The sequence below is a fragment of the Triplophysa dalaica genome, chromosome 6, assembly GCF_015846415.1.
Source record: "Triplophysa dalaica isolate WHDGS20190420 chromosome 6, ASM1584641v1, whole genome shotgun sequence".
Taxonomy (NCBI): domain Eukaryota; kingdom Metazoa; phylum Chordata; class Actinopteri; order Cypriniformes; family Nemacheilidae; genus Triplophysa; species Triplophysa dalaica.
Genome location: NC_079547.1, coordinates 20,382,021 through 20,442,176, shown reverse-complemented (window position 1 = coordinate 20,442,176; position 60,156 = coordinate 20,382,021). Strand labels below are relative to the sequence as shown.

The 60,156-nt window shown below is 36.7% G+C and overlaps 4 protein-coding genes across 6 annotated transcripts; 2 read left to right on the top strand and 2 right to left on the bottom strand.

The window, feature by feature from the left end:
• Positions 1-7,925: 7,925 nt before the first annotated feature.
• On the top strand, positions 7,926-12,381 carry mdfic2 (MyoD family inhibitor domain containing 2). The gene is made up of 4 exons (XM_056751039.1): positions 7,926-8,047; positions 8,141-8,226; positions 9,778-9,954; positions 12,125-12,381. Exons 2-4 carry the CDS (start codon positions 8,145-8,147, stop codon positions 12,379-12,381), a joined length of 516 nt encoding a protein of 171 aa, XP_056607017.1. The 5' UTR covers positions 7,926-8,047; positions 8,141-8,144.
• Positions 12,382-22,929: 10,548 nt separating this feature from the next.
• On the bottom strand, positions 22,930-36,865 carry zgc:113054 (uncharacterized protein LOC541322 homolog). Of its 2 annotated transcripts, none has more exons than XM_056751218.1 (11): positions 36,754-36,865; positions 34,647-34,836; positions 34,367-34,458; positions 33,670-33,902; positions 33,298-33,534; positions 32,610-32,681; positions 32,195-32,411; positions 31,229-31,437; positions 30,222-30,294; positions 26,017-26,134; positions 22,930-23,364 (listed from the first exon to the last, which is right to left on the bottom strand). In XM_056751218.1, the coding sequence occupies exons 2-11, from the start codon at positions 34,685-34,687 to the stop codon at positions 23,169-23,171; spliced, it is 1,488 nt and encodes a 495-aa protein (XP_056607196.1). In that variant the 5' UTR covers positions 34,688-34,836; positions 36,754-36,865; the 3' UTR covers positions 22,930-23,168. The 2 variants fall into 2 exon arrangements, with proteins under 2 accessions (XP_056607196.1, XP_056607195.1); XM_056751217.1 differs by lacking the exon at positions 36,754-36,865 and adding an exon at positions 35,957-36,160.
• eevs (2-epi-5-epi-valiolone synthase) lies at positions 35,230-39,555 on the top strand. 2 transcript variants are annotated; one of them, XM_056751220.1, is made up of 5 exons: positions 35,230-35,345; positions 37,492-38,125; positions 38,209-38,445; positions 38,707-38,959; positions 39,130-39,555. In XM_056751220.1, exons 1-5 carry the CDS (start codon positions 35,281-35,283, stop codon positions 39,213-39,215), a joined length of 1,275 nt encoding a protein of 424 aa, XP_056607198.1. In that variant the 5' UTR covers positions 35,230-35,280; the 3' UTR covers positions 39,216-39,555. The 2 variants fall into 2 exon arrangements, with proteins under 2 accessions (XP_056607198.1, XP_056607197.1); XM_056751219.1 differs by lacking the exon at positions 35,230-35,345 and adding an exon at positions 36,999-37,140.
• A 2,272-nt stretch (positions 39,556-41,827) lies between these two features.
• On the bottom strand, positions 41,828-48,136 carry mitfa (melanocyte inducing transcription factor a). Its single transcript, XM_056750423.1, is given in 10 exon segments — positions 41,828-43,548; positions 43,550-43,786; positions 44,401-44,548; positions 44,961-45,036; positions 45,463-45,519; positions 45,849-45,941; positions 46,096-46,213; positions 46,327-46,422; positions 47,207-47,428; positions 48,032-48,136. Coding segments are annotated over 10 exon segments (1,221 nt in total). The 5' UTR covers positions 48,065-48,136; the 3' UTR covers positions 41,828-43,407.
• Positions 48,137-60,156: the final 12,020 nt, after the last annotated feature.

Sequence of the window (60,156 nt, the reverse complement as noted above, 5' to 3'; positions counted from 1 at the left end):
GACACACGCGCGGTCTGAAGATACATGTGTATTGCTATTAAACATATTTCCATCTACACATATAACAGTATGAAGTATTATGAGACTTTTTCCAAGTAACATTCATGAATAACAACAGAATGTATTTTATAGAATATGTGCACAATGTAATGCTTTAGGCCTAATACAGCATCAAAATCAACAAGATCTGTTCTTTGCAAAGACAAAAGCTTCATTTATCATGCAAACAAATGCAATCTCACATACACGAATAGTAAACCTGCCATAGAACGAATACAGATATGATCCCTTTCCCCCAAAAAAAAAGTCTCATTAATTGCGTTCATTACCGCTTGAAATGTATTGATTTAGGCATTGCAATATGTTGAAATAATGCAGAACAGAAGCTATTTTTCTTGCTTTGCCTCCAAGCGCAGTGTAATCAACAGATTGTTAGACATGCATTTTCCGAGCCTGTGACAATGCGTAATATATGGGGTCGATGAGAGTGTTCCTAATCCATCCATTGCTGCAATTTATGAACTTATTATAATTGTATACACAAACATTGAAGTGATTTAGGTGACACAGTTTAAAGATGAAATCCGTTTATATTAAAAGGGGTGCTCACCCCTGAAGCATCTCACTGGCAACACCTTTCATTGCCTGCTTTTAACAACATGGTTATTGTTTTATTGATCAGGATTTTATTACATATTTGACACCTGTGTTATGTGTTAATCGAAAGGCGTATAATTTTCTGACACATATTTTACGAGATTACGACCGCAATTAATTTAATAACTATTATTTTTTGCACGTTTCTGCCTGAGCGTGGTTTGTGAAGGAGTGGGCCGTTTGTCTTGCTGCTATTGTCATTCACATACGGCCTCTTTCGGTGGGATGGTGCGTGACCCGAACAGAGGGGACGGAAATGGCCGACGCAGCCGCTCGACGGATTCACCCCTAATTATATCTTCTTCCTCGGCTTTCTATCCTTTTGTTCTGGGGAATGATATCACTATTAAGCGGGGGCCATTCATTGACGCACAATTTCACCACTCTAGCCTTAAATGTATCCATTTTATGGGAAAATTATACAAGGCAGAAAGCCTGGCTCCTGTATACTTTGGTAATGTGACATTTTTCAGGGAAGGACAAGTTAACCTATAGGATAAAAGAAAAAATCTGCCACATGAACAAAACGTAACATTAATAACGTTAATTACACTGCTTTTCTCGCACCTGGGCTACGTTTATTGAAAACTATCATGCAATGTCAACGTGTGCTCTGCTCGGTGCTAAAAATGTTAAATAATGCCAAAATCTGGATTCACACAGAAAAAAGGGAACTTCTTTTGTACATTTGCTGATGGTGGCAAATCTGTATCAGAACTATTAATTAATGTGTTCCGCTCGTTCTCTATAATTGAAAGATCTTATTAACCCACATATTAAAGGCAATGATACTCTCTCACCTGAAGACACAGACGCCACGTTGCGGATTTCATACTCTGTAGTGGCCTTGTCAGCAAATGCATTATTTGGCAGTGAGCTGCTGGTAAGAAGTTCGTCAAACTCATTTTGGATCTTTTTGAAATAGTCACAGCGATTTTGTTCTGTCAGAACAAGATTCAAGACCTTTGACATCCAAAGGTTCCTCTGACAAATAGAATAATTGCTTGTCATGGTTATCAAATCCCAAATTGCTTAAAAATCACATAAAGTCAAAATCAGGTGGCGAGGACTGATAAAGGCAGGAAGCCAGTTCTTTGTGAAGAAGTTAGCAGTAGTTACATGAATCACTAAACAGAGGCAGTTAAAGTGAAATTTCTGTCTTTTTACGATCAAATTTTACATTCAAATCCTAGTCGTCTCCCACAAAGTGCACATTTCACAAGTTCACACATCCACGACCCATTCAGACCGCCAGCGACACCTAGCGACAAAGCGAGGCAATATCATTCATTTCAATGGTAGCCTAGCGGCATTCAGCAACACAAACGACAATGACCGTTGGTGACAGGAAGTGGGTGTGTCTAGCGGCTTGACAAAGTTGAGATTTGCTCAACTTTATGCAAATGATGAGCGACTTTCGGGAGCGACTACCAGTTGGAATACAGCAGCGGAGCTCACGTCAGCCGCCTCTCGTTTGTAACTGGGTTTGTCTTTAGCTTTTTCTAGGACAACCAAAGCTAGGAACACCTTCTGACGAACTTGTAGCAACAGTCGCTGGAGGTCTGAACGCAGCTTAAGGGCCTGTGTCCACAGAGGCATTTCTGCCGGCATACAGCGTGTTTTTTTAAAAGGCAACAGATAGCGCGTGAAGTTTTCAGCCGGGCAATAGCGCCTCGGTGTAAATGGACCCTAAGGCTACAGAATCTGTCAAGCCTCTGGGGTTGAGAATTGAAAATAAATTCCAATTCTGGAACTGGACACAATATAAAATTACAATTTAAATTGTATCTAAATGTATGTAAATTTCTCTTATTAATTCCTGTGTTCCTACGTTTTCAGAAATGTGTTAAAGTGGCCGTAACTCTGCGAACGCAGAGCTCTCTCTCTCTTGCTCCAGCTGGTTGACGTGTGCGCATGCTCCTACTCCACCTCTCATTGGTTGATGCGTATGCTGCCTTCTTGCTCTGGCGGGCTGAAGGGTGGGATTGCTTTTCCGGGAGAATTGCCCAATAAGGGACTAAGAAAAGTTGTTATGCAACGGATTTTCATGTTCGAAAAAAACTTTCCGAAACCTATACTAACAGTGGGGACCTATACGAAACCTAGAAACCTGTGTATCTAGCACAGAAATACTACTCGTTGGTAGTGGTCCAACTCGTTTTATGACATTCCATGTCGAGCATAAGAAGACACACAGGTTTAAGTAACAACAGGTTACCCATAATATTTTTAGCTGAACTATGCTAATACAAATTGTACTAAATCAGAAAAAACATGGTTGCCATGTGCTTATATACACAAAACAGTGCTCATCATGAATACGTCTTTTTTTGCAAACCAGTCAATAAGCAAGTTATAGACATATGCAATAAATAACCATACAGGTTAATATCATTAATTATCATTACATTCTTACAACTTTGAAATCAAAACTGGGAATCAATAAGAATCAATAAGCAGAATCTAATCGTAAATGATCAAATTAGAACTATATCCAACCCTGCGACAAACCTCAATGACAACAAGAATTTGGATACAAATAACAGTATCTCTTTAGTCTTGGAACATTCATAAATCCAAATACAGCAATTAAAGTTAACACGCTATAAAATTTAAAGAGACATCTAACATCAGTTTGGACAGCTGAACATTTGACCAAAGTAAGCAGCTGGTCACACCGCAGCCCTGAAACCTTTTAATGAACAATCTGGCACATACAAACCACAATTAAAACAACATTCGAGCACAACAGTCTAATGCAAGACATCAAACAGACCCCAAAACACACTTAAACGCAAATCAATGAATTCCAACTTTTGTGGACATTCACATTGCACAAGAGGGTCCTAAACTCTGTTTTACTTCTGTTAAGCCGTTTACCTCGAGCGATGAGTGTGAGAGACATCACATTAAAGATACAGCGGGATAGGCTTCAGATTTGTCCCAATTAACCTTGTAATAAGACGTATCAAAGCCCTTATTAATGACGTTAATGAGGGAGATGAATTGACAGTGTAAAAAAACAATATGAAGATAAGCCTGCAGCTGTACGAGATGGACCAGACTGAAAATGTAGGACAAAAGAGATCCTTACCAGCAAGGACGCACACATAAAAAGAGTGAAACACAAGGCTAGCATTGTGTTACCCTTGACTCCTAAAGTATATATGAATCAAGGATCTTATTATCTGCTTGACACCATAAAGGAGTTGTTCCCTGCTCAGCACTACTTAGGGCTCACCTCATAATGTGCCTGCGCTTAAAGCCTATCATAATCTGTCTTACGCAATAACAACAAGACAATACTTTATTGAAAATGTCTGATGTCATATCATAATTACACTAATGGCAAGAGCTTTCTTTGTAGGGGGAAAATTGAAGACACGATTTAACCGCTTTGGCCAATTGTTTTCAGATGAAAGAAGTCATAAAAACCCTTTTTTTTGGAATTCAGAATAAATTGATCAGAAGGAGAATAATATAAGTTAAAAAAAGAAAAATGTGGCTGTTCAAAATGTTCGAAAGGTTCATATGCTATTCAGACTGGACTATCCATATAGTGCCAGAATATCTACTTACCGTCAATACAGTATTGCCGGGAATATCAATAATTCAAAAATATTCATCACAGATGATCATTTTGGCTTTGACATCTAATTAAATAAAAAACCAGAGAGGCAAATATACTGCCTTTATCAAATGTGGGACTGCCAAGAAAAGATAATCAGCTAATAGAAAAAAATCTATTTAGTCATTTACTGGGTTGAATAACTTCAAGGGTTTTCCGAGCCCCCCATCGGATCACCCTGGGAATTCCCAAGTGAAGACACTGCCTTAGGAAAACTTCACTTTCTTTGTTTGAGAGAGAATCCCCAATAGATTTAAGTCATATACTGTTTAACTTCACCAAATCCAATTTGGCCCTTTTCTCATATTCCTGCGTTATTTTGCAGCATTGCGAGGTCATTTATCTGTAGTCTTAATTGGAAATTCTGATATCTATTTTTACTGCCCTTGGAAAAGATATTTCTCTGTCATTTTGGCTAGAATAATCAGGCATGAAGGTCTGGCCATAAAGCAGCCAAAACACTTCCGAAGGTATAAGACCAACAATACAAAAGAGCTCATGGGCCAGTCGGGTGATATTATAACCATATTTCTAATAGGACTTTTTATGTAAGGTTATTTATGTAAACAAGGTTTTTCAACAAAAGATAATAAATTAATCTATTTTTATCATTACGTATAACGTATTTCATTACTGCTGGATAAAAAGATGGGTTAACTCATAAATAATTCACATGTAGAGACTGGTTGCAGTGTGATTAATTATCAACTGGAAATACAATATGTCTTCATGAAAGCAAATTTTATCAGTTTTTCACTAAATCTAATAAAAATCAGTGTAGAGCTAGATTCCATCATGACATGTTCCCAAATGCCAAAAAATCATACAAATACACACATATAGTCAGGTCCATAAATATTGGGGCATCGACACAATTCTAACATTTTTTGCTCTATACACCACCACAATGGATTTCCAAATGAAACGAACAAGATGCTTTAACTGCAGACTGTCAGCTTTAATTTGATGGTATTTACATCGAAATCAGGTGAACGGTGTTGGAATCACAACAGTTTGCATATGTGCCTCCCACTTGTTAAGGAACCAAAAGTAATGGGACAGAATAATAATCATAATTCAAACTTTCACTTTTTAATACTTGGTTGCAAATCCTTTGCAGTCAATTACAGTCTGAAGTCTGGAACGCATAACTTCCGGTTTGTTGTTCGGTCTGGCTAGTGTCTGACTTATGTCTAGTCTCAGCCTCCCACGCCCACGAACCATTGGCTAAACGTCTGATGCACTTTGGAAACACTTCAGCACGTTCAAAGTCGTCTTCTGATTGATTGAATTTCACGGGATTGATTTCCGGTCTGACATGCGTGTCGCATTAACTGTTCGCCTGGAAACAAAACAAGTCATCTGATCTAAGAAGTAAGCTGCCTTGTTTACAACAGTTGCTATAATAACTCATCACGATAAACTTAACTCTTAATTCTTAAAAGTATGCGACGCTCATGGCATAAATTTATAATCATTTTGTTTCTGTTAACTTTTGACACGTTCGTGAATTTACACCGATATTTTACTGCGGGGACATTTCCACGCCTCTAAACATGACGGGGAACAAAACGAAACGTGATTGGTTGCTTTACCTCTCAGTCATATGGCCTCTTGGGCGGGCCTTGGCCAAAGAATGTTAGTCCTAAAATGCAACCATATTTCGCAATAGTAGGGAAAAAACTCTGCTATTTGGCAGTCACACTTGAATTTGCGCATGCGAAATTCGTTCGGATGGTGCTGCGAAAATGGGTGGGAACAGGATATGACATCCCATAAAAATTACACGTTTCACCGTTTAAACTTTACCTTCAGCTCCTGTTTTTATTGCCACCGCAAAATATGCCGTTACTCCTTTTATTTGGTTTTTGTAATCTTTTGATTATCTCAAAACAATGTGACACTGCTACAATGAGCGTGATGCGAATTCGCAGGTCAGAGTTCACCAAACTTGAACTTTGCTACACAGCGAAATATTTCTGCACGCACGAAAGACCTGGTAAGCTTTACCTATCAGAGCGTTTCGGAAGGAGGTACTTTATATAGACCGGAAGAAATCCAGTCATTTTTTGAGAAGTGGGACAGAGATGAACAATAGACTTAAAATATGTGAAATATAAAGCGTTTTTTTTATTAGAAACAAACATCCATTGTCAAACACCCAAAAAACATAATCAAAGCCTCTAAAATAGACAAAGTCTGGGTTCTTTAAAAAAGTCAGATACGTCTCTGCTGCTGTCACCACGCAACATGAGCAGCAGTTGACGCAATTAGGAAATCCCCTGCGAGGCTAGGCCGCCTCATGTCAGTTCGCTTCTTGGACTTTGAGGCTCTATGCTGTGAAGAACAAGTCCTCATTTTTAAGTTATAAGCAGAATGACCACATCATTTGATGCTTCTCCTTAAAGTTCTTGGTCCATTCAGAAAGCATCAGATGAATCAATCAACATTCACCACCATACAAGCTTATTTGCCGTCAAAAATATTTACACACAGCCCAATTTCCTTATAATCCTTACTGCACATTACAGCATACCACCATGAATGAAATCTCGCAGGCTTCTAAAGTCATTGCCAATGTGATTTCAATCTCACAATCAACTTCCTAATGTTGCAGTTGGATCTCGACTATGATACTCTACCACCAACTGTTCTCCACACTTATGGTACCCAGCACTCACTTTTAAACAAGGCATCTGGCACAGTCCACTCCAACAAACATTCCCAAGTCTTAATTTTTCAATTAGCAGGCCCCTTGTTCTCTAAACATATGCAAACACAGCAGGGCATCTTTAAAAATGCAACTCTCATCTGCAGGCTAGTTAGAGTAAATTGGCAGGCTTGTAAACCTCGAGAAATCTGAATAGAGCTCATTATCACTTCATGTTACTGACAGGCTTTTCTATAAGGAGCACATGTTGCAGACGCCAAAATAATGAATGTTTTGTGTGGATAGGCAGGCGTACACGTGCAAGTGTAAATGAGTTACTAAACTTGTGCTTTTTTTATCATGCAACATTGCAATTTTGTTACAGCATCGGTTATGAGATCGAAAAGTGAGTTAAGTTGTTTTTAACCTGTTATATCGAAGGGAAACACTCATTATTTTGAATTGCACGTGAGGCCTACCTCATAAAATCGTAACTGAAGACGTGCTTTATAATGACCTTGATACCAAATGAATCCTTGTATAGATGACAAACATTAGCATCATGCGAGAGAAACACGTTAGGTGTGATCGCCTCGTCTTGATACTGAACACGTGCGCAGAAATCACAAAATCAGCGTGACATCGAAATACAGCGAACGCGATTTCGAATGGTGTTCTCGCGGTAGTTGATGTCATACGCCAGAAAGTCTGCGCAGCGCCAATTGAAGTCAAATACGCATTTTATTGGGATTTTATTAATAAAATAATGTATTTGTTAGTTTATTTAGGTTATTAATGTGCAAAATATAAAAAAACTGATACGACTACGAAAAAAAAAGATTTACGTTAAGAAAAGCATACTTTTATTTAAAAGGTATAGTTTTACCTTGCCTTGCTTCTTACAAATGCATGTGCAGACGTCATCAGGAGCATCAAGTTTGATGCGCACCTCAAAGCAGCAATGACGTCTGGCGGGGGTGTGAGATACAGGAGATGCTCCCTTTGCACTGATGGCAATGTAATGCTGTGTTTGGATTTAGGTTCGTTTTCATTGTTAATTTATGTTGTCATACTTAAAACTATTGTGTAAAATTAATCGTACTATATCAACGGTAAGTTTTCATACGTAGTTTCACAAACATACTACTTTGTACGCATCATAACTTGATATTTTCTTTGCATTGGTGTTTTAATCGCAATGTTAGACAGATGGCTGGGGAAAACAGACCCTGTGAGGAAATCGAGCTTGACTTGATGAGTACTGGAAAGAAAAGCTCTTTAGCTAAAACTGGTAAGTTAAATGATACACAATGCAATCGACGTTTGTATTCAAAGTGACACATATTTGCATTTTTTGGGGGGGAAGGACTTTGCCGTGGTGCATGACTTATTGGACACGTTACTGTATGAACTGCATTTTGAGATGGTTATTGATCTGAGGGATACCTTAATGCATGTAGTAAGTAGGTTTATCCTTTCTGTTTTAATGGATGTGGTATTTTCCTATTTGACCCAATAAAGACTTACAAAAAAGACTCGCCGTCTATGCACAACACAAAATGTTAGAATGTCATATCCTATCCACATATGCATATCACATCATGTTTATTTATCTGACAAACTTGTAATAGAGATCACATCATGTTTGGATGGACAAATTGTTGTGCATGACAGCTATCAAAAGCACACGTTTGATCTGCACTTGCTTGCTCATTGTGAACTTGCTGTTTACATTCTGTGACTGCGTATTGCGTGTTGTCACAACATGCTCTCTTCCCCAATAAAACACTAGAGATTTATCATACTGCACACGTCTGTCATATTCACTTCACAATCCAAATACTGTGTGAACACAACCATAGTACTTTCCAGAGAAGCAATTCTTCATCCTCTTTTCTAAATTATTCAATCTGAAGGCGAGATAGGAAAAAGAAACAGCCGTAAGCCATTTGCATGTGTCTTTCCAGTTCTCTTTTTTTATTTTGGACTAACAATGCAGATTCCTCTACGGAAAATATGTACCGTGTGTTACTTAATCATAAGACATTAAATGTTAAATAAAAGAGAGAGAAAGCACATTAAATGATTCATACGGCATAGGTGGAAGAAAAAATAAACAAGGTGGAGCAGCCAAAGCAATGCTTCATTAATATTTTGCATTCAGATCTGGCAGATTCATTATTGAATGGTTTCAGCGCTCACTTTGAGACCAGAATGCCCGAACTCATCTCAGTATGTTTACTAGACAAGCCTTGATAAACTTCAGGATGAAAGAATTACAGAAACGAGAACGGACACAACGGATTCTAGAAGACTGATGCTTTTGCATGTGATGTTCATGATTGTTACTGAACATGGTGTTTGTATGGCGAATTATGTTATTTATTTGTATTTACATACTTTGCCTTTTCTCTGAGATATTAATGTTCAGAGGTAAACCAGAGATAAATTGTCGTCCGGAGAATATAGGTCTGTAGTGGGACTTGGGAAAATCTTTTTTTCTGGTATTTTCTAATAATATGAACTATCCTGTCGTCTACTTATTACCTCAGGAGGGACTGTTAATATTTTTTTATTCTGAAAGTTACATTTTGTTTTCCACCAAAGGTCAATGAAAATTTGATTCGTCGTGACGTGACCCTTCTAATGTTTTAGATGAATTCATGAAAACGAACACTAGGAATACATAATTTCTGCATGATTCTGAAATTGGTGAAGATAAACCATTTATTATTCAATATAAATGTAAATGCCGTTTCTTCACTTACGGCACTTTTATGGTTGATTTTTATTCAAACTAACAGATTTTATACGACATTAAAACGGTCTTGAAATATTTTAGCAGGAATGGAGACGACCAGCAGAGCACCTGCTCAGCAAAGACTCTCTCCTATTCCTGAGCTGGATCGCTGGGAGAGAGAAACGGATGCAAGCTCCCCTGGCTTTGGTTCCTCATGGGCATTGGACAATTACAGCACCTCATCCACCAGCTCACTGTCAGAATCCCAGGAGAGAGGAGGTGAGTATCACCAAATCCTGCAGCGTGAGAGTTTCTAGACCACCATAGTGGCCCTACAATGATTGTGTTACATCTATCTGCCACCAAGAATTGTCGTATATTATAAACCTAAAAACAAATGGTCTCCATTGTTTTATAGACTGCCTTGTTTACAGAAAAACCCTTTGATTTTTTAATGAATTTATGTGTTGCTACTGCCAAAAGCACATAATTATTCATTTTTAAACAGTTTATTATTAAAACGTATCTATAATTTACAATGAAAAGCATGCGTTTTTAAAGCTGTCTACATCAGTTGTAACTGAATTAAGAGAATTAAACGGCACATTCGATTAAACTTACATATAAAGATGAATTATTTAAACCAAGCGCTGAGAATATTCTAATTCAACAGCTTTTTCCATATTAAATTAATTAGAACAATATCTTTCCCCCTCATTCAGCCAGCAGGTTTAGATGACTCAAAGCGGAGTCATTATGCGCAAAGCTCGGGCTTTACGCGCGCGTTACGATGTGTTTCCTGGTATTATATTCCGAGGTTAATCTAATTCCTACTCTTATGCTCAGAGGCAGGGGCATTCTGTCCCGCATTATGCTCAAATCTACTTAAACACTTGAAAGCCCCATTTGAAGCTCGGTTTATTTTTTTACATAAGACCTCAGGCAACGTGGCATCATTTCTTACAAACAGACCATCACAACAAGTCGACTAAGCCGAAATCCTCCTAATTTCAGGGGGTTTGTGTCATCCTGCTGTTTACTTAATCACCAGCAAGCGAGTGCCTCTCTCGCAGCACAACACGCATTATCCTCTATGGGGAAAAACACCTACACAGACAGATGATAATTGATTACATCTCCAAACAGCTCTATTCCTTTCCTCTGTGGAAGGAAAGATGATTCGGTAAATTATGCATGTGTACAGAAGTGCCCTGCGAGAGCTGCGAGGCTTTTAAACTGTTGTACACAAGAGGTGCAGACAGACACCGGGTCATTAAGGACCATTGAGTGTCTATCTCCATCAGCTGAAATCCCAAGGTAAGAGTTTTCAAAGAGGCATTCCGCTTCTGTAGCATATGTAGCACAGTGTGGGCTTTTTAGGCTCTTATAAGGATCATCTCATGGTATTTTGAGTGCGCGATTTTTAAGTGTTTTCTGACATTTATCAAATATTTTTATCCATGTGCGGTTCATCAGCAACAATGTGCTGTGTTAGACAGATGTGATAATTCTAGATTCTGAATGGAAATATGTTGTAATGCAGTGCATTATCAAAAACGTGTAAATAGTATGAAAAGCCGGTCGGTTTTCCTATTAAATGTTATCTGTTATTAGAAATCTATTTGTAAAATCATAGTTTTTGCATCATTATATTTTGTATAGTTTAAGTCGTGCTTTATTTAGGTAAAACCAGTCACTCAAAAACAATTGTCTACTTTAATTTCTTCTCTAATTTCTAATTTCTTCTATCTGGTACATTACAACTCATGAAATTGTACTATATACATAATACATATGGGTCGTTTTATATGGTTAAAGTGATAGTTGATGAAAATGAACTTTTTTTACTCACACTCTTATCAAACATGACCTTTTTCTTCTGCAGAACATAAAGGAAGATATTTTGAAGAATGTTGGTAAACGAAGAACGGTGGTATCCATTCGCTTCTATTTTGTGGACAAAAAATCCAATGCAAGTGAATGGGTGTCATTGTTTTGTGGTTACCGACATTCTTCAAAAATCTACTTTTGTGTTCTGCAGAAGAAAAAAGTTGATTATGACTGTAAATTGTGACAAAAAAATTATTTTTGGGTGAACGATCCCTTGCCAAATATAGATACACCCAACACTTGGGTTTAAATTGACCTATCCTGGGGTGTTTCAATCCATGTTTGGGTCAAATGATGAGCATTTAAATATTGGGTTTGGGTCTAACCATTTTTTTAGATTATGGACTTTATCTAATCTTTTAAACTTTTAATTTCGTCCAGCACTGATGACTTGAGATACATTTAGAGTTTTCTAGGTAGTATCTTAGTTTTCTTATCTACAGAAAGTAATATCTTAGAGTTATGACTTGACAAGATATACTGTACAAATATAAAGTATATGTCTATATGTATTTCATCTGTAAACGGCTGATAAATTCCATTTCTTGGTCTTCTTTAGAAGATTGTGCTGAGCTTCTGCTGAACTGTCTCTTCTGCCGATTCTATGACCTGTTCCTCATGCTACCTGAAACATGCGAGAGAGCCGCTAACCGCATCTGTCCCGCCTACATGTACTTTTCAACAACTGCGGAAGGCGCTCGCAGCAGCGACTGTAAATGCAACTGTAATTTTGACTGCGGTCTAATGGATGCTTGCCATGACACAGGGGAATGCATTGAACTAGCCATGGAAATTTCTGAGGTTTGCTATCGTTAAGCCGAAGACTTCAAAGTTCACCAAAGCTTTGTTAAGTACAGTATTTGGGATGCTGACTTCATTTTACATTGACTCTCTGTAAGAATAAGAAGTGTTTACTATACACTGTCAAGTGTATAACAATAACAGCCAAATACACTAAATATTTTAGACACAAATCAATGAATATCATGTTTTATTATGTTTAAAATCATTTATTAGTTCATGTGATTTAGCGATATCAATAACAGAAATGAACAAATCAAATATTGATAACGACAACGGACTTCCTTCACACGTTATACAAAACGTTCACACTCACGGATCTGCATGAAGACCTTGGGCCAAGTTTTATCACGATGAACAGAGAACTGGAGGGTAAAACGGCCTTCAAAGTGTGCCCGTGTAGATAGCATGTTTAAACTAGAGTGCAGTTGTTAACAGAGCCCATCTGAGACGGTGTTTTGTAGGACACTTGTCCTTCTAGGGCCCATCAACCTTTGTTCTTCGTTCAGGAAGAATGCTCTCTTGAGCGCACGGCGACGGTGTAATAGATTGTTTTTGTCAGCGACAGGCTCTCGTCACATAATGGGAAAAGCGACACTTGCATGCGTGTTTGTGCGCATGTAATTCGGGCATCTGTTTTCAGGGAGAGGTGAAGGTGAAAGAATTCTCATGCCGTGCAGTGGATTGGAGTGTTATTGTGTTATCTTGGCTTGCTAAACATTTGTTTTCTGCGATCAGATAGAGATGTGCACAGAATAACCCGGTTACTCAAACAGCAGGACAACCCCATGCGGTACTGGAGCCAAGTGCTGTGTAGTGCTGTTGATCTTTTACCCACTAAACACTCAATTCTAAAGTCTCTGAGTCAAAAGTATGCTCTGATTTGACAAGAAAATGACAGTTCAGCCAAAATTCTGTCATCATATATTTGTCTTCATGTCATTCAAACCTGTCTTGTATTCTGTGGAAAACAAAAGAAGATATTTTGAGAAATGTCTCCGTGGTTTTGTGTCCGTACATTTAAAGTCAATGCAAACTAGTGCTTTTTCAGTTACCGACATTCTTCAAAATATCTTCTGTTGTGTTCTGGAGAAGAAAGAATGTCATATGGGTTTGGAATGACGTGATAAAGGAGAAGGGGTAAAGGAATTGCTTTAAATCAAAATGTTGAAGAATTATCTATTATACAAACGTTCAGAGGTTCTCTTTATTAAATCTCTATTCTTTTATAAATATACATAATACTGAAGACTTATATCACTGAGTGTTACTTCATTTATGACAGATTTCAGTTTGTACTAAAGTTGATCTACTCTCATAAGAGGCTTTGGAGGCCCGTTACCATTGCCCCGCATGCACACGTGCCCGAGCAAACAGATGCCTGCTTAAACTGTAAACATCTGCATGTCTACAACTGTTGGATCGCTTTCAAATTACCTGATAGCTGTGGGAGACACAGAGGCTGTTTGGTTTCTGTAATGGTTTTGCATATGGTCTTATCTATTTAAAGGACTTCACAATGAACATGAATCCTCAAAGTTAGTTTTATATCTTTGTGGTTGTGACTGTCATTTTGAAAAGTTTTCTGTGTTTTTTAACTGCAGAAGTGATATCAGGGGGGACATATTTGTACAATATTTGTGCATCAGGCTGCGTCGAAAACTGTTTTGCCATTGAATCCACTATACATTTCCCTATCAGGGACAATAAGGTATATTTCATTTCATTTCAAAATATGAGATGTGTGACACAAAATTTACATTCAACTGGACAAAATTATTTGGCAAAAAGACAAAACACATCACAGAAATAGATTTTATTTTGATATTCTAATGTTTTTTATCTGTTTGTGATTTATATTGTGCCCTTGTGTAAAGATGCTTCGCGTAAACTGTGAAAAAGCGCTTTACAATAAACCTGAAATTAATTGCATTCAATTAATATACATAAATGCATAAAAACAAAAAGCTTACATGAAATAAAGCTTAACTACAAATGTATCTGTTGTTATTATTATTTCTCTCTGTAATATTTTAGTCATCCATGTCTTTAAAAACTTTTCTTCTCAAAGCTGAGCTTCAGTTTATACTCCAAGCACACAATTGCAATACACATACACAATTTTGAATGAATTTTACATAAAATATTTGAACACAAATAAAAAATGTAACATTTCTTTTGGCCACTACTAAATGTGTGATGTGCAAGATTCACTTGTTTTATCCCTGAGTTAAAGCGCAACACCTAGAGATATCCTGTGTGAATACATTGATACTATATAGTAGTTTATGTAATTGAGCTTCATTATATTTTTTACTTTTAAATTCTTATGAATTCCTATGCAGCACTATTTTTGCATTGCTCTGAATTATGTGCATGTGTTTACAGCATGTTTATACTGTATTTTATGAGGTCCATTATCCTTTACCGTATTCCCAAGATTACGCAGTCCCAGAAAGACTACGTAACTCATGACTTTTGAATCTGGGCCATCATAAAAGACTGTCAGCCATATACACGATCAAAAAGACAATCCCGCCCCGTCCCCATCTCATGATACTAGGTGGGTTTTTTGCCTTTGGGCTATGCAAACTTGAAGTCCCAGTGTGCGTTTCACAGGCTATCAAGAATATAATCAGAAACACCTTTCAATCAGTAAATGATCCCCATTTGACATGACAGGTGAATTTCCTTTGTGTCCAATTAATAACCTCATTTGAACAATTAACAGTTGAGGAGCTTAGAAAAGCCCTGCGGAAACGGAAGGCCTGAGGGATTGGTATCTTTGTTGGTCTCCAAACCATCACTGTAGACAAAATTTTGTTGAAGCCAAGCAGTTCGCTCCCATCATCCCCGGTCATGAGGCCACGCCCTTTTGCAGGTGTTGCCCTGTGCTGGGTCTCAGGGGGTGTGGTGGGTTAAAGGGTGGGGTCGAAGTGGGGCTGGGGAGGGAAAGCACATATGGCGGAGAATGAAGGCGTACAGCGGGGTACCTCTCTGCCTTTGCCCCCACCCGCAGATGAGAGGAAATTAAAGCACAGGAGACAGAAAGGCGGGCATTGGGGGATGTTTGTGGAAAAAGAGGGGTGAATATAAGTGTAAGCACGGGGGGATGGGACCGTCGAGTTAATTACTGAGTAATGAGGGACAATTTATTGTGTTCTTATTAGACACATCAAAATGCCTATTGCGGCCTGCTGAAGAGACCGTCGCTTAATGTGTCTCCTTAGAGCTCGGTGCTAAAGGTCTCCGAAAGCACGTCTGGGCCTTTAGTAGCCCCATAGAGTCTCAAGCAGCCATCCTGGGACCCCAAATGCCCCAGAGCCTCTGAAATACCACCGGGTGCTTTTAGTGTCGCTCCCCTAGTCAGGAGAATTTATTCGGAGAAAAAATGAGAGTTGCATTAGCAGAGTATTGATCCCCCTCCATGTGGCCTTTCCACGGCAGCCTGAGGTAAGTCTTTACAGGCGGCTCTCAACCTCACTAAATCTTCACTTCCTCAGTTACGGAGCGACGCTGTTGTTTCCTACCCCGTGTCCATCTGTTTTATTTCAGGTCAAAGATTGTCATTCGTCTCTGGGTGCAGTATGACATGTATAGTGGAAATCAAAACTCGATTGGATGATTGGATGCTTAGTGGGTGAAGCAGGCCAATGAAATGCACTTAAGGGAGAGTTCACCCAGAAATAAAAATTCTGTCATCATTTATTCATCCTGATGTCATTTAAACTTGTATATGACTCTTTCTTCTGTAGAACACAAAATATATATTCTTAAAAAAAGAATAACTCAGTGGTTTTGTGTCCGTACATTGGAAGTCAATGGGTTGAAACTATCCCTTTGAATTAAAGGTACAGCGTGTAATTTTTTTGAGGATCTATTGACACAGATGAAATATAATATACAAAACTGTCTTCAGAGGTGTATAAAGACATTACGTAATGTACCGTTGTTTTTATTACCTTAGAATGAGCTATTTCTATCTACATACACTGCGGGTACCCTTGCATGGAATTCACCTACAGAGCAAGTTTCCTTAATATGTTATCTCCTTCGGCAAAGAAACAATAACCCAACGTAATCTTTTTTCCTGTGAGAGCCGCCGCCATAATGCTTCCAATGGGAGGTTATTTGCCATTCGCAAACTCACCGCTAGATGACGCTAAAATCTCCCTTGCTCATTTAAGAAAAATTAAGAGCCCCTCAATATGTCCCGCACTAACTTCCTGTTTCAATGGAAATGACATCAATGCATCAAACCAAATTTTACACTTCAAATGACTTTAGTGGGTCTTTAACATGAAAGTCTGAATACTGTCCAAACCAAAAGGTATTATAGTAACTGTACTTTGCATAATACTGTATTTATTTATGGGTGGCAAACAGGATGCAGTGTTATAACTGTCTATGCTTAATGCCTAGAAATTAAATGTTTTTATTAATCTTACACAAATTCATATTCATTTAATGATAAAAGATAAAACCATAATGCTTAACCTGTAGTAAATTGGCAGCTAAAGGTTTTAACCAAGGTATTTTGGTTAAAACCAATGTCAGTTGTTGAAAGGGGAGCTGAAAAATGAGGCAAAATTATTTGTTATTAGTCACGAACCCTTGCATCTAAATGCAAGTGGTTTAAAAGTCCATTTTAATAGACGTTTCTATAGCAAAACCCAGTCACACCTTCTATCCTAGAGAGAAACGCCATCCTTTGATGTCTCACACTTGAAATCCGTCCGCAGAACAAAGCTGCCTTCACCAACAGCAAGATGTCAAAAACAATCCGTGCCAATTATTATTGAGTACCTGTCATGCATGATTTACAAGCATCAGCATCAATAAAGATACCTATGTCTACTTGACACCCAATCCCCAAAGGAGAAGATATAAATGATATCTGTCGTTTAAAACACTGCAAGACGTTCATGCCAAATGTATGCATGACTAATTTTGGGATTTCCCTACAAATGCACGTGATTGATGTTCTCTTTCTGCGGCAGATCGCAATCTACACCCAGTAATAATGACATTTCTAATCTGTTATAATGCATATTCTAATCTGAATTGTGGCCGGGCTGCTCTTGTTTTGTAGCTCAAATGAATACATTCCATCAGTGGAATCTGCCTTTGAAATGATCTCTCTGAACGCATGAGTAGAAAACGCGACGTCTGTAGCATGCAAATGAGGCCAAGCCGGACGTGCATAAATTAAGCAATGAGGTTCCGGCAATAATGCAAGGCCACAAGGAGCGTCTTTTAATAGATTAATAGAATTTAAAATGAGGCTTTATTTACGACTGCCGTCTGTGACTGGGATTTCTCCCCTGGTGCTTTAAAATCTTAAGGTACAGCCTCATTCCAGTTTCTTTGAGAAAGTGCGTTTCCATATTGCTTGATACAGATCAGGAGAAAATGCATAATGATGCTTTTTCAATAGATATAGAAGAGCATTGCAGTTAAAAGTAATGGATACATTGTCATCATACTCACATTCACTGTACCTCTCTTTCTACATGCGCTAACATGCACATAATGGTGTTTAGAAGCTGACTATAGTTTATTGCTTCGTTTTCCTCCAGAGCAGTTTTGTAAGACACATTCATGGTGTCGTTCTGCTTTCTACTCCAAACGTCCCTAAGGGGCCACCCGCAGAGAGCTCAAACTTTTTTCGAAGAGACTCAACACTTTTCTACATACGAGTCAACTTTTCCATTCATCAAAATGGCAAAACGCATACGCATACAGCTCCCCGTAGACTTCCCCCCTTGAGGAATACGCTTGTCAGTGAGGGAAAACAAGTATACCAATAATGAGTTAGGTAACAGGCCACCTCATTAATCATGAAAAGTTATAGCTCATGTTATATCAAAACAACCTATGCTCGATAAACTCATAACTTTGTGTTTAGACTCGTGTCAAATGTATGAAGTTGGTTTTAATATGAAATCTTTTCATTGTAACTGCGTACAAGTTGTATTTAAAGTATAGGAACATCAGGAATACAAAGAATCAACACCAGAAAAATGGTGGTTGAGGTAATTCACAATTCATAGAAACTTTTTGCAGAAGATGTTATAAAAATCTTTTTTTATAATGCAATTGGGCAATTCCAGCGTTATGGATGTGACATTTTGCGCTATGGATGTGGCATAAAAATGCTTGGAGAATGGATTTCTAACCAATATACTGAACCATCTGCTTATATTTTACTTAACCCTTGTTGATAGAGTTTAAACACCAGAAAAATATCAGTCCGTGCAGAAGTTTTCTATTTTAAAAAAGGGAAATAAACAGTGTTATGGATGTGACAAAAATGGACATGGTTTTGGGAGACAACAAACTTTGTAGGATTTCTGTGAATAAAAATGCACAAACCTGAAGCAAAAATACCCAATAAATGGAGTAGGGATGGCTCTTTATTTTAATTAACCCATTTATGAGGAATATGTGCTGTTATATATGTGACAATCCTGAAAATGTAACTTACATGAGTGCAAACTCATGCACTAAAAATAAAACAATGCTTGAAAAACTTGATGAGTGACCTCACATGGTTAATGGAACCACCAAATGTTGATATCTGTGCTGTTTGCATTGTCAACCTTACCATAAAACTTTTTGCCAAAGGTTTTTACTATTTCACGGAATTGTCAAATTACTTAACAATTGTGTTACACTACTTCATAAGAAGTTAAGGTTTGAGTACTTCAACTACTCCATCCAAACACAATTTTTCTTCAAAATATCAAAAATAATTCTTTGCTATTCTGATCTGAATAGCACAGCTACTGTTAAATTCTTTTGCTATATCATCACTTTAAAGAACATTCAGATACATACATTGCACCGTGAATCAAAGTCAAAACTTGTAACAGTGCCATTAAGGTTATTACGAGTGTCCTTTTTAATTTTTAATTCGCAATTTATGGAAGGTTTATGAGTCAAGAATCACAATCAAAACGGCCATTGTCAAAGTGAAGCTGTAAGCAGTTTTCAAGGGTCGGACCAACAGGATTTATTCCACGTATAACTGTAAATATTAACTTTTCTTATTAGATTTTGAGCACTTTGAGCATTTTGAGATATATGATGCATAATAAATGCATTTAAATGTTAATAACCTCATGAAATCAAAACTGGAGTTTAACTGCTTTTTTGCTCTGTTAGATTGAATGCCGTATATGCTGGTGAACTGCATGACGTTGAAAAATTAGTCGATATACACATTTTGTATTTATATTTTCTATTTTACGATACTATTTTTATGATATATGTTGCACGCACAGATTTTGTCCAAGAAAATGCTGTTTACGTTGTGATTGTTTAGTTATTAAAGGAACAGTTCACCCAAAAATGGAAATCCTGTCTTCATTTACTCACCATCTAGTTGTTCAATGTCTTTGTTACCATAGAAGGAAAAGTTCTCTGTAAATTTCATTGTTCTGTTGAACACAAAAGAAGATATTTTGAAGAATGTAGGAAAGCAAACAGTCTGGAGCACATTTGACTACCATTGTATTTTTTCCTAATATCTATCACAATTTGCAAAAACTATTTGTCAAACAATAAAGTTTTCTACAAGCATAACCACCTTAAGAATAATCGAGAAATAGAGCACATGTTGACTAAATGTTGCCCCTTTCATTATTTAGTGGAAATGTGTCTTTTGTATACACAGCTAAGTGTTTTGAAGTTCTTTATGTCAGCAGGTGAGACTGATCCAAACAAACAGCGCACTCTTGCTGCTATCATTAATAACACATGAGACCACAAACAGGCCATAAACATAGCACGCACATCCAAACTATACTTAAAATTCAACTTGAAAATGCAACTAAACATCTCACGAAGAACTCTGTTCACCTAAAGAGAAAATCTGTTCAGCTATTTTGACCTGCGCTGAAAATCAAATTTAATGAACTTGCATTTGATGTAAATTTCATAAAGATTAAAACCAGCTACCATATTGGCAATGCCATCCCTCGGCACCCTTGAGCTTACACAACTTGGGTTTATTGATAATTGCTCATTTAATAATGCATGTAATTAACACTCTATTCCCAAGTTTGAGGCAAGGACTCTGAAATGTCAACTGTTTAGCGATGTAAAAAGGTTACAGTTTGGCATATGTGCAATTAGGAATGTGCGAGTGCTCGACATGTGTTCTCACACCTCAAATTATTAAACGAAAAACACTTATACAGTTTAAACAAAATAATGATATACAGTATGCAAACTATTTATGAAAATATGAAAACTAAAAAAAAACTATATAACAAAAATACACATTTTAAGAATAAAATTGCTCATTTCTCCTTTAATCCATGTTGTCAATCATTTTATCAAATGGTATTAACACCATGGTGCACAACGATAACCATATTCATATACTAAGTATTTACGTCAAGATGCCTTAGAATAGCATGATACGAACATGATGGATTTGTGCTAGAGAAACTGCACCCACAGTCCTTGATTTGCCATGTGTATTGCCACCAACCCCACTCCGAAGCTGTCAAACACTATTACAAGTGTCCACATGAATCAAACTTCATTTGAAGTGTGCATAGAGAATTAGAACAAGCAATACACAAGTTCCTTATTCCTCTGAAGAACCATTTAGCACAACACAGCGAGTTCTGCCCACGCTTCTGACGGTAATTGCAGCACGAGGAGGTCATCAATAATGTATTCAAGATCACTTACACATCATGGAGCAATCATAGGTTTGAAGAGAAACGCTTCTTCACAGCGGCAGAAAATCCTGCATTACAGATTATGACTAAAAAGGTCTTTCAAGCAATAAACATGCGAATAACAAAGGCAACAGCAGTAACGCTGGTTAAACCGTTTTAGGAATGCATGAAGGGGAAACTGGTGTTCTTATTGTGAAATTAGAGGTGCTTTGTTAAAAGCCTTCTTATGTGTAAAGGTCGTTTATGAAAAGCATAATAAACAACATTTAGATATAATTAAGTCTGAAAATAAAGTATTTAATCTAGTATCTTAAATTGTATTTAGTCTGGAGGTTGTTTTAATAAATAAAAAGTATGTAAAATGTTTACTTTCTCACCAATCTGTGCTTAAAATTGACACATGGAGAACTCAATCTTCTTGACTCCATGCTGCCTCTTAGTGGCCAGATAACATCTTTTGAACTACTGTAACTTGCGTTTCTGTGATCAACCAAGCTCCTATGCAAACCTAGTTTACATCCTAAACAAAGTAAATAATCTTTCAAATGTTATCCGTTTTCAACACTTAAAAATGCAGATTTTGTTTTCCTGGTTCTGAGAGGTAAGACATTGACAGTTTATGTGGATACTCAGCTTCTGTCATTCACAGCATCTATGATCTAACATAACAATGGACCTCTTCAACATCAATCTCCTAATTTTCAACACTAAATATGTAAATATCTGGTTTGAGTATCCGAGCTGATGGCATGAAATTATCGACATTTGCGTTCATACCAGCTATCCTATTGCTTTACTAATGGCACTAATTGGCCACTCCTTTAGAATAATTGCAGCGGCCGCGGTCAAGTTCTCCGCTGGCCTTTTATTCAAGTATTGTTTTTCTGCATATAAACAGAACGGAGAGCAATTAAGATAACTGCGAGGAGGGGCCTTTCCAGAGCAATTCAGAATTGCTGATGGTGAATTAGACTGGTAGTTACACACGTGGTTGCACATGGGTGGGTGGACCTGAACGAGTGTTAGAACGGTTAGTTTTGGGGTACGTACTGTGGCATTAGGGTTTATATGAATTTTAAATGTTTTATTTGATGCCTACAGAAAATGTGGAGTAGTGACTTACAAATAAAGGACAGTTTAGGTGCCAGACCCCTAATATGTGACCCTGGACAACAAAACCAGTTGAGATTGAGATTTTTTACATCATCTGAAAGCTGAATAAATAAGATATCTATTGAATGAATTGTTAGAATATGACAATATATGAATGAGATACAACCGTTTAAGACTCATGAATCTGAGGGTGTGAAAAAATCTAAATATTGAGAAAATTACCTTTGAAGTTGTTAATATGGGACCATGTGGAAGGCCATCCACTCACAAAAATAAAGTTTTTATATATTTAAGGTAGGACTTTTTACAAAATATCTTCCTGGAACATGATCTTAACTTAACATCCTAATGATTTTTGGCATAAAAGAAAAAAGTGATCATTTTGACCCACACAATGTATTTTTGTCTTTTATGTAAGAGGAGGAGTATGTGAATTTACTCCCCCTCATGTCATACTTATTCTGTAAGACTTTGTTTTCACAACACAAAAGAAGACATTTTAAAGAACGTTGGCAACCGAATAACATTCGATCCCATTGACTTCCATTGACATTTCTCAAAATATACTCTCAAATGAGTTTGAGAGTACATAAAAGTGAGCTCTCCCTTTAAAAATTTGAAATAGTAGCAATAATTTTGTGCGAGCATCACTTTATAAAATGTGTAATATGAATACTGTATAAGGTGTCTTTAAACTGAAACAAGCAAATAAGTAAAGCAAAATCAAATAGAAAAATTGGACACAAATACTTGAACTGTTGTACTGTTTATTGCAAAGTGTTCAATTCAAATATAAAACGATAAAAATATTATGCACAATTAAACTTGCTTACTGTACAACTGATACAGTAAGTTCCAACACTGGCCCTTTTATGCAAGATCCACAGTACACATGTAATTCGACTAGTGTCTACCCAATGCACAACATACAGCATTTTACAAAATTAGTTATTCAGTCCACTAAAGTAAAGTAGAAGACGATGCAAACTTTCTCTACCACAGACTCTGACCACCCTCTATGACTAAGTTATGCCCCGTCATGTAGTCAGAGGCATCAGATGCCAGGTAAACTACTGCAGCTTGGAGGTCTGTCACTTGAGCCAGTCGTCCGGCTGGGATATCTGACAGCCAGCGCTGAACCAAAGGCTCCAGACTCTCTGAATGAATGAGAGGGGTGTCAACAATACCGCTATAAAGAGAGAGAGGGAGAGAAAGAGATGTCAGGCAAGGTGACAGTGTTGTTTTCGGCTACTCGCTTCAGTTACGGCAGTCACAAAGACATAAAATGAAGTTGGCTCTCCTTGAAGGACTTCAGACCAGAGCGGATCAGCTCTGTGATGGTGTTTACACTGCTTCACTGTCTTTTAATAGGTGGACACTGTGATTGATACTCTGCAGATTGACGAGGGGTCTTAAAGGAACGGTTAACCTAAAAACGAAATCCTGTCATGATTTACTCGTACTTGTGAGATTGTGTTAACTGTCAAATAGAGAAATTGTAAAGTAGCTCTTTTTCATAACAGTACAAAGTGGTCACGTTTTAAAGAAACTCCCACATGTAGTCATTTTGTGGTGCTATCAAGGTGCTTTGTCATCTTTTTTGGAGACGCTGGTGCATAGAAAGAGATGATAGAAGATTCTCCTTGTATGCGAGTCAGACAAAAAGACAACATACAAGTTTTTAACAATTTACATGCTATTTTATTTACATTTATTATGGCCCATTCACAACAACTATAACTATCATAGATGGAATCTGCTTCCAGAAGACATCAGATGTTCACCAACAGTAGCTACTTTTAAATCCAGATTAAAAACACAATTGTTTAGCTGTGCATTTACAACCTGAGCATTGTGCTAGTTTACATCAACAGTACTTCTATTTCCAATTTATTTTTCTTTTGTTCTTATTATTTTTATATATACAGTTATATTTTAATCAATTTTCTTGCCGTTTTATTGTTTCTTAAAATCTAAAGTTGTATTTGTGATCTTAAATCATTTGCATTTTAAGGGAACGTCTTATTTCTCTTTTTCAATCATTTATGTAAAGCACTTTGAATTGTGTATGAAATGTGCTATATAAATAAACTTGCCTTGCCTATTAAATTGTTTTAAAAAAAAAAAAATTGGAAGAATAGCCACACCAAAACAATAACAATACAGAGAAACAGTTTCTTTGAGATTAATTATAATAACGATACTGTGCAAGCTTATAGGTATTAAAAATTATAGGAAAAAAAAATTCTGCCATCCTTTATGCACCGTATTTTGTTTAAAACCTGATTGAATTTCTTTCTTCCGTGAACCACAAAAGAAGATATTTTGAGACGTTTCTCAGTGGTTGTGTGTCCAAACAATGAATGTCAATGGGCCCCAAACGTCGCCAACATTCTTCAAAATATCTTCTTTTGTGTCCGTAGAAGTTAAACGACTTAAGGATGGGTAAATGATGAAAGAATGTTCATTTCTGGGTGAACTATCACTTTAAAATAAGCGTCCACACTAACATTTGATATAGTTCTCTTTAAAGTTATAATTACAACATATAACATATAACAACAATGCTAAAATTATGTCGGAATTTTAAGGAGGCTTATGTCCCTAACTTCAAAAACCCACAGCTAACTGTAACAAATGAATTTCAGGCCAAAACAGTCGCATGGGAAATACGTCGATTCGCACACTTGACAAAACAGCCGACAAAATTCCCACCAGCCTTCCGCACGATTTAAGCCTGCTGGAATGGATTCCATTCGCCTTGATACCAAATCCGACACCGGGGCTAAATTAGAGGCACTGAAGTAGCATGTGACACCTTCGGTTAACATATTCAAATCTCAATTATATTTCTCTTCAGCGCTGCTTTATCAGGAAAGCAGTCGTGGCAATCAAAGGCTTACTGTTTTCCCTCAGCCAATTTCGGAGATAATGCGGCTTATCACTGTCGCAGCTAAAGTTGCCAATGAAATCAGGCGGCAGTCAACCTCACGCGTTAATTGTGGTCCCCCTCCACCCGTACGCATATTTACCCACCGTCACTTTGTGGAAATCAGAGGCACATTGAGGGACCTTGTGTTTGAGGGAGGGGTTCAAAAAGAATTAAAACGAGAAAACAAGCTAGCGCTATATAGAAATAAAGTGCGTTTATGTGTTGAGTGTTTGTCGTCTCTTTGATCTCAGGGCTTTGGGGATGCTCTGCTTCGAGCGTCACACGCACACTTTCTCTCTTCCTTTCCCTCCTAAGAACTGCTTTGACAAATAGATACAAACAAGGCCGCCATTGTTTCGCTGACACTTCTGCTGAAGAGGCTAATTTGAATCCCTAATTGAATATAACAATTAAAGAAACTGTTTGCTGTACTCATCCCTCAAGATTTCATCCAATTAAACCGGATTGCATTGTTTCATGCTGTAATTTAGTAACCGAGTCTCAATTGTGTGGAAAATAAAGCAGTTTGACCCTGTCAAAACAAATTAAGTTTCCACTTAAATATCGAAACATTTCTCTTTGCTTAATTGGTCCAAAGCACATATAAAGAGAAAAATACTTTTCATTTGCAGAAAGTTGGCATTGATTCATGTGTTACATTCCAAAACATAACGGCACGCAATTCTGCCTAAACCAGACGCACACTGTACGATTTTATACAACGTTACAATGTCTAAGTGAGATTGTCAACAACCCACTGTGCAACATCTGTATGTTGACATCTCTGTGTCAAACTACTCAATACAGATTATAGGCAACTCTCCTCATTCTGACACTGCTAAAACTTTAAAGGCAAAAATTAAAAAGTGACTCATTATGGAAAGTGCAGTTGGCTGTGATCTCACTTACGGGGAGATGCAGTTGACTCGAACACCTCGGTCGATCCACTCCGTTCCCAAGGTTTGTGTAAGCTTGACCACCCCGGCCTTGGATGTGTTGTAGGACAGCTGTTTCTGTGGATGTGGCACTATTGAAAGAAAAACATTTTAACTCAGTAAGATAAAAAAGTTTTAAAATTATAATTAGGGGGTGTCACGATATCAGATTTTTCACTTTGCAGTTATTGTACCCATTAGACTGGTCCGCGCTGATATTATCGCAGTATAGTTTTTGTTTAACGAACAAATAATACTTTCAGTCGAATTCAACGTTAATTTTGTGTTTTCTCCTCTTTGGTAAACAAATCAAATTTAGGGATTAGAAAGAGAGTTTTTAACCCTTGTGGCACTTTAGGCACAAATTCGAACGGGTGCAGAATTTTTTACGATATTATCACGTGTAGATTTACACAGTATTGATGATCATGGTTTTTAATATCAAGGTTATCGGCCATATCAGTATATTGTGACACCTAGGGCTGTGCAATTAATCGAAAATGAATCGTAATCGTCAACTTTGGCCTTCAACAATTACAAAAACGTATTAATTGAGACAAAACAATTATTGTGCCGAATTCCATTTTGCATGTATCCTCTCTTTTCTTGTGATATAAATCCACCTGATTATATATATTTATAAATTTTGGCTATTAAATATATAAAGCGCGCCCCTTTTCACGTGGCTCAGCTGTGCTATTTTTAGATTTATATATATTTTTTCAGTTGAATTCACAGTTTAAAAGGCAAGTTTTTTCAGTTCATTAAAGTTAATGAGTAACCGTGTTAAATAATCGGGATCTCAATATTTGCCAAAATAATCGTGATTATGATTTTTGTCATAATCGAGCAGCCCAAGTGACACCTCACTTATAATATTAATTTACATGTTTAGCTGACAGGTACGATTTTCTTTGGAAATGTCAGTTTACATCATTTGACTTAACCTAATCCTAACCCAAATAAGGACTTGTACGTAAAGTAGCCTAAAATGTTATGTTTTTAAACCGAAGTGGTCATATGGTGGCAAAAAATATCAATTTAAATATTTTCTTAAGTAATAAATAAGCGATTAATAAATTAGCTTTAAATTTATTTAGAATGTAAATTTTATATTTTTAAAGTACATATAATTGTATATGATTGTATATTTTTAGATATATATGTTATATTATGGAAATAAGTTAACCAACCAATTCCGTGATAGATATTTAAGTATTGTAAGCGCTATGCAATATTGTAATGTAAACAAATCAACTTTCATTAGCAACTCAGTTTTTTTTTAAATCCATTTAATACTCTATTAACGACCCAAACATGTGACTAATGCAAGGCCTTATTACTTCATCCTGCTCATAACTCAACGAGAGGGCCCTGAACTCGAATGTGACATGAAAACACTTTCATTAGCTTTTGGGACCCCGCAGATGAAGCGATGTAAAATTAATTACTCGTTCAGCGTGCATCATCTTCAGGAACAAAGGCAAGACGCCATTTGTTTGCCTTGACCATCACAGATGCTCGACGCTGCGTGCGTTGCGGGGAAAAAGGGGCTCGCTTGATTAATCATCGCGAGGGAGGCTCCAAGTTACATGCAACTTTAGTAGTTAACCCCGTCACCCGGTGATCTCACTGCCAAATTGCCGAGGTTGGGTGCGGGATGATAAATACGGCACAGCTGTGCGAAGGCACCGGACGGTCCTGTGGAGACGAGTTTGCGCTCTCCGGCCCCCGGTTTGTTTTAAAGGAGAAATGCTAACCGGACTATTGTCAGTTTGGGTCTGGATTCAGCAAAAAAGAAACGCAACGGGACGCTCTGTTGTATCGCTGTTATTTGAAGAAGGGGCAGTTACAAACAAGCTTTAAGCCTCGGCTTATCACCACTCGAAAAGGCCAACAAGTATTAATCCTCACAAAAAACGTGTGGATAGAACCACTTTTTATCCCTTACATCTGTCGCCATTGATGCTTTAAAGAGCAGACAGCATGAGGTGGTTAAAAGGTAGGAAGACCAGAAAGAAGGATATTTCTTAAACCATGTATAACATCCATCCAGGTTTTAATTCACCTTTTATGAGGACGAAAACACAGCTGCACTGTGAACTGCACATTTCCGAGAGGTTGCGGGTCAGAGTGATGTCACCGGTGGCTGATTTCCATCAAACACCAATGTCTCGCGAGTTTTATAGGAACAGCTCACCCCCAAAATAAAAAGTCATGCATAATTTGATAACATTTTGCCAAATCAGTATGACTTTTCCTCGTGCGTGGAACAGTGTGTGCGAGCGTAGCGATATTTTGCAAATGATCACATGTTTATTCCGCATGAAAAATGTCACACAGGATGAGAAAATGATGACAGAATTGTATTTTTGGATGAACAGTCCTTGAACCGCCAGCATGCTTAAACGTACAGTTCACCCAAAAATGATGTCATGAATTACTCAAGTTGTTCCAGACCTGTCTACATTTCTTTGTTCGGATGAACACAAAGAAAGATATTTGAAAGAATGTCAGAAACTGAGATTTCTGGGGCATCATTGACTACTGTTGTAGAAAACAAATATTCTCGTTTTTGTTCTGTTCAACACAAAAGATAATATTTTGAGGAATTTAGGGAAAAAACAGTTCTGGGATTTTTATGGTAGTCAATGGTGCCCAAGAAATGTCACTTGCTAATATTCTTTCAAATATATCTCTTTGTGTTCAACAGATCAAAACATTATACAGGATTGGAACAACTTGTGGTTGAGTAATTCATGACAGCTTGATCTTAAAGATCAATCTTTATGCGTAAAAGCACAACAAGGATATAATAGTTTACTACAACCAAAACTATTTCACATTTATATCAACTGAAGGCAAATAAAATATCATCCTGAATATTGTTTAAAATGTAAAGGCATTACCTCAAAATAAATATAGTGTTTGTTTATTTATTGCATCTAAAGCTATATTTCTCAAAATAAATAAAAATAAATTAAACTTATACAGCAACATAAACAAAGAATCACAGGTCAAAATGACAAAGTTCAAACCTTAAAATATTAAAACTAGACATTATAAGAAGTTAAAATTGAAAACTTAAAATTTGAATTAAAAGCTTGTTCAAAAATTAATAAAACATTAACAAAACTGAAAACAAAACTATTTCATGTTAGGTCAATGCATGTTTTATCCGCCATCCGGATGGCACAAAACACAGACCCACATGAAACCTTTCAAGAGAAATTGAAATTATTTCAAGAGGCATTTAAAAAGTGTTTGTTCATCCAGCCCATCTACCCTAAAAAAAATGTTTAAAAAAAACATGTGTGTGCTATTCACCAGATGGACAGAGGCAGTGTCATTGTGCATTTTAATTGGACTTTCAAGATGTATTTCCCCAACAGCTCCCATCTGATTACACATTATGACAATATTATAACAGATGTCCAAGCCAATAAAGAAAATTCCTGAAGGACTGTATGTAATGTGAGTAATTGATCACTTCTTCCCTTGCCCTCCACTTCCTCCCTCTCTCTCTACTTTCTCTATCAGCGTGTTCCCGTGTTACAGATTGCACCCACAGTTGGGACTAGCGTCCATATGGTACACAAGTTTATTGGCTACTTGACTATTCCATTGATGGAGTGCCGCTGTTGCGCAGCGAGGGACCTGTTGGAGGCATTGTGTTACGCTGTGTCGCAAATAACGCTCTTTTACAGCGTGCTGCATAAAAATCAAACGCTCGTTTTTTCACAGTTAAAGCCTGAGCTATAGGACCGGCGGCACACCAGGAAGTCCCTTTGCACGCGGATGAACCACAGGTTGCAATTGCTCTGTGTAACAGTGTTTTTTTAATGATGCAAAACCATCTTTTTAGCGGCAATACGGCTTAAGAGCTTAACAAACAAAACAATAAGATCAAATAAATAACAAATTCTATAACTGTTTCGTTATTAATTGTAAATGCAAGTTCATTGCGCCAGATCTTTCGCACTTACAAAACCACGATTTCTTCACGAAGCCTCCAAACCAGCCTAAAACATACCAGTAAACTTTACTTTCTCTCTGAATTTAACTTCTTCTCCGTTCTCATTTCCAAACCCCGCCCCTGCGTTTGATGAGAGTATTAAATTCAGAGGGAAGAGACAGTGTAATATCTCAGCTTATGGCGGCATAAAAATCATCACTCACCTATTAAACTGGCCATGGAAGCTGTGTTGATTATCTTGCCGTATCCCTGCTTCAGCATGACACGACCGGCCGCCTGAGGCGGTAATTTGAGGGAGAGAAGAGACAAATGTGCTTTCAGAGGAACATCACAGTATTGACACCTTCACTAATCAGACCTCCACGTCTACAGGGAGAAGAATAACACTCCCTGGATGGGGAGAGAGACAAAAAAAGTGTCAAAAACTGGCGGCGTTCATTTTAAACGCGCGGGAGGCTTCTCCATCACCTTTGAGGTTTGTGTAAAATGGCTTACTCTGATTTATCTGCTGCCTGGCAGGATTTAATGTCTTCTAATGCTGTAGGTATGAAATCACTTTCTTCACACCTCTCTGTTCTCCTATCAAAGGTTTTATTCCGAGTGCAGGAAAATGTCAGAAAGCTAACGGAAAAGTTGTTAGTGCGAATATACAAAAGCTTTCTAAATTTCTTAATATAGTTTTATACTTATACAAGTATATAAGATTTTATAGTTGCGTTATTATTGTAGGTTACAAATGTCTTGCAATTCATTTTCACAAAACGAGTCTACATTTGGTCAGTTACACCTTCCTAAGATCATGTGCTTTAAAAATGCTTTGGAAATTCTGGCACGCTGTCCACATCCTCTAAATTCATATAATTTTAGAACAAAATTTCACAGCTAAATTTTTCTATACAAAAAATGACCACTTAGTATCAAAATGTTGGTAAGTTTATGACAAACCCTATATGTTGAATCTCATTCATGCACTTATTCATTCTTTTCATCTGGTGTTGTTTTATTTTATTTAGGGCACTAAGTGACCCAGGACTGTCACTGGCCCCCTTACAAATGATAGGCACGAAAGGCGTCTGGTCTGTGAGTCTGTAAACTCAAAGCGCTGAATGTTTGCCACATCATTAATATGAAACCTCTGAGCAAGACCTGACTCGAGTGGTTTATCTCGGCTGGAATTAATGACAAACAAAATATAAAAATGATGAGGTACCTGGCAACACATGAAAGTCCCTCTGAGGTTAACATTAAAGGTTTGATCCCATTCCTCCAGACTGGTGTGCTCGCTGGCCGAGTTCTTGTTAATGCCAGCATTGTTGCAAGCGATGTGAATTGTGCCCCATTTTGAAACAACGTCGTCAATCATCTTCTGAACGTCCTCTGGTTTGCTAATGTCCGCGGAAACGGCCATGTTGGGAATGCCTGGAATGACATGGATACAAAATGTAGTATCTGTGTGTGATGCCTCTAACATGCATATGAACACGTACACAACATTGTCTTAAAATATAGTGTAACTGAGACTGAATATAATAATAGTATAAAGCAATAATGGAATTACAGTAATAAAAAATGGGTGTCCCAGTTTTAAATATTAATCATTTTTATTATCAAATATTAAGTTTTATAATTATAATACATATAAGACATGTGTATCTTTATAGGAAGTAAATAATAACAGATAAATTTGTATTAAATAAATGAATAATGATATAGATATATTTATGTGAATTATTTAAAAATTATAATTATAATTGTATTTTGCTCCTGTATGACATATCGTTTATTGCTCCCTGAACTATCTGTAAGTCGTTTTGGATAAAAGCTTCTGCTAAATGACTAACTGTAAATGTAAATAATCTGTTATTATTTACTGTTATTTTGACTGCAGCTAGCAAGTGCCATGCTCTACCACCAGAGCTAAAATAAAGCAAATTGTTATGAAAATATATATCAAACTCACAAATAAATTAAGGATGCAAAAAAACTAAAGCACAAAAGAGTTGAAAAATCTCTTTAAATGCCCCCATTCAGTGTCGTCCTATGACACCATGGCGCCATCTGCTGAAAAAATTAAGTATTGCAAATAGAAATGAGATTAGATTTCTTATTTTCATGGCATGACATATACAATGACGGTAGGTGCACTTTCTGAAATGGTACTCAAAGTGACTTCTACCTTTTAATGTCAGTTCACAAGCCACATTCTCTGCTTTTCCTTTATCCATGTCTATAATGGCCACTTTTGCTCCAGCCTCCCCGAGAGCGTGTGCGAAGGCCCTTCCGATGCCCTGACCGGCCCCGGTCACATAGGCCACTTTTCCATCTAAACGCATCCTGTCCAGCACCGCCTTTCCTTGAACTCCTTGGAAGACCTCATCATAGGTCACATTGTTCTATCAACCATAAATCATCATTAATACTGTGAACAATAGCTGTAAAACTGTTTAACATTGCCATATAGTTATAAAAAAATCTTTGAAGTAGGGTTAATAAAAGTACATGTCAAATTAGAGTTACCTACATGTCAAAAAGTGTCATCATTTACAATAATTCACCCTATCCACATGTACATACTGTAAAGTATGGCTCACCTGTGTGTTTGCTTGAGATGTAAATGGGACTCTTCGTATAACTGTGAGACCATCTCTCAAAGGAATAATAACCTTTATAGACGAATTGAAACAATGATTATAAATACCTAAAAAAATGTATCTTTAATTATATTCTTACATACAAAACTGTCCATAACAGTGCATTTTAAACAAAATACGGATTGTAGAATCTGTGTTTTTAAAGGGATAGTTCACCCAAAAATGAAAATTCTGTCATCATTTACTCACCCTCAGGTTGTTCCAAACCTGAATACATTTTTTTTATTTATAAGATATTTTGAAGAATGTCAGTAACCAAATAAATCTCATCAACCATTTACTGCCATAGTAGGTCAAACAAACACTATAGGAGTCAATGGGAGATGAGATCTGATTGGTTACTGACATTCTTCCAAATTTCTTCCTCTGTGTTTAGCAGAGCAAAGAAATCTATACAGGTTTGAAACAATCAGAGGATGAGTAATTGATGACAGAATTTTCATTTTTGGGTGAACTACCCCTTTAAAGGTCTAAATCTGAATTTAACCTGAGCAAAACCTTATCATTTACATTAAAATGTCATTTGCTGGTTTTGCTTATTTTTAAGGCAATTGGTAAAGACATTGCACATTTGTAGCACTAATATAAGTATTTTAATATATAATAAATATTTTAAACACACACACACCTGCTCTACACGAGGATCATTTGTGACAAACTGACTGAAATCTCTCAAAGCTATCCCCATCTCATCTGCTGAATCCTTGAGATAAACTCTTCCTTTAAACAGCGTGTTGTCCACACATATAACTCCATCCATGCGCAGGAGGTTATGGTCCATCAGGAACTTATAATAGTTAATGTAGTTTTGTTTGTCTGCATCAATGAAAACCAAGTCAAACTGCTCTCCTGTCGCAGCCAATTCCTGCAAAACGTGAACCACCGTATACTGATGATATTATATTAACAGATTATATTGTATGTATATTATAACAAAATGCAATATGTTTTGAATGAAATAGTCAAACAAAGATGTAGAGACAGAAAAGTGTGTTGATACCATCAGGGTCTCCATAGCAGGCCCAGTCTTCACCGTTATCTTTTTACCATGTGGAGACGTGTCAAATATAGGCTGAGAAAAGTCTTTGAGAAACGGCTCAAGCTCACAGGCAATGAGTTGGCCGTTCTGTGGTAAAGCTTCAGCCATTGACAATGCCCCATATCCAGTGAACATTCCTATCTCCAAGACCCTCTTTGCCTTGCTCATGTGAACCAGCATCTTCAATACCTGACCTGTAGAATAATAAACATGCTTCAAACACGAAAATCAACCATGAGCATAGTTTATTTTTAAAAAGACGTAAAACACATAGGAACGAGTATATGGCAATGTTCCTGCTCATACGGAAATGTAATATAATGGTCCTATTTGGACATTACAGATTATATATGGAAGTATATGTGGTTATTTCAAATTCAGCTTTGTTTAACACATACTATAAAGGTGTAAGTGCTATCATCAGAGAACATGCATATTTTTTCACATTAGAATTTAAAACATCTATCCATAGTTGTGACTCTTCACATAAATATGCGTGTCAAACATGTTACATATATGAAACAGCAAACTGCTGTAGTAGTCTATAGAACATAACTGAATATCTTTAAAATCCATATAAATGTGCTGTCTGTGTGGGAAACTTCTGCATGTAAATGAAGCCTGATAGATTTGTATATTAAAGAGTTGTGATTAAAACCTTCTACTCGTCCAGTGATGCATGTAATAGGAAGCCTGAACATGGTTTTTCCATCCTCATACGCCTTATCCCAGTCATGAGACATTGATTTCCTTAAAAAAATATATATATATTTATATATATTAACTAGTATTATAAGTTCATCAAACATTATAGTAAATGGTATAACAGATTTACAATTCCACATGAAAGGCAGCCCAAAATACAATCTAACCACAAGCTTGGACCCCAAACAAAGACACATCATTCCCAGGATGATTCATTTCTGTGAATTTCTCACCTGTACAACTCGGCTAGCGGTTCACTCTCCTGGCTGCTCATGTTTTCCAGGTATACATCCAGACCGCTGGCGATGTCCAGGGCCTTCTGCAGATTATCTCGCAGCTCAGCAGGAACATTGGCATTATTGTCTGCAATCTCTTTAGCCTTCAGCAGGTATTCAACAATGAACTCCACAGGAGTATCTGCAACTAAGATTGAAAAGATTTAGGTTTTATGTATCAACAACACCGAAAACAAATGATGTTTCACCTAGTCTGTTTATAAATGCAGGTGCCTCTACAAAGTGTTTGGCTAAATAATTGATCCACACTGTAAACACAGGTGTGATGAGTGTATTTGAAGGCAGGCCTACGTGTGTACGCGTTAATTTGAATGCAGCTTAAATCTCCATTGTGTACTTTGTAGAGTAGGTCCCAAATACATCTGGATGCACACTGCAGTATAGGGCGGGACTACATGTGATGCTCTGCCCCTAACTCGTCTCATTGGCTGGCTGGCGGGTTACTTTTGTGTTCAGTCTACACGTTGGAGGTATGTAGCACGCCCCGTACTGCATGCCGCAGCCAGGTAGGTTGGTTCACAAGAACTCCACAGCGCCCCCAACGTTTCCTAATTGAACTCTGTGGTCAAATATGGAACTGCATCGAACCCTGGGACAAGAATATCGTTCGCAACCAACCACATCGTCAAGCCTACGGTAAAATATAGGATCATATTATGTCAACACCATTAACATTATAGGTTATGATTAAACTTTACAACCGAGTTATCCTATGCTTTGCAGTAATGCAATTTTTGCGAATGCATAATCAATGCAAGATTGCCACATTGAGGCGAAATATTCAGAAACCTGCGCGTGCTGCTTGTTCAACTAGTTAAAATGTAAAGTGTATCACTCATAGTCAGCTTTACCAAAATACAACGGAATTTACAGTTATAGATTATATTATATAGTCCAGAATTTATTTTCAATAAATAAACGTCATGGCGCATGGATCAAGTTTAGTCATCAGCTTTAAAAATCTAAAAACACAGTTTATAATGAAAGTTTACGTCTGGACTTCGCAATGCCACGTGATCTTTTACTCGACACGACTGACTGTAGTGACACCCTGACAACTTGAGTTATTTTAAGCTCTGTGTGCAAGCTATGCATCATCGGTAACTGTCGTAAAACTATGTATTTACCATAATTAAACATATACGAGCATTATTTTGCAACATAGGAATTATTTGTATTAGGTAAGTTGTCTGTCACTCATTGCTACAAAAGTTTAGATACGGAAAATGCAAAGGCACATAGCCTACCTTTAGCTGCCTGCATAGCGAATGCTCGTAGTTTGATTTCGAAGTCTTGCGCTTTCTACGTTTCACGTTGCACCAGCGCACCTCCAAACATTTAACCTTACGCAAATTATCACGTGACTAACTTACACAAGTTTACGATTTCGCAGTAAGCGCACTTCTCCGCCGAGCAGCTGTCTCACGTGTGCGCACCCAGAACACGTTGGAGTTTGCCTAAAGGTGACCTCTGTGAACTATTGTACTTCGCCCCCCAAACACCGCTGGTTCGTTTTAAAGCTTTACCTAAACGTAACTGCTGAGGTTAAACGTAAACATAGGCCTACAATCGTATTTGGTCAACCAAAATGAACAATGTTGCGTGCGATCAAATCACTTATGTAATATCGCCCTACTACAGTAATACAACCATGTTTTTTTTACAACGATTGTAAACAGTATGACGAAAAACTATGATATTTACAAAAACATGGTTATTTTTTCTAAACAAAAAGTGTCATATAATTTAGCCTACAACAATTTGTTACGAGAATTAGATTAAATTCTATAATTAATCTAGAAAATTATATGGAATATCCTGAATCTACTTTTTGTAGGTGGAATTAACCAATCGGTGTATAACATTTATCATGTTTACAGGCAAACGTGACAACCAGGATCACTCCCATTATTTGTGTCTTCTTTAATAGACACGTCCCAAACAGTCCAAGCGCATCGAGCCATAAGTAATTCCTAAAACATTTACATCATCATGGACATGTACGTACTACATAACACCCGTGGCAATATGACTACCGTCTCACCTTTCGTAATTCACGTTTTTCGTGCGCACGTGGTCACCGGACTCGTCATATAACAGCCTAAACATTTGTTGCGTAAGATCATGGTTTGGGTGAGAGAGTTCCTTTCATAAGTTTTACGCGTAAGCTCCTCCCACATTTCTGTCGATGCGCTTCGAGAATATATATTCGTGCTGAAAATATGGGGAGACATGGGCATCTCTGAAGAGTCACGATAGAGCTCAAACTATTTTTTAGCACCAAATCTCTGAGACACTCGACGATAGACAACATGCAAAATCTCAACAAAGAAACCGTGTACAGCCTGGTGCAGGTGAAAGGGACTTGGAAGCGCAAAGCCGGTCATAATGTCAAGCAAGACACAAAGGGACGAGTTTCAGCTGCCAAAATGTGCGTAAAGATAAATTACTTATCTAAACATTTACAGCGATAAATGCAGTGAAACGTGCATTGTCTTTTTATGTACTTATTATGACCATTATGCATTGGTAAAACAATTGTTTGTTATAAACTTTCAAATAATTCATTATTTTGTTCCAAACAGGAATATTGCATTTAGGTGTCTTTTATTCTGTTGTTTTTATTGTAATTGATATAATAGTAAATACTATTTAGTTAAGTTATTGAATTTGAATGTTAAAATAACTCATACTATATGTTATTTAAACTTTCCACTGGAAACAATGTAATTCCAATAATTCATAATAAATAAAGGTGACAAAATGACCTCATATGTTGCAGTTATGAAAGCAGCTCCTCCAGCGGCACCACCTGGACAGTGGTCAGCCCCATCACCTTCACATATACAGTGACTCAAACCAAAAATCTTCTCGACCCCAGCAATGACACTCTGCTTCTGGGCCACATCAGAGATGCCCAACAGCTCGAGTCCATACGGTCCAGCACCAAACCCATGAAACGCTTTATAGTGATGGATGAGGTTGTGTACAATCTCTATGGTTCCCAGGTCACAGACTATCTTGAGGCCAGAAACGTCCTGTACAAGATCCTACCCCTGCCCACTACGGAGGAGAACAAGTGCATGGAGATGGTTTTGAAGATTCTGGAAGAACTCCATAGGTTTGGTATTGACCGCCGTACTGAGCCCATCATTGCTATCGGAGGCGGGGTTTGCCTGGACACCGTGGGCCTCGCAGCCTCCCTCTACCGAAGGCGCACGCCATACATTCGGGTTCCCACCACGCTTCTGTCTTACATTGATGCCAGCGTCGGGGCAAAGACGGGCGTGAACTTTGCGAACTGTAAAAATAAGCTTGGCACCTACGTAGCACCTGTTGCCGCATTTCTGGACAGGTCCTTCATACAGACCATTCCAAGAAGACACATATCTAATGGTCTTGCAGAAATGCTAAAGGTATATAAATCGCTCGATTATTTGAATGCCAGACAAACCAGTTTGCCCTGTATGTTTTAATTGAAGTATTTTTTATGTTCCAGATGGCTCTTATGAAGCACAGAGGACTTTTTGAACTTCTGGAAACACAGGGAGAGTTTCTTTTAAACTCCAAGTTCCAATCCGCTTTGGTGCTGGAAGAAGACCTCATCGACCCTGCTTCGGTCTCCACACGCATTGCTATTGAAACCATGTTGGAAGAATTAGCACCCAATTTATGGGAGGACGATCTTGACAGACTTGTCGACTTTGGTCACCTGATCAGCCCCGAACTAGAGATGGTATTATAATCTCAAATCATCGTTCTGTTTCATTCACAGGGTTGGGCGTGGTCAAAATGATAAATGTCTCTGCAGATCGGTTTTGCCGCAAGGCTTTCAATGAAGGCTTTTAAACTAAATTAGTTTTAAACGTAAAAAACTCTTGAGAGGTATTCCACGTGATAAAGCTTCAGAATCTGCACTGGTCTGTGCATGCTTGCCATGCATGCATAAACCAACACTAAATGCTCATTCCTCTTTCTGCTTTTCTTTTGTTTGTAGAAAGTTCTTCCAGCCCTATTGCACGGAGAAGCTGTAAATATTGATATGTCATACATGGTGTATGTGGCCTGTGAGATGGGGCTTATTCGAGAATCAGAGAAGTTTAGGATTATCTGTTGCATGCTGGGGCTGGAGCTGCCTGTGTGGCATCAAGACTGTACCTTTGATCTGGTGCAGATGTCATTGTGTTGCAGACTACAACACTCTGGGGGGCTTGTGAGAATGCCCTTACCAACAGGCCTGGGTAAAGCAGGTAATGAAGCTTCATTTCCCATACAAAACTCATTGGATAGATTTGTCTACAATCTACATTGTCAGTTATGTTTCCCCTTAAAGGGTTTATTTAAACTTAACTTTATATATGACAGTACACATAAGTTATGTTTATTGCGAATAATGAAGGCTTTCTTATGCACCTTTTAGAAATCTTCAACGACATCAATGAAGAAACACTGTTCAGGGCTTATGAAAAGTGGTGCAATGAACTCAACTCTGGCTCACCTCAATGAAACTTTACAATTTTCTACAACCGGTTTTTCTAAATACCTATGTTTACATATAGGGCAGCCTGTTCTCTTGGCTTGCGTTTCTATTTCTTTCTTCTGTAAAGATTATGGGCATTTAAGGGTTATACATTAAAGACAACTAGCTTTTTATTATTATAAATGCACTTTTTAATGGCTGTACATCAATGACAACATGAAATATGAAGATCTTTCTTGAGCTGTGATGAAGCCATTTCATATTATATTTTATATTCAATATTTTACATGAGAATGTGAAACTAGGTTTTTAGATTTGTGTTTGATGTAATGCATCCAAGTCATGTTCAAAATAAACATTTCAAATAACGTGTATAACTGTTTTTTTATTATTTTTGTGCAATAAATGAAAAACAGCACGTAATGCTTTAAAACAAGATGCATTTACTTTATAAGGCTTTTATGACCTCTATTGTAAGGAATTCATGTAAAATATCGATACTACATGACATCATTTAAACTAAGTTATAATAATTTAAATAAGTCTACATGTTTACTCAATGAACACACATACATGTGTCACGATGATTTACCAGCCAAGAGGCTGAAGAAGGAGGGGAAGAATACCAATCAGTCTTTTTAAAAATCTCAGATTTGTCATTGGCGATGATGCCCTGTGCACAAATTGAACAACTTTTAATTTGCTAAGAATAGACAGTGATCAGTTACGGCTTAAAATAAGACTTTTAAACATAGTGATTCAAGAATAATAGAAAGAGCGTAAATGAAAGGAACACACGCATGCCAGCCTTAAAACACCTGCTGATCCTTCACTTTTTTCTCTCTAATGGAATCAAAAATATATAGTTTTGTTGAGTCTTTAATGATTATATGGGTAATTTTGACTGCTGTATGTCAGCATGTTCAAGAACGGCAAACAATCCAATCAGAGTTAACAAAGATTGGATAAGATTGGATAGTGTGACCTTTCAAATGTATGACCACATGGTCAAAAAACTGAGGCAACGTGACCGGTCGAACTTTTCTGAACATCTACATTCTCAGTACATTCAAAAAGATAAGGTAATAAAAGGAACAATTTGAGGTTCTTAAAGGTTCCTTGTTTTTCTTTCTTTATTTTCTTTCTTTAGTCTATATTATGTTTACAAGGGGCTACACAGTGGCTCTGTGATTAGCACTGTTGCTTTGTAGCTAGAAAGTTCACGATTAGAGCCCCAGCTGGGAGCCCCCACTATGCACTATGGACTCAACCACATAGTGGTTGAGTCCATAGTGCAAATTTTAAGTGCATAGTGTATAGTATGTCATTTGGGACACAACTTTAGTCTTTATAAAGTGTTTTTCTGTTAATATCTTCCTTTTCTGTGAACTTTGAGCATCGTTATTTGATCAGACCGGGTTCATTTTTTACCCTTTTAAAAAAGGTTTCAATTGAAACCCTTTCTTCTGCATTGAAGAATGAGCAGAGTTCCTTTTGGAACCTCTTTCAAGTCATCATTTTTTATTATTACACATTGTACTATAACTCCATTTCACAACATGGACACAACACCATGATGGAATAAATGATAACGATTGAAGATGCTTTTTTCTTGAGTTCTGCTTGGGGAAATTACAAGTTTGTATGTGTATTGTTTGAGTTTGTGGTGTCATACTATCAAATTGTTTGTATATTGTTTGTATTTCTTTTCACAGACAAGGCTAAAGAGTAATCTCAGATTAAAATAAATGTTTGTGCAGTCTTAACTGAAAATATCTCACCCTAAAACATCTTTAAGTATGTCAGCGCCATTGTTTTTTCTCAAGATGCACACCAGGAATGTTTTTTACGAGGTCCTTTTTATAAAAATAGCTTAAATATCATAATTTAACTGAGGGTTAGTCCGGGTTTAAGCTGTCTATGAAACCGGGCCTCAATGTTCGATCTGTTCTAAGAGTTCAGGCTCTATGAAGGCCTCCTATGTCGACTATGTTCGACAAAAAAGCCTTGCTGACTAAAGCAACTGTGTTGGTTATTATTTTGTTTGCAGATAGAGCAAATCATGCGTTATGCATTTAGGTATTGCAGCACTGCTTGGTGCTATCTGTGCATGATCAAGTTGTAGCTTAAGATTTCTGATATTAATGTTGATTTTAGGACATAAGATGCAGCGGATCAATCGGTTTATGGTTTTATTGTGGGTGATTAAAGCACCCGTTTGTGGTGGGGGTTGTCGCTGCTCTCCCTGGATAAGAAGGTTCGTAATATTGAAAATTTACTTCTTAAATGCAAATATACAGTGCTTAACAAAAAATACTATTGTGGGTAATAAGTGTATGAGTATATAAAGTGTTTTTCAGCAGATAATAAAATTAAACTGTTCACATTTCTGGTGAAATAGCAACACTAAAAAAAAAAGGTCCCCATAATCCTTTGTATATAGAATAGAATCTTTATTCATGTACATCTACAGATATATGAGAATATTCTATCGAAGTCTCTAGGTTTATTTCCCAACAAACCACAAGTGACATATTGAATAACTACAGTGATCATTTGTATGTAATGTAAAAAAACATAAGAAATCTAACATCTAAACATTAGAAACTAAAGGTTTACCAATACATATATGTCCATTTCCAACTGCTTTGTCTCTTAGGGGCAGATACCAGGGCGAGGATTAGATTAAGCCAGGACTATAGGCTTAAATTCAATAAGACATTGATGTAGTTTTTACAAACATGCCTTACAAAAAAAAAAACATTACTTCTGTGCATTTTGCGACAGCACAATGGAACTGATGTATTTTAATGGAAATCTGCCCCATAATGTACAGTTAAATGATCAATCTTAAGCATAAAGATGTCAGATATAGTCAATATGACTCATTTTGTAACATGGTTACTCATTTTTAAAGAAAGGGTAATGTGGTGACATAAGATGGTGACCATTTAAAATAGTTAATAGAGATGTTTATGCCCTAAACTACTATTAGACTTCTTTTTTATTGACAATAAAGATTGTTGTAATTTTTTCTCAGTGTTATGTAAACGTTTATAAAGTAAATTACCTTATTGTTCCGAATAGGACGAAAAAATAATATATATAATATACTGCAGACTGCAGTTCATTTCCGGTCTGTGGCTAATAATGTACAGTAACTATTTATTTTTTATTTAATTCATGTTTATATTAATTTATATTATTATTTAGTTGTATAATAATTGTATAATATAAATAACTTGTTGAACTTTGTGTATGTTCTTTAATTTAAATAAACAATTGGTTGAAAGGGTCCTGTAGTGTGGTCGCATTTAAAGTAACCGTGGGGTACATTGACATCTAGCGGTTGAGGTTGGTATCGCAGTCTAAATTCCAAATATCTGAGAGACAAGTTTACCCAAGTAAGTACCCAAGGTTTCTTTTGCATGTTATCAGAAATAATCTACTACAGGCTTTCTATTGTTTGTGAATGTGTACCTGAGGTTAAGGGCAGTCCACTGCACGTGCGCAGTAACGTTTGTTGTCACTTTGAAACCGTCTACAAGAATTTCCCTAAAAATAACCTTCATATTGCATATTTTGTTTTTTTTTAAGATGCATTTCCAAGAAAAAAAGAATTGTCTGTTATTTGGAACAATAAGGTACATTCAACACATCTACTACACTTGCCAAATAACTTTCCTCCTGCAGAGGTACACCCCAAAATTGAACCCATTTTGATTTTGTGCGTAACTCAACAGCTGCATGTGAGGATGTTTTGAATCCCCCGTGGTAGTGCTTTGGTTAAACTGTTTTGTGTACTACTTGCTAAGGCTCATTAGTGTTATCAATAGCAGTGGCTGGGATCTAATTTTTGACAATTAGCGCACCCCATTGCACTAACTTCATTTGAGCAACACTCTAGCAAGCCAACGCTCTAAAAACAGTTTGCTTTGATACTATAGTCATTGTTGTAATGGTGGAATTCCACTTTAGCTGTCTTAAAAGCATGTTAACAAGAAATCCTTCATGAATCAAAAACTGTTGAAATCAATCGTTCTGAACTACTACACTTCAAAATTATAAAATGTATAAAAAAATGCATTCTTAAAAACAGCATTTGGACTAAAAACGAAAACAAACTGCAAATAGACCGTAAATCACTTACTCACATGTAAAATTTCATTATATAAAGCTAATCGTCTAACTTTGGTTCTGCCAGTTTCGTTCACAACGCTAACAGTCGTTGTCGTGTTCATCCATACTGCTGCTGCAGTTGGAGGGGACGGGAGAGCCGGAGGAGAGGAGGGGGTCATTGGTGCACACGGGAGACAAAGTGTTGTCCATTAGCATGTCCTCCAGCTTGTTGGAGGCCTTTGTTGGGGCTGTCGTAAACTCTGGGTTCCCCCTCCTCGTTGTAGCTGATGGTGCCGTTGTTCAGGTCCAGAGTGGTGGTGCGGGACATGTCAGGACTGGGGAGGTGGGTGTAGAGATCCGAGGAGCAGTCGCCCATACTGGGCTCCCGCTTGATCGCTTGAGCTACAAGGTCAGAGGAATAGAGAGGGGTAGAGGCCACCACAGTGAGTCCGTGAGCGCGGGCCTGGATCTCGAGCTCCTGGATGTAAACAAAAGGACAAATACACAATTATACAAAAATGCACAAAATAACATTTTATAAAATGTACATGACTTGTCAACTATGAATGTTTGTGTCAAATCATTTTAAGCTTTTTGTGGTCTGTGCTTTGAATTGGTTTTGTTTACATAATTATAACTTGATGAATAAATAAATACAAATTATTAAGACTTCTTAAACACAAAACAAGAGCTGCGGCTTGTATAACACAGTTTACAAAAATTACATAGAATAAATACAGGAAAACAAAATATTGACTTGATTTCTTTAACATTTGTACTCCTGAAGTTGTGTTATTTTATAACTTAAAAAAAGTGAGCTAAAATGGGGTTACTATGAATCAAACGCCATGTGTCAAAATGAGGGAAATTCCCAAAATCAATTATTCAAGTGTAACTTTAACATTTCACGCATTCGAAGGACTGCATACTTTTTAAGCATTAATAACCGATGTCACGGTCTGCTTTCACAATTCAACTTCAAAAAGCATTTTATCAAAGCTTTTCAAGCATGCTTGTGCTTAAAAAGTCGATCACGTGACCAGTGGCCAAGGCCTTTAAGACCAACGGGTGGTTGTTTGGAAAGTGGTTTACCTGAATTCGAAGCAAAAGATGTCTGTTCGCATGTTCCATTCTCTTCTGGCGGTTCTCTAGTTCTTTTGCTCTCTGTTGCTCTTTTTGTAGTCTCCTTATATAATCCACTGAAGCCTTTAGAATTGTCCCCTTATTCCACCTCATGTCTCTGAAACAACAGGGATTCAAAAGCTTGTGTTTGGCCTATGTTTGCGATCACAAAACATGCATATTGATATGATATTGGATTTCAAAATATTAATAAAAATAGAAGAAAAAATTGAAGAGTTTATTTCCAAAATGACAACTTTTTCAAAAATCATGTTTTGTTATTGTGCATTCCAATTAATATTAATCAAACTGCAGTTGGTTTGTTTTGATTCGAGCCATAAAAACACAAAAAAATACAGCTACTAACACGACATGATAACATTATAAAAAACATGATTTTAATTTAGGAATAAAACTCTTCATAATAACCAAAATGTACAAGTTTTCCATTAATAATAAAAAATGTATTTCATATAAATTGCCATGTATTGAAAGCCCCTCAAAAACCATGAAAGAGTTATAAGACTTACGGGTCATTTGACTTGGGGATTAATGTCCCCAGCTCTTTAATTCTGTCGTTTATATTAAAACGCCGCCTTCTTTCAACTGGAAACACAAAAAACATATATTAAATATACTGTTTGTAAAATATAGAAAGGTTTCTAATAGATATAATTTTACTATTTAAGTTGGCCTCTTTTATGTAAGTGATATTATTGCACCCTTCCTCAAATCCAAGAGCTAAGGTTATAGACGGCTTCATCAGGCACACGTGCCTGGCCCAAAGTCAACTTCCTTCTGTGTTTGGTTATAATACAACAATTTATTTTATATTCATATTTTTGTTAATATAACTATTGTACCTATTGTTAAAGATTTTTGGGGAGGTCTACTGGAAGTTAAGTTGGGCCACTTATAATCTGTTTATGTTGTTGCCGTTTAAACCGTCGATATATCTCACAAACAATAGCGTTTTGAAAATAGATGTTTATGTATATACATTTATGTATATAATCTAATGATCAGACTCACTTAGGTTGTGGTTGTCCTTCTTTTGTCTCTCCTTTGCCAAAGCTCTGACCTCAGCTTCTGAAACACATGACCACATTAATTGCTTAACACTTAATTTGTAGTATTGTCATTTGTAAATATATTCTTTTTTGTTTCTATGCACTCGGAGCTCCAAAAATGTTGGTGCATTTCGTTTATAATTGTACATACTTTAATATGATATATTTTACTTCAATGTGTATAAGTAGGATAATTTCAGATGTAAAACTAAGAGGTCCTGAAAGTGGTATATCACAGAATGTGTTTGAGATATGAATGAACAGTACTATGACAAAGGATCAACTGTATATACACTACAAATCCTTACATTCATTTAAATCTGAGAGGCCAAAGAAATGGAAACATACCTACTGGAAAGCCTTCAGGCATTTGATAAGAGTCAAAATTGCCACATGGTGCAGGCTTCTCCATTATGTGCATCATGCCAGGTGCTGGGGTAGCTATTAAATAAAATACATGTTTCATTGATATTGTGCATTCTGAACTGAACACAATATGGATACTTTCATTCAAGTACAGTGGGCATTGAACCGAAAACCAAAAGTCGTATGGGAGTTTTTGCAACATTAGTGATAGATTAAACTGTGAATATACCGGATAATTCCCTTTTGACGGCCGGCAGGTTAGATGAACAGGAGTTATTAATGGGAACCCCACCTGGAGCAAGAGGATGATTGCTGTACATATCCAACATGTTTGCTGACACTGGAATCTGAAAATTATCAACCATAACCAAGATAATGCAGAATTTTAATATGCGCTGAATCAAAACAAACAAATATTTTAGCGTGCTATCCAATTGCACAATTAAATTAGGGCTGTTACCGTATTCGTCATTTGAAGTCCAGCATCCATGAATCCAAGAATATCATCACTATAGCTTGATTCCAAACTGATTATGTCTTCAATTACATCGTCCATCTGTAGCAATTGAGATTTGATGATAACTTAATGCACAATGATAACAATGACAAAAATGCTAAACAACTGCTATGAAAACTATATTCTATGATAACTGTATTTAAGCCTTGACATGCAGTACCAACAACTTTGTATACTGTTAATACAATTAAATGAAAAATGTATATGTGAAAAATATGAACTCATTGACGTGTTTTTTTACAGTTGACATTTACACAGCAGATCTTTAACATAAATGTTTTCATGTACATTTTTAAAATACATTATTATGACACTGTCAGTCGTTTGCAGACAAAGGCAAGACTGTGAGACAGTGAGAAACTATTTGGTTTAGACTTACAATACAGAATTTTTGTGGTCTTGCAGGGTTACGACACGCAGATCCTTTCATAACTAGTTTTCAACATGATATACAAAACATCCCAATCGCTTAATATTACAGATATGCATTTTACAGTTTAAAAAATTTGATCTCATTAAGAACTACCGCAATCCAAAATATGAACTTATTACACATGAATTTGGGGGGCTGTAGTTAAACTATCAAAGTACATTATTTTAACAAAATGAACTACTTTATCTATTTTTTTACAACAATTATGATGGATGCAGCGTGCTACTGTCCCTATGGCCCACGGCCATTTTTGAGGGTATGCCCTTTCTCCTAATATGAAGGTTACACAAGATGACAAGTGCCTTGATTGTCTTCATCAATCACAACATTGCGGCCTCACATAACTGCATTATTTAAAAATGCTGATATAACCAGTTTGTTGACATGTACCTCTTTCTCACAGTTGAGGGTGAGAAGGGCCATAGGGCTATTGGGAGCACTGGTTCCTGGTCCAGGGGGCATGCCGTGCTCTGAGGGCTGGCTGGGGCTGGGCCCTGTGCTGGCCTGCGGGCTGAGCTTGGCTCCTAACGCGCTAGACAGGTAATGTTTCACCTGCTGCCTCTGAGTCTGCTGGAGGTGATACTTCGATGGATTCTCCAGGTATGTTTGCACCTGAGTAACAAAGCAAGGAAGAGGAAAGGTTGATGCAACTTAGAAACATACTAATATACATACAGTAACATGCTATAGAAACATACTGTATTCCATCTCCGCATTCAACCCTTGTATGGTGTTCATTTTTTGGTAGCCGACGTTTACGGGTCTCTTGGACATTAGTTTTTAAATAGTGACAACCATGAAAACAAAAAAACTTACGTTAAAAAGATTTTACTTTATCCCAATTACAAGCAGCATAGACAGCACCCATGGTTAAACTTTATCATTCATCTCTGTTAAATCATAAAAAAGTAAACAAAAATAGAATTAGAGTGAAATAATAGATAAACTTATTTAGAAGTAATAATATAAATGTCTGAGGTAACAAAACAATACCCGAACACCACGCAAGGGTTTGCCTATTATACACAACTGAACGTTTGACTTTTAGTAAAAACAGACTTCATACTAAATGTATCGGAAGCATAAAACAGTGTTTTGCAATTATTGTATACGTAAATGTCAGTAAATTTAAGAAACACAATAAACCAATATGGATGAAAATAAGCATAGACAACAAAATCAAACAATTCTGCAATGCCCAAAATATCATCTCACCTGGTAATGACTGTACTCAAACATCTCCAACATATTAACCAAAACTATTTTGTATAACTTAAAAAATATTCCCTTTGTGCATTCAGTTTGTGATGTGCAAGAACTGACCAGTGGTTTTGGCCAGCTGAAGATATCAACGGCGTATTTAAGGCATGGGAGGAGAACTCGCTGTTCTCATATATTGTTTTTCTACCCAAACGATGAATTTATGTCTTTATAGAGTTCATTTGACGTCACCGGTCGAATTTTACAAAAGGCTCTTTGAACCGATTGGTTACTAGCATCTAAACTGAAACTGGCTTACGGCTAACTAACGTTTCATCTTTAGTTCCACTCATTCTGCATAAAACATTGTTTGTTCTCGGCATCCGGCACACAATCGCTGCCACTGTTAGTCTTAAAACAAGACAGTATAAGATGGAGTGATTTTTGAAATGTTGAATTTCGCCCGATGAAGCATTGGTAATTGCAGTCTTTACAAAGCTGGAGTATTGCGCACACATAAGCACCAGCAAATGCACGCAAATGGTTCATTTCACGTCGAACTACATTTGGATATGTGGTGATAATAAAGTAGAGGTTTCTGTTTTCTGAACGCAATGACTTGTGGGATTTGTCATGAAAACATGTTAATCTTCTACTGACAACTTTATTTTTGCCTTGAAATGTTTAGTTTATTATTAAGTATTTCTCCTTAGTGATTTAATTTGGTACAAAACACAGCATACTGTAGGAACTTCACTATATGACACAATGATACATATTAACCACAAAAACTAGTAATTGGATTGAACGTTGTTCTAAAAATAGTTTGAAAATTATTTTTTTATACATTTTATACAATACATTTGCACATAGAGTGCATGTGCACAGCTCTCCGATTTGTCTCCAGTTTGTTCATACATGTCTGTGAGGCAATGTATAATCAACACAGTGGAATGTGTTCAACGCCTCAAGCGCTGTTCTTCAACAGATATTTTTCTTTATTTCATTTTAACACATGTTTTTTGTAGTAATGCCAAACTGGTAAAGAAGCACAAAGTGCCAAATATTCAACCTCGTCTCTGTATTCTGCATTCAAATGAGGAGCAGCTTCCTACAGTATGCACTGAAATATTTTCTGAATGATGTTTAAAGATCTATAATGTGCATTTTATTGTTACAATTCACATTGGTAGATATATGTGCAGCTATATAGCAAGCAAATTGATTCCATACCATGTTAACCTTTGAAACCGAAAAGCTATAATGAGACAGTTTTATGAAAACAAACCTGTTAATCAAGTAAAATGTTAACACAAGTACTTGACATTTTACAGCAAATTTACATGATACAAGTAATGGCCTGCTTATGTGTGCAAAAACAGGCAACCCAAGCTAATGAAATACCTACATGTATTTCTATGAATGTTCAAGAACTACATTTTCACACACACAAGCAGATAAACCTGTATCTAGTATGTTTTAGAACAGCTAATTATTCAAATACATATAAAATATATTTAACATATTTTTCCCCCACATTTTAGTAAAATAGTAAGCTCATCAAAACTATGAGAATGTTGCGGAAAAAAAATCTTTAAATAATCTTGTTTGTTACCTTTTGCCTACACCTATCAGAAATGTTTTCTTGGCATTTTTTCAAGCTTTTTTGAGGTTTCACCCCGAGATGCTTTTTAAACAATATCGATGTCGTTCTTATTTATTCTGCGTTCTTATTGGCTGTTCTTTTTGAATTATTCAGTCAAAGTCATCCATTTTAAAGACGTTTTTGGGAAATAAAATTTTATAAAAGTAATGAAAAAAGTTTAAATGTCCACAGTTATGCAAAACGTATTCCCAAGCATACACCTTCATTTTTTTGTATAAGATAATGAGAACATTTTCATTCAAGTGTTTAAAACTCTTGACCAGTAGATTCTGTAGAACATTCAGTAGAACAGAAATGATGACTTAATTGTTTTAGTTTTGGGGTAAAATAAGATTCCAAACTTCTCATCCTTCATTTCATAACCCCCTTGCTATCATCTAAATGTTATCATAGCTATTTGGTTGTATTAACAGAGCTTGTGCTGAAGTCAAACAGAAGACTAATTCAGACATCCCTCAGATGAGGACTTCACATTTGTGCCACAGGTTTAATGCCTTTCATGGTTAACATACAAAATTAATATATACTTGGTGATGATCAGTCTCCACTACCTTGGAGTTATGAACTGCGGTAGCATTTAAGACATTAAGTTTAACTTAACTTACGGCACTCTTTCTTAAATGACAGGCGTGACAAATTAGCTGTGAGATTTTATTATAGTCAGTAAATTATTGATCCTTTGTGCATAGATGACATCACAAGACATGTACACATGCCCTTTGGGTAAACAATAGGGACGGTATGCGCCACACAATGTGCTAGTTGTTTACCAAACTCCGTGCGGCAAATTATTAAACCACTGTGGGTTTTAAGAATATAAAGTTTATAATGAAACATACAGTTTTTTTCTTTAATGAAATATGTGAAATGAGTAAAAGGGGAAAAATGTGTCACTTCATACATGTATGTGTGTGTGTGTGTATGTGTGCCTTTCTAACAACTTTCAATGGTGTCTACAGATCATAAAATGAGCCCCGGCTGAGATCCATAAACAGAAAAGCACTATAGAAGTTACCCCAATACAATAAAGTCCTTATCTAGAGAACATAAGAACGTTTCTCTTGTTCTTTTACTCTCAGAACCTTTAGGTTTAATAGACTCCTCCACAGACCCAAATGCCCACAGCTACTGAGTCTATGGAACGATTCATATATCCTGAGGAACAAGTTTTATGGTCCACCCCTGAGGAAAGCGACTGAGGTGATAGTCAATAGTCGACAGTATTCTTAAGGACACAACAGTGCTATAATAATGTTGTTATTTAGTAAAGCTTTAACATTGCTTCATGTTTCAATGTCAGCCACCCTTGCTCCAACCAACTCCGGTTTAATTGTTCATCAACTTGTAAGACCTGTAGTTCTCATATTGCACCTTATCCTGTCAGATGCTTCTCATTTGTATGTTATTGTTACTAAAGCACAAAATGTTATGTTAAAGGTCCAATGAATGAAATTTAGTGGCATCTAGTGGTGAGGTTGCGAATTGCAACCAATGGCTCACTCCACCCCTTCCACCTCTCTTTCGAAGCACTACGGGGGCTGACATTGAAAAATATTTCTTTGTTGCTTCTTTGCGAAGGAGATAACATACTTAAGACTCATATTTACTGCTCTATGAAGAGCAGTTTGTCCGCTTAGGGCGTCTGTAGAAACATAACTTTAATGTAAGGCGACATGCGGTGTTTGTTATGTACAGTATATTTTATTGCATTTCTGTCTAGAGATCCTCCAAAAACATTACACAATGGACCTTTAAGGAAGAGTTTTTTTGAAGAGACTTTGCCTTAGGTATTTTGACACACGATAGACACCACATGCCATTAAACTGTATTTTCAGGGTCTGTTATTGCAGACATTAACATTCAATTCAAAACACATAAAACATTGCGTCAATGTCCCCACATTAAGCAATCACAATCCTTTACAATACCTTAAAAGTGTCAATTGAGGGGGACCATTCTTAAACCTAAAATGATAAACGAGACATGTACAGTCTTGTGGACATTACAGATGCACGTAAGCAAACGCCACAAGGCGACAAATAAACATAAAATGCACCATCTGTTCTAAAAGGGCCTGAATGGTTAAAGAACAAACGCTGGACTATTCTAAAGGGTTTTGTAATAAGCCTTGATTCCAATCTTTTTGAAGATATGTTAAGAACTACAACTGGATCAGTCAAACACAAGACTCTCGCTGCCAGGGGTGTGTCTGCTTTTCAGAACAGCAACCACAGGTTATAAAATATTGAGCATTTTAACATTGCCAAAATCGGCAATGAGTGGAAAAGCATGAAAAAATTGGTCTTTAGGCTGACAATAGCAAAGCAGAGTGAGAGCGATAGTATAGATTTGTGCTAAAGATCTTAAGATTAGGGTCACTACTTAACATCCACTCCATGATGCATTTTGAATCAATGAATAATTGTCCAAATAAAACACTGACACTATATTGTTGATCACAGTAGTCAAATATAGCAATAAATATAATGGCCGCAAAACATAATTTGCTGACATTATTTGATTTGTAACCATAAATTTGTAGTAAATGTGCACTTATATGTCAACGTTATGACCATGTTAAATCATTTAGAAGGTCAAAGGTCATACAACCGATGTGGTGCTGCTTTAAAGTGGGAACAGAATTAACAGAGCAGACACCGAAATGTGCATGACCAACATCCAATTTATCACAAACGGCACTTTGTGTGTATACGAAAGCGTGTCTCATGGCATTGAAAATCTATTTTGCATGTCTGCAAAATTAAACAATTACATGTGCATACGAAAATTATGCATGTTTGTGAATTCATAATCACAAATATGAATGTACAATAACCCCAAAACATTTCTGGACACTCACGACACTCCTACAATATACAGTCTCTATCCCATTGCAATAGATAAAAACACGTTTTTAAAGTATGGCTTTAAAACAAAACTTTTCACATTGTTGTGAGTAAATTTTAATCATGCACTCGATAATTCAAGATATTTTAAGAGAAAAAGCAATTGGACTCGTTTTGGTCGCACTTGACCAGTTGTTGATGAATGGACCAGTTGTGACCAGATTAATTTTACATCTACTAAAAATAACCCTTTGGACCAAGTGGTTAATTGCAAAGTTATTGTTAAAAATATTTAAGTCAAGTTTGTTTAATTTGATATTTTCTATCCAATCCAATGGCATTTCTACATTTTAAATGTGCCCCAAGTGTTGAAATTTTTATGGGGCCACTGATATATTTGTCTGTGTGGGTGATTGTATGCTAACATGCATTAAGTGACTTGGTTTAATTGCAATGCCTGCGGGCTGTGAACTACCATTTGCCCTTTGTAGAAAGACATTAACATTACGCATCCAGAGCCATGCAGATGACACGCAGATCAAGAGGAGGAGCCTCAGACAAAAGCTTTTTTTCATCTGTTTTCGTGCGATGTGCTTTCGGGCCCATGGCAAGAGGCATTAACAAGAATTTACCAGCATCAAAATGGGCATCATTGAACAACTTACAAAAGGATTGGTCAAAGGCAAAAAATTGCTGAAATGAAGCTCTAATGTGTCCAGCTGGGGTACTGTATGCAGGCCAGTCTCATATAAATTCATGAAAGGTCAGAGACAGACTGGTTATGACAGCTGGGCGAGGGGTGGGGCATATCTGAATACACTGTGTATCATAACGTGGGTGTTGAGAGCACAAACATTTGTCACGGTGTCAGAGGTCGGAAAGGCCACACGGGTCAGAGAGAAAATAAACGATGACTTTATAGTCGATCCATGTGGAAATAAAAGGCAATTAGTCACTCTTATGAAAGTATGATACAGTCCGCACAAATCTGAGATTATATAGCCGATTTACAGACAACCTTTTGGCTAATAATATTGGAAATGTCAGTTACGAGAATTTAGTGTCTTACAAGCAAAAATAAGCAACAAGCTTGTTTCATTTGTGTTTATTTGTGTGTGTGTTAATGATTCTCTTATACAGTTTGCTGAATGTGTTCTGTCTCACTGTTCTCCTTTTTGTTACCTCACAAAAGTTTATGGTTTTAAAAGCCTGGAGACATGGAATAATGTATAGCCAACAAAAAATATGATACACAGTAAACCTCTTACCAAATGTTATCAGAAGGAATGCACCGATATGTTAATTTTGGCCGATAACAGTAACTGACAATTCTTTAAATATTGGAAGCCGATAACCGATATATTGGCTGATATACAGTATTTAATATTTTGATTCTAAATATATATATTCTTTCTGAATCTAGAACTAAAGGCAAAAGGTAGACAACTGCTTTAATTTTAAAACATTGACAGCAAAAAAACAAGCATTTAACTGCACTGGATTCTAACTGTTAGCAGTGGTACCTGAAGTGGTTCAACCAGAGGAAATGATTCATAATTTATCACAGTGGCTTAGGGAGATTTTAATTTTTGGACGGGCCTGTGCAAAAGTGAGTGGGCACTTTGACTGTTTATTTTTTATAAACTGGGTCTACAATACGCACGCAGCACAACAACAACAAACTCAGTAACAATCAAATATTGCATTAATATTAATCTCATTTTCATTGATTTACCTAAACACCTTGATAAAAGAAATTATAAAATGAAAATGCCACTTATTTAATTAATTAAGCACATTTCTTTAATAATCAATCCTAAACTAAAATGTTTAGGAAAAACGTTTATTTAAAACGTTTATTTAATTAAAGCCGGGGTGTCCGATTAGCGTTGTTGATGTTAAAATCAAAACAGGCACACCCCTACATTGGCTTCAAGGTTGTTTTGGTACCGGCCCGACTTTTTCTAAGCAAGCGTAATTCAGAAATCGGACCAGAAATGAAGTTTATTTAATAACTCTCAAAAAATTAAAGGTCCCCTAATCTTGAAAATGCACTTTTAAATGTTTTTTGAACATATCTGTGTGTCAGGAGTGTGTGTACAGAACCACCCCAGAATGATACCTAAGCCTCTGAAGACGCTGTGGATTATTTTTTATTTCTCAAAGGAATGTGCGGAAGACATTAGGTGAAGTCACTTTACACAGGGCTGCCTCACAAACGAATGTTAGTTAATGCTGGAGTCATAGGGTCATGTTTTAAGTTTTTAAACATATGACGCGGTTTTTCCAGTGTATTGTCACTGATAAAAAACAATGTGCACGTTGTAAAGACATAACGCGTTTGTGCATTCACTCCGAGAGAGAATGTTTTAGTTTTTTTATAGATATGATCCGTTTGTCCGGTGTATTTTTACTTGTAAAAAAATTTGCACGTTGTAAAGACATAACGCATTTGTGCATTCATTCCTAGAGAGAATGTTTTTGATTTCTATAGATACCGAATGATGCGTTCGTGCGGTGTATTGTATACTTATACAAACGATGTGCACGTTGTAAAGACATAACATGTGAATTTAATCCTAGAAAGCACGTTTTCTTTTTTATAGATACGATGCGTTTGTCCCATAAGGGCAGTTTGTTATTCCCCTTTTGTCGAGTTGGTAGCATCCAAACATTTCATTTTATCATAGCATGTCTTTATTCGATGCGCAGTGGAAAGAAGTCTCTTAACAGTGAATGTAGTCATTTGTAAAGTCGGTTAAAGATTCTGTAATTATTAAAAGCAAAGAATCTAGAAGTAACGTTAGATCCGTTGTGGCATCATCTATTGTCATTAAGTGCAGGTTGCTGGATAGGTTCTCTCCCGGGACAATAGTTTTTTTTAAATAAGTTTTAATATAAATTTGTTTCGACATCACGCTAGCTAACACGTAACCTTAGGCTAACTGCATGCAAAGTGCAAAGCGTGAAAACAAACTCGGGCCCATACCGAAATGAAAACCTGCCGATACCCATATTGCCGATAATATATAGTGCATCCCTAGTTATTATGCGAAAACTTTCTATCTTTTCAACTTCCTAAATCAGGGGTTCCTTCCTTTTGTTTCCTATGATTTTATATTATGTTAAGGATACCACAGATAAAACACGGATACAAAATTAATGCAAAATAACAATAAAAAATAGAATAGTGACCAAAATTCCAAATAGCGAAATGAAATTTTAATATTTAAAAAATAATTTAGTTTGTTTTAATGACAGCAGGCATTTGAGCATGTGTACAGGCAGATCATTTAAGTTATTACAGCAAGATTTAAGAACATTTCCAAGAGCTTTTTGTGTGCTTTGATGCAGCAATAAAATCACACACATTCTTTATTAGAGACCTACAAATAAGTTTCACAAACCTTCTAAATATATCGTAAATACCACACTTTCAATCCGTGATATTCATTTATCTGCTGTAAGACAAAAACAAACCCTGCACAAAGTTTCATAAACTGTCCAACATATGAATGCATTTCTTAAATAACTCAATCACTTTACCCTAAAGGCTTTGAAATATTATGAAAGGATTGATTCATACAAAAATGAATGGATCTTTTATGATTGCTGCTTTTAAAATTAGTCAACCATTGTCATTTACCTTCATTAGCATTCAGGGAGCCATTTCTAATTTTTTACATTATAGCAACTCTACCAACTTGCAAGAAAAATAATTCACACTAATTCTCAGAAATAGGCCAGCCCTCTTTTTTTTTTCACGGAACAAAAGCTCTTTTTCTGCTGTCTAGGTTTTGACAGAGTACCATGCCTCGGGCCTACATCTCCCAGAGCTGACATACAAAGCCAGAGCTGTATGCACACATGGAGCGAGTCCTCAAGCATCTCAGTCTGAAAGGTCACCCAACCACCAACAAGCAGAGCAGACAACGGCGGGCCAGCTGCACGTGGAGCTGAAATCTGATGGTATTTAAAAGTCATCTGTTTTTGGAAAACATTTTGTCTGTCTTGTTTAACCAAAAAGCTCAGTAGCATGCAACAAACCCGATCTATGGTTCATACTGTCACATGAAGCTAATACAGGAGATAGCGATTGTGTCATAAAGTTGAAATATGTGACAATGTATCTCTATGTATCTAACAATCTGTTTTTAAGAGGGTTCGGCTCTTTGTAAAAATATTCAGGGTGCAATCTAAAACCATGCACTCACGCGTATGAGAACAGAAAAAAATAGTTTTAGTTTCCTCATTACAGTAAGCCTCCATGTAATTAAATCAAGTCAAAGTTTCAAAGTGAATTGCGAGCTTTTATTTCCGCATTCTTGATCATGACGTTAAACCCTGTAGATATGATCCTGTCACCATTTCAAAGCAGTCCGTTTTTTTCCCCTCCTAAATAATTTGAAGAATGAAAGCAACCGGCCTCATTATAAGCATTCTTGCTTGAATTAGTGCGGAGTATGTGTGTGGTAAAACTGTGTTTGCCTTTGTCTTCGTCTGAGCTGATTCTTTGCTTATTTCTGCCCGGGTCAGAAGTACTTTAGCTAATTAGGGGTTCTCTCGATCTTTGGTCAAACCGATTTGGGCTTAATGTGTTCTGCCTCAGTGGTCTGCGCCTGGTACCTCCCAAAAGCTTTACCTGCTTTCTGCAGACATTCACATTTTGCAGACGCTTTTATTCAAAGCGTTATTCAATCTATTCATTTGCTGTTTTTTTTTTATTAGTATGTGTGTTCCCAACGAACCAAAACCCACGACCATGCACAAGCAATTGAGGGAACAGGAATAATGTAAAAGCTACAAATTGTCGCTGTCCTTCTGAAACCTTTGATCACCAAATTTGAGAAATGGTAAAATACTGGACTTCTTATACGATTGAATAATGTTTGAAGTTAACGAGCACTTTTAAATACTTTTTATGGGTAAGATAGTAGCAAAACCCGGCGACAAACATAAAGGGAGACTAATAATAATGAATTATGGCAAAATAAATCATGACATTTGGAGATTTCAGACGAACAGCAGCAAAATTAGATGTGCTGTGAATCTCCATGGTAGGGTAAAGTGGACATAATGTTGGGTTATAAATGAATACATGCTTGGTTGTTTTAGTTGAGTAATACAATCTAGAATTTGTATTTATAACCCAACAAATGGTCTTGCCCATATTTTTCCCAATCTCAGTACAACTTTAGCGAATAGAGGAACTTTCTAAATTTGAAGGACTTTTCTATTATTAGATAATGTGTAGGACTGTAGTTACTTTACCCAGGAATAAATAGAAAACATTTTAGTGGCTGTCTGAATAAACACCCGAACATATGAATCGTGCACCTCAGCAATAAAAAGCATTTGGTTGGCCCAACTGATCAATTAACTTGCATTTAGATCCAACTATGTGTATGTGTGACTCAAGAAGTACTGAATGAATGAGTTCCTTTGCCCCCCATTGACAGAATGTGAAAACTGAACAATGACACCTGTTTTAACAGTTAAATTGGCAGAGCACTTAATGTCGGCACTTAAATTATTACTACCATCAATTGTGTTTAAACTGAATATATAGTTACGGCAATACTTTCTTCACAAATCACAAATGACAACTCACAAATGATCACATAAAATAACAGGTCTTACCAGATTCTTTCGTCTAGTTTCTTCCAGTTCAAGGTGTCACTTTACAACTAATGAAACCATATTGCTTTGTCTTGGCATGAGATTCCCACTATTCCCTTGTGTAGTCCACTCAGACCAAGCATGAAACCAAAGCCACGAAAATGCGTCAGTGTAGTGGAGCAAATAGGATTATACACGTTAAACGCCAAAAGTCTGGAAACACAGCACAAATTAGGGGAGGAATTCACTGAGAACAGATAATCCTCCCTATGTATTTAACACAGTTAAGTCTTCAAAAGCAGTATTCTTTAGCCGAATGCAGACAAAGCCAGTGAATAAAGGACTATGGCATTTATATACATATCTTTGGTGTCCACAGACTATATATTGATTTATATTTAAACCATAAAAACAACTGATATTATTGGCTTTTATTAAAACTTGGAGTTTAAAGTCCTACCTGGACATACTGTCATGCGGAAAGTCTGGCCTTCAAAACATTGTCCAGTCAGTGTGGAGTTCATCTAGTAGAGGGTGCTTCAACATGAAGTCGTTCATTCAACATCTGTCCATCTATTGATTCTTCTCAAGTTTCTGCTCCTGCCATTTCGCTGCTGTTGGGGAGACGCTGTTGAATATATGAAGGCCTCAGAAGCAAAAAATGATAAGAAAAACTGACAAAAATAGAAAGAGTGCATTAAAATAAGTGTGACAATAATCACCTTGCAAGTCAATTCTTCAAGCATCATCAGAGTGTGAATATGTGAATGAGAGAGCCAATGAGCAACACATGGGATGGAAAAATGATGCGTGAAGCAGTTTAGTGGCGTAACAGAGTCCACAAGGAAGTAGCAAAGGGAAGTGACTGATGTAGAAGTTAGAAACAGGAAACTTCTAATGTGAAAAGAATAGATCAAGATTTGACAGTAAAACAAATTGATATATATATATATATATATATATATATATATATATATATATATATAACAGTATAAGCCATAAACAAAGCTGTGGTTCTAAGCCTTCTTGTACAAAGCCTTTCTGAATATTCTCACAATTACTAACATAAAAAATGTCAAATGAGTGACGACAGAATCAAGTGACTCAGCACAGATAAGGATTTGCAGTAGAAGATCTTAAAAGGATGAATAAAGGTTCTTTCATTATTTTCATCCTTGTGTCGTTCAAAACCTATTACTTTTTTCGTCTGTGAAACATAAAAATAAGATATTTTGAATATGTCTCAGTGATTTTAGGTTTGGAATGACATGAGGAGGAATAGATGATGAAAGAGTTTTTGGATTACATTTTGAGTTAAACTTGTTTTCTATACACACTTTATCTATTTATAAGGCTTCCTTCTGCTGTTATTTTGATAAATAATAATAACTATACAGTTGGGTAAAAATTAATTAATCTAAGATTATGCAAAGTAGTTAAAACACGAGAGCCAAAATGAAATTAACACTTTGCTTTCACTTTGATGTACTTAGGGAGATGCACTTTTTATCTGAAAAACATAGGCTACCATTGTTCTCATGGCATCTTGTAAAAACTGCGACTAAAAGCTAGGAGGACCTCCACCAACATCAAGCAGACGTATGAGACAGACATTCAACAAATCTGACAATTTGAGTCTGTTATGAAAAATCAATCCACATGTCATGATTAATGACAAACAGATCTTGCAAGGACATGTCAAAATCTCTTGAACTTGGCCCGGAGATTGTTTTGAACTGTACACTATACTACTGTATACACATCAAAATTTCATGTAAAAAAAACAACTTTGGCTCAAGAGTGCAAAATTCCAGCAGTGGCTATTCTGAGCACTTTCTGTCAGAATCCAACTTTAAACTTGTGACTATTGAATAAAACAGGAAGGCTGGAGGATGACATGTCTTTCCAGACTCTAAATGAAGCTGAGAATGTCTGTGACAGGCTGCTGAGTGTAACCTTCTACTGGAATATTACAAAAAAAGATGCAATTGAACCCCAAATGTTGTAC

Excerpts from the sequence above, each read along its gene's own strand:
- mdfic2 (XM_056751039.1), top strand. The coding sequence starts at position 8,145 with ATGGCTGGGGAAAACAGACCCTGTGAGGAAATCGAGCTTGACTTGATG. Across the intron at positions 8,227-9,777 it reads AAGCTCTTTAGCTAAAACTG|CAGGAATGGAGACGACCAGC; the intron begins GTAAGTTAAATG and ends GAAATATTTTAG. Across the intron at positions 9,955-12,124 it reads AGAATCCCAGGAGAGAGGAG|AAGATTGTGCTGAGCTTCTG; the intron begins GTGAGTATCACC and ends GGTCTTCTTTAG.
- zgc:113054 (XM_056751217.1), bottom strand. Across the intron at positions 33,903-34,366 it reads CATCACTGGACGAGTAGAAG|GTCAGGTATTGAAGATGCTG; the intron begins GTTTTAATCACA and ends ATTATTCTACAG. Across the intron at positions 26,135-30,221 it reads TTCCATGGCCAGTTTAATAG|TGCCACATCCACAGAAACAG; the intron begins GTGAGTGATGAT and ends TTCTTTCAATAG.
- eevs (XM_056751219.1), top strand. The coding sequence starts at position 37,022 with ATGCAAAATCTCAACAAAGAAACCGTGTACAGCCTGGTGCAGGTGAAA. Across the intron at positions 37,141-37,491 it reads CGAGTTTCAGCTGCCAAAAT|TTATGAAAGCAGCTCCTCCA; the intron begins GTGCGTAAAGAT and ends CATATGTTGCAG. Across the intron at positions 38,126-38,208 it reads GTCTTGCAGAAATGCTAAAG|ATGGCTCTTATGAAGCACAG; the intron begins GTATATAAATCG and ends TTTATGTTCCAG.